This window comes from Macaca nemestrina, chromosome 1, assembly GCF_043159975.1.
Source record: "Macaca nemestrina isolate mMacNem1 chromosome 1, mMacNem.hap1, whole genome shotgun sequence".
Taxonomy (NCBI): domain Eukaryota; kingdom Metazoa; phylum Chordata; class Mammalia; order Primates; family Cercopithecidae; genus Macaca; species Macaca nemestrina.
The window spans coordinates 150,541,752-150,613,840 of record NC_092125.1 but is presented as its reverse complement, the minus strand read 5'-3'; the positions used below and the strand labels follow the sequence as shown (position 1 = coordinate 150,613,840).

The 72,089-nt window shown below is 36.9% G+C and overlaps 1 long non-coding RNA gene across 2 annotated transcripts; it reads right to left on the bottom strand.

Annotated features, from left to right (window-relative positions):
• Positions 1–18,384: 18,384 nt before the first annotated feature.
• Positions 18,385–32,698, bottom strand: LOC105482730 (uncharacterized). Of its 2 annotated transcripts, none has more exons than XR_987822.2 (3): positions 32,639–32,698; positions 25,537–25,762; positions 18,385–19,603 (listed from the first exon to the last, which is right to left on the bottom strand). It is a non-coding gene; the product is annotated as an uncharacterized lncRNA (long non-coding RNA). The 2 variants fall into 2 exon arrangements; XR_987821.2 differs by lacking the exon at positions 32,639–32,698 and adding an exon at positions 31,327–31,387.
• Positions 32,699–72,089: the final 39,391 nt, after the last annotated feature.

Sequence of the window (72,089 nt, the reverse complement as noted above, 5' to 3'; positions counted from 1 at the left end):
ACTTGGTAATTGTGATGGAAGAGACAAGTCAACTGCGGTCCAGTATAGAGTCAAAGTATAGTAAATTTGATTTTCCATGTTTGTTGAGAAAGGATGCATTGTTAAACAGATGACAATGGATCAGCTGGCTATCTACCTGAGAAAAATAAGATCTCCATCATTCAAAAACATAAATTCCAGGTACATCGAATATTTACAGAAAACATGAAGCAGCAAGATACTAAAAAAAAAAAAAAAGGCAAATATATTAGAATATTAAGGAATATAAAATAAAATCCAGAAGTCACAAAAGAAAAATACGAGATTTTACTTCAAACATTTTAAGCACTTTTGCATGGGAAAAATACATTATAAAAAAATTGAAAAAGAATTTATTGGTGAATATTATTAACTATAGTTGTCAAACATTTTATATCTTTATTATATCCTACTGCTTACATATATAACAGAAAACAAAAAATAAAATATTCCAGTACAAATTAAAACATGATATGAAGAGACAATTCAAAGAAGAAACTACAAATGATCATTAAACATATAAAATATGCTCAAGCTCACTAACACTCAAAGAAAGACAAATTAAAATAATCGTGATAAATTTCACTATAAGAATGGAAATGGAAAGAAGGTATTAACAGAAAAGTGGTAATATTCTAAGTTGGTCCTGACATTTGTTGGTTTATACATTTGTACTAATATTTATATGAACTTATATTTTAATTAGCAATTCCCCTCATACACTTCATCCAACAGAGACTCAAATAAGTCTCCAAAAAATTACAGCAGTGTTGGCAAAAGTAAAATAAATCAGAAACAATCTAAAAACCCATCAGTGGGGGACTAGTTAAGTAGAGGGATGCATTCATAAAAAAAAATGCAATAAAGACATTATAAACAAAGTACTCTTTATATTCTAATACTGAAAGATGACTATTAATTGAGTGACACCAATGAAGCCATGTGAAGCTGAGAAACATCCCAATTGAATCCTGCCTGAATTCTTGATTCATAGTCTTGAGGAAAAAAAAAAAAAGCATTACTTGACACCCCAAATTAATCTATAAAATTATCTCAATAAAAAGCTATGACCATATTTCAGGGTGGTTTTTTATATAGCAACAGAAACCCAAATTAGAGACTAAAATAGAAAGAGAACAATCTGCTGTTGGACACATAGATGGATTAAGGAGATTAGCCTGACTATACTGTGGAGAAGAATAAAGTTGGGATATATAACGTGGGGCAAAACATTAGGATCTTGAAAACTAGGCAAAAGACACTCTGTGTTCTGAAGAACAGAGAGATAATTGTTATATAGCTAACTCTAAAGATCATCGTAGTTTTAGAGACAGAAAGAGATAATTATATTTCCCATCTAGTTGCCTCAACTACAGATCCTTTGTTCCTGGAGAAAGAAGGAACAAAGGATTTCATGAGAAGGGCTCATTTCAGCAAAGACAGTAAAAACTTCCGTGTTGCATCTCCCAGAGAATGTGAAAGCTCCCCAAATCAAGCAGATGATCAAGAGTCCTTCTGATTCTTTGGTTTTTATTTATTTATTTATTTTTTTAGGAGAACAGCTTCTTTTTCCTAAATTATTTCTCAAATGGCATGACTAGAGCCCTCAGTATTCTGTTAATTCTCTGTATGTGATTTTAACTTGTCAATGGCCCTTTTAAGTGGGACATCTGGAACCGGGCACCATACTTCTACTGTAATGTGGCCTGCATAGGGTGGAGGGCACTGTAACTCCAACAATCCTAGTTATTTAGCATGCCAGTTTTCCAAAAATATCTAAATATTGAAGGATAATATTAATGGGATATCTAAATATTAACTAAATAGCTAAATGTTGATAATAACAGGGAATACAGAATATCAGACAACAATATATTCTGTACGTATTTTTAAAATTGGTCTCATGATAAAGGTAGCTTAGTCTGCTTCATATAAGCCTGTTGATAATCATTTTATTCTTCAGTAGTGTTCAAACAGCATTCTTCCTAACATGATTATCCTCTCACAGCAGGTTAATTTACTTCTTCCTCTTTCAGAGAAAAGTTACTTAATGCACAGCCCCTACATCATTTTCCTTCACTTCACCAAGAAATGTCTTTGAGTTGTTGTCAGGGTCTTCCCTAGTTTTCTCCTCCACCAATCCCTTAAATTTCACCTAGACTCTGCCCCATTATGTGTACTGAGACAGTCTAACAATCACACTCTTGCTTTTTTCCATTTTGCCTTCTATATTGTCATTCTCTGCCGCACACACCAACACGTTCTCTAACTCACTCATGGAGCTTATTTCATCAGATGACCATGCCTTTTATCTTCATTTCTCCTTCACTGAAACCTTTTCCTTAGTTTAAAAGTATGTATTTTAGACCCGACTAAGCAATTCTTCAAAACAATAAATATCTGTCATCTTTGCCTAGAAATCTACACTTAGAGAAATTAAAAACATTTTTGCTTGCTAGACCAAAAAGAATAAACAAAACCACACCTGGAATTGTGTTAATGTTAGAGAGAGCATTCAGATAAACGGACTATCTTTTGTAGAATCCTTTTCAAATAGAACATTAGCTAAGTAAGCTTTCTATCTAGAAAAAAAATAAGTTTTTTTTAAACAGTCCATTTTTTTATAGTATTGTATTTATAAAGAGTTTTATTATTTATTTACTTAGTGTCCAAGCACAAATTCCTATTGAAAAGTGCTATTATGGCCATTTTAAAGATAAATAAACGGAAGATAAGAGAAATGACACTAGGCCCAACTTTTGTCACAGGATGAGTCAATGAAAAAGTGAAGAATAAGCTCCTTTTCTATTTAAGTTATCTCAAGCCCACCAACACAGGAGTGCTGATATCAAACCATATTGCAAGAAGAGATGGGTAATCTCTTTCCAATTTGCTGACACAGACTTCATTAAAAAAATACATCCTTCCAATATTTCTATGCTGTAGAATTCATCGTAGTTAATATGATGGTTAAGGTAGTATCATAAAAGAATCAGAAAATCTAATATAATCCTCATTATCACTATCAAAATACTTTGCATTTATTTACATGAAGGATGATATTACTCTACAAAATCATATTTATTGTGTTCTTTCACTTACAGAAGTATATTGTCTTTATAAAAATAAAGACATGAGTAGACATTGGGACATGCCTTAAACAAATATAATATTTAAATAAATTAGTTACAATATTTAAATAAATTGGTTAAAATTTTGAATAAGTTAAGGGCTATCCATTTAAGTATTTTTCTAACATAGATCACAAATTAAGATTCTGAAAGAGAAGACAGATTCACTGAGAGAAACTGGGAAAAGGTAAATATGTGTTACAGAGGATACTTTACTGGAAAATGGATAAAGAAAAGAAATAACATGGTCCTTGAGAAGTTGTAACCATAAAGAACCACATCCTTTGGATATAATTGGTGGGAAATTTATTTTATTTTATTTTTCTGTAAGTTATTGGGGTACAGGTGGTATTTGGTTACATGAGTAAGTTCGTTAGTGGTGATTTGTGAGATTTTGGTGCACTCATCACCTGGGGAGTATACACTGCACCATATTTGTAATCTTTTATTGCTTGCCCCTCTCCCACTATTTCCCCCAAGTCCCCAAAGTCCACTGTATCATTATTATGCCTTTACATCCTCATAAGCTTAGCTCCTACATGTCAGTGAGAACATATGATACTTGATTTTCCATTCCTGGGTTACATCACTTAGAATAATAGTTTCCAATCTCATCCAGGTCACTACAAATGTTGTTAATTCATTCCTTTTTATGGCTGCATAGTATTCCGTCATATATATATATGGACTTGTTGATTGATGGGCATTTGGATTGATTCCACAATTTTGCAATTGATAAGCATACAAGTATATTTTTCGAATAACAATTTCTTTTCCTCTGGGTAGATACCCAGTAGTGGGATTTCTGGATCAAATGATGGTTCTGCTTTTAGTTCTTTAAGGAATCTCCACACTGTTTTTCACGTGACTGCACTAGTTTACATTTGTGGTGTGAAATTTAGAATTGCTATAGTGAAGAAGTTTCAAACACTGTTGCTGCGAATGCCATTCTTTCAAGTAAATAGCTTAAACTCGACAGAAGTCAACATTCCACTTTAAATAAATATCTACTGGGCAGTTTATTGCATGTGAACATGAGAGTGTATAATGGTTTAAAACTGGTTGAAATGTTGAATACCTAAAGCATTGAAAAGAAGCTATTGTAGGAAATGGCATCTCCTTTTACCATTTGGATTTATTACATTAGCCATCCATTCAGTATTGTTTAGTGAAGAGCATTGCACAGTACTTAATCTTGTTTATTCATCCATTTATTTGCATTCATTCTAAGGTTTTCTTTCTGTTCATAATTTTGCATCTGTACCAATCAACCCGGTGTCTAGTTGAGAATCAGGAGTCGACTTAGAAAGCTGAAATATTCTGCAATCTAGCTGGTTAGGCTCTAAGCATAGAACTGTCTAAGCACAGAACAACTCTTGAATAAAATGCAGGTGAAATATACATAACATATAAGATTCACTAAGCATAGAACAACTCTTGAAAAAAACGCAGGTGAAATATAAATAACATAAGAACTTGCACTCGTATAGGATAGATATAAGAGAAAAGGTACAACAGCAGAGTTGAAGTGTGCTTTTCAATAAAGAGTCAGTATGATGTTAGTCATTTTTTACCATAGACAATTCCTCATCATCTCTTTGAATTCATCATTTCTTTGAATTTTTCCACATTACATGTATATTTGCTCATGCATGCATGCAAACACCAAGATAGTTATTATAAAGGTATGCTAAAGTATACAAGGACTCACACTTTGTGTCCTCAATTTGAATGTATCAGGGGAGACAAAAGGGGATGCTGATGAGGGCTCAAACCATGGAGACTGTCCAACGCTGAACTGTGATGAGCAGGAACATTTAGAGCTTGCAGCATCAGGGGTCTGAGCTTGCTGGAAGTAAGCACCTCTGAAATGTTGAATTAGACTATAAGCAGTAAGTTCATTCTAGTGAGAATAGCCTTCACCAGAAAGTAGAAATCTCGTATTCTCCCATTCTGTTGTTGATCACTGTGTAACTCTGAGTAAGTCATTCAACTAGATTTCTGTCCTATCTAGCTCATAAGGTTTTGACTCCTATGTATCACTGTATATTCCCCACATCCAGCAGGTCACTCAGTACTGTCGTTTATTCCTACATTTTATATTTGATGAGGGCAAGGCCTCCATATTGCAAATGAAGTGGCTGTAATGGTTGGCAATTAAATTAAAAAGGAGAAAAGTGAGACAAGGATGTCTTAATTCACATTCAAAAATTGTTCTAAGAGCCAAGAAAAAGAGCATTAATTGTAGCCACAGAAATAATTCACAGCACATGCATAGGGCTCAGTTGTGGCAGAGGTGAGACATGCCATTTTAAATAATTCAGAGCATCACTTTATTCATTCATTCATTCATTCACTCATTCAACATATAATTTATTTAGTGTCTTCTATGTGGCATGCTTTGTTTATTCTTGGGAACGCTTCATTGAACAGAACAAAAATTTCTGACCCCACCGCTTTTACATTCAAGAAGAGGGAGACAGAAAACAAATAGTAAACATAATAAATAAGTTATTTAGTGTGTTCATAGGTAATAAGTGTTAGAGAGAAAAAGGAAATAAAGTAGGACAGGGCAAAGGGAACCAGAAGTGCCAGGGTTTGCAGGAGGAGTTAGACTGCCATATTAAATACTACTGAGGTTAGGGCAGCATCATTGAGGTGACATTTGAGCAGAAATTCAAAGAAAGTTAAGGAATTAGCAATGAATATATATGGAAAGAGAGTATTCCAAGCAAAATAATACAATGAGAGTAAATTTTTTAAGGTGGTAGTCTGGTCATTAAGTTTAAGGCTAAGAAAGGAGAGCTTATAGCTGTAGTAGAAAGTAAGCAAGCGGAGCATATTACGAGCTGAGGCCAGGAGGTAACTGGATTCAGGTACAGGGGAAGACCATTTAATACTTCTAAAGAAACAAGATTTTTAGTCTGGAGGAAAATGAAAATGGAAGTCATTGCGATGGAGAAATGATATGGTCCATCTTAAACGCTAAAAGCAGCACTCTGTCTACTGTGTTGAGAATAGAATCTCAGAAGACAAGGGTGAATCCGGTTAGAAGGATGTGCTGGATGTATGCAAATAATGAGAGAAAAGTAAGAGTCAAGGGTTAATAATAATCGTGATGATAATTGGATATAATAATAATATAATAATTTTTTGTGCTAAGCAACTGGATGGAGTTTTCATCAATTGAGATGTGGAAGGTTGCAGGTGAAACCACCTGGTGTTTAGTTTGGGCCATATTGATTCTGAGATGTCCATTAGACATTCAAGTAGGGAGTTAAGTAGAGAGAGGAACAAATATGGTACTTAGGATAGAAGCCAGGGCTGGAGATATAAATTTGTGAGTTGTTGCCATATGGGTTATATTTAAATTCATGTGATTGAGCAAGATCACCAAAGACATAAATAGAGATAGTGAAGAGACCAAAAACAATGTGGGAGTCTTCCCAACTTTAAGAGACTGGGGAGAAGAATAGAACCCTTAAGCAAGATTGAGAAAGAGAAACCAGTGAGAAAGAATGGATACCAAGGCATTGGGTGGTGTGAAATGAAAATGAGAAAAGATCTATCAAGGAGGTAGGATTGATGCTGAGAGTGGCCATTGATCAGTGGTAAACATGAAGAGAGTAGTGTTGATGGGGTGAGGGAGGCAAAGGCCTGACTTGAGTGGATTTAAAAGACAATGGGAAGAGAGAATTAGAAACTACAAGAATAGGTCACTCCCTCAGAGTTTTTCAACAAATACAACTCAGTAATAAATGGATAAGTGACAAGGAAAGTGGAGCAAGTAAACTTATTTAAGAACTTAGGCATATCTATATATTTATGTACATCTACCTCAATGAAAAGGAGAAAGAGAGAAAAATATTAATGTAAGAGGAAGAGGGGAGAATTGCTGGCACGATATTCAAAGAATTCAAGGAGTTCCTGGAATGACATCCTTAAACAAGCAAGAGGAAATTGTATCTATGTAAAAGTGGAGGGATGGGCTTTAGATGGAGATAAGATTAAAGACCATTGTTTACTTCCCTACACAGTTCCTATTTTACAACGTATCCATGAATATCACTGGATGATTAAACACTTACTGAGGAAATAGAATATGTTTGTATATATTTTGGAATATGATTTTTATTATGATTGTAAGGATGGAATTGAGAACATTTTGGAACATCAGAAAGGAGTAACCTGTTGCCAGCAATGGCAAAGTGGGCATTAAGACTGATTCTATACCCTTTGAATTGTTTATATCTTCATATTAATTTATTGTTCATACAACCACTAAATGCAAAAGGGTCTTGAAAATAATTTAACATTGCCTTAATCCATGGATTATATCCATTCTCAAGGCACCACTAATTGAGGTTGAACTGTCAAAAGCACATTGAATTAAGCTACAAACATCTAGAATTAACATCTTTTAAAGAATGAGAGTATGTTATTGAATATAGGCCTCAGAATGGTTTCATTGAATGAGGATGTTCAATTAGATATCATGTGGTGAAGAGACCTTCCCTTGGCATTTAATCAGTTTTCTTTCTTCCAATTTTTTTTGTTCTAGTGTTCTGTCCCTCTACTCTCCTACTATAATCCATTCATGAAAACATGGTCAATTTAACTTTCCTAAATTAGCAGAAGGTTGTTCATGTCACTATTTGTTTGTTTAAGGCATTTAAAAGTTCACCATTTCTTAGAGAATTAAATTCAAATTGCTTTGATTTGGTAGCCTTTGTCATCTTCACTATCACTTAGTCCAAGCTGCCATTTTATCTTATTGCAATAACCTGAAAATAATTCCACTTTTGTGCACATCATATACCACTGTACAATCCATTTTTACATTTACCACTGTATCCATTATCTATAGCTATATTTATGCTGCCTAACATAACCACAAGTCCTAGTGGCTTAAAATATTAAATATTTATTGAGTTCACAAATCTGTGGATTAATTGGGCAGTCTTTTGGGGCTCACCTGAGGAATTCTGCTGATGTGAAGAGAGGGCTTAGCAGGATTTACTTACTATTTATCAATGAGCTAGACTGCTTGGCTGATCTTGGCTGGGCTCTCCCAGGTGTCTGGCTGGTGGCTGGGTGAACTGAAAGGGACTGAGTTGACACAAATGCTCTGCTCCACATTTTGTCATTCAGCAGGGTAGCCCATGCAGATTCTCATGGTGGAGGAAAAGAAAGTAGCAGCATGTATGTGCTTTTTTGAGTCTCTGCCTGGGTCCAGTTTGTTACTGCCCTACTGGCCAAAGAAAGTCACATGGCAAGTGGAGTCATTATGGTAAAGCACTAGAAAAAGGGCATGGATTTATAAAGGTGTGATAAATTGGGGTCATTAATGCAATGAAACTACAACAAAGACCTTTTTTGTTTTGTTTTGTTTTGTTTTTTGAGATAAGGTCTCACTCTGTCACCCAGGCTGGAGTGCAGTGGTGCAGTCATGGCTCACTGCACTCTTGACCTCTCCTGGGGCTTAGTCTATCCTTCAGCCTCAGCCCCTGTGTAGCTGGAACCACAGGCAAGCACCATCATGCCCAACTGATTTTTGTATTTTTTGTGGAGATAGACTTTCTCCATGTTGCCTGGGCCGATCTTAAACTCCTGTATTTAAGCCATCCACTCACCTTGGCCTCCCAAAGTGTTGGTACTATAGGTGTGAGCCACTGTACCTGGCCCTAACTTCTTAATATGTGCTAGTATAGTCTCTGTCTCAAAGCCCCATCTCACACTGTTCTCCCCCTTAGCTGTTGAGACATCTTTTTATTTGGTGCTTTTATTTAGCCTAATTCCTATTTGTCCTTTATCTCAGCTCAAATATCAGTTTATACAGGAAAACTTCTCTGATTTCCCAGACTAGGTCAGAAGCTTTTCTCATAACCTTTCATAGAATCATGTTCTTGTCACAGAGCACTTGACTTGGGTTGAATTATAGTGTAATTATTTGATTAATTTCTGTGTTCCCACTCCACTAATACCTCTCTAAGAATAAGAACTTTCACATCTCTTTGTAGCACCCAGTATCCAGTATTATGCATGGCCCATAAGAAATGTTTAATAAATGTTTGTTGAATTATATTACTTACTCTGAATTTTCCTGGTTATTCTTTCTCTTTTCATTTTCATTTTGTTGAGAAACCTTACCTATTCTGTAAAATTTATTAACAAATTTTTAATGGGAAACTGTCATTATCATTCCATGTACCCAATACATTGACTATTTTCCTTTCTTTTTTGCCTTTTCTCTTAGACTTTCAGTTAGACATTTTTTTTTCCCCCTCCCCAAGTCCCTGGTCTCTCAGCAGTGGTTTCCTTTGTTAAATAGCACAACTGAAATAGGAAATTACTAATAGTTGCCAGTTCTCTGGCCACACCCTCCTCATTTTGTTGTGGTCTTTGAAAAGGGAGCAATAACGTACAAATTGATCCTGTGAATTAGAGACATGCTACCATGTCTTCCCCAGAGAGGGGACTGCTCTGTGTCCTTCCTTAAATGGCTGCATATTTCTCTGATTAAACTTACTATGCTATGTTGCATAAAATGCTTGGCTTCTAGATTCAATCATGATTTCTTTTTATCACTAAGAACTCTGTCTTCTTCCTGGTGCTTGGCACAATTAATTGCTGAAAGTTTTTAAGCTCAGTGAAGACTTTCATCCAATTCTCATTTGTGCTTGTACATTTCAGGGCACATATTTTCAGAGAACTCCCTTGTGCAGAGGCTATTGCCTTAGGTATAAGTTAGACACATTGGAGACTGCAACTGGGAGCTGTTAACTCTCATTCATTAGTCCTTCCTTGAACGTGATAAAGTTATATTGAATAGGTGTCTTGACATGCTAATTTGAGAAAGGAATGCAAATGTAAAATGTAAAAATATAAAGAGCATTTTGAATTTATAAATTTGTCTTTTGGAATCACATACCTTGGAAAGGATGCCCTGAAAATCAAATTTCCTAATATTTAGCGTATACTAAAGTGACAGGGAAAATGTTAATATCAGATTGTGAGCGTTCCAATTATTGAAACCATCCACCAATAACTCTACTGAAGTAATGTCAAGGAATCCCAAGAGTGTGCCAGTGAAAAAAGAGTTTATTATGGAAAAACTAATGGGCCGTTTTCTGTAGCTGCTCCTGCTGTTGCTACTATGATGGGTAACATACACCAAGTAAAATATCCTTCTCATATGTTTAACCACATATTTTCACCCCAGGGAAATAGAACGGGCTTCATCTCTGTTAAATGTGCTTGGTTGCTTTGGGATATTCTCTCTCCTTGTCTGTTTTTTCCTATCACTGTTTTTATTTTTAATAAAAATATTTTATAGCATTCATGCAAAAAACAATTCAATGGTATCTTTTTTTTCATAAATAACTTATGTTAGAAATGGAGTTAAATGGCTCTACTGTGACCTCCATCTTGTTATGATCCATAGGTCCTTACAATTTTGCCTTCAGGGTGTTAGGATAATGAATCCAATTCTTACCCTGGTTAGATGGCCAGTTCTGGTGGTGCAAGCTGAGTGTGCACTATTGTTTAACTTGTCCCCCAAAAAAGGTGTTTTATGATAGCCAATCTTTGCTGCATGAATGGGAAGTTATGTTGGTTTGGAAAAGCTTAAACTTTTGCATGTGTTCTCCGTTAGCCATACTTTTATGTTAAGAAAATAATTTATTAAGGAGTCCATCTTAGCCTTGATTTTTGAAGGATAATAAAGAGTTAAGAAATCTGAATCTCTTAGACCCTGAAAATGAATATTATTTTCCTAGACATATTGCACAAATTTTTGCAGATATGTGTGGTGAGGGGAGTGTATTACAATGGAAAGCACTGGCATTTGTAATTCTGCAGAGAATGAATTAGAACGTCAAATCTCTACTGAAGCTATTTCTGTTCCATTCTGTGCCTGCTTCACAGACTCTCCCAATTCTTTAAAGAAGAATCAATGAATCTACTTTCACATATAAAATTATGGAATCTGAGTCCCTTTTTGTAAAAGAAAAAATTTACTTTATAAAGATCCATGTTTTCTATGGAGAAAAAGGACAAAAGCATCATTTCCACTTCCAAGTTACTTCATCTTGACAAATGTAATTCCAGTCCTTGCCCCTGCAGGGTTAGCAGCTGATTAGGCTAATAGAACACATAAAACCCATAAAATTTATTGCAGATAAATTTTAAACCCAGTTTCCAGTAGAGAACTTTGACAATTGTCCCAAATGCGTTAGAATTCAGATGTTCTAGAATATCATTTGATATCAAGATTGATGGGTATGTTATTTATAACTCATTCTCCTTAAGAATTTTAATTTGTGTAAATTATTTCACTCTCAAGTTCAGCCAATACAGAATTCAGGAGGCTTTGCAGTGTTGATTGCATTTTTTTTTTTTTTTCCTACAGTTCCGTCATGGTTGCTTCTGTGTTCAATTCCATAAAGTTTTAACTTATGGTATATTTCCCTGGCTTAATTCCCCTTTCTGTCTCCATGGATCACAGTGTTTGACAGAATTGCAGAACAGAAAAAGACTCACTACCAGATTTTCCACTCAAACTAAAGATTAAGTCAAGTTCCAATAGAAAATTCCTTAATCAAAGTTGTCAGCTTACATATGGTCGCTAACTTTAATAGAGTCAAGTGGATATATATATGAAATGTTGTCAAGAGCAACTTTAGGGTCCTGTTACACAGGAAAACACTATGGATCGCAAATGATTCTCATTTCTTCCATAGAAGTAAAAACAATACAAATAATAATGAGAAGAACTACCTACCATTTATTATGTGCTAATTATAGCATCATTGTGCTGAGTGCTTCACTCAAGGTGATACTTGAGATTGTTCAGTTATTTACATTTCATGTTAATTCTAAGATATCCCGCCCCAGGCCATATAGCCTTTAAGTTGTTTAATGTGGAAATTAATGTCAAATCCATTTACGTTTTCCATCAAGGCCTGTATTCCTAACCATTCTGCAATACTACTCATCTAAATCATGATGATGCTTTTATCTAATGATAAATGACTTTGGAACTCAGCGAGCTTCAAACTTATGATTTCATATGAATCTGTGACGAATCCCCTCTAAAGGTTTCTCTGAATGTAGTCTCTGCCACGATAGAGGATCAAACTAAGTTGTCTGTACAATATGACAAGTCGATTTGGCCCAGACACTATTGTTAGTGTTCTCAGTATTGAAACAACTTACTCTTCAAGATTCTCCCTGAGTAAAACATAATAGAATAAAATTTAGAATTGATTCTTTGTAACTTCTATTTTCTGAACTTCTGGTAGATTCGTGCCCTAAATCATCAGGCAGTTTTATAGTCTAGTCTTCTAGGAGAACTATGTACCTTTGAAGCTGTACCCTCCTGGGGTCCCAAGCCAAAGTAAAAAAGACAGGACTCTGTCTAATACCATCATGATAGTAAATTATGCAACATCTCAATCCCGACACAAAGTTTATAAAGATAAATCCTTTGTTCACCTTCCAATATCTTCTTCAAATCCTCCAAATTCAGTTCTCTCTACTCACCTAAATAAGCCACATCCAATAAACAGCAGCTGAGTAATTTTCAGGGTAAATGAAAACAGGAAAGCTTCTAATGCACTGAATAATTCCTTATACCTAGGTCTTATCATGCTCTGGCAAGTTCTAGTCCAGTCATAGTTTTAAGAATTATCTCTAAGGTGAGGTACATGCATGTAATGCAAGGTGGATGCAAAATGATCCTCTGAATAATAGTAAGAAAATTTTAGGACCTCTTTTTATATTAATTTTACCTCAATCTTTAAAGTTTTTATTTTAGGGAATGTTTCAAAAAATAAATGATATAAAAGTGTAGTGGTACATTTATGTTATATATAAACGCACAAGTGCTGGCTCAACATAGCTGGAGACTCCTGGTCTATACCACAATGATTAAGCTAAAAGAATTCTAGGTGGGAAGTATGCAGCCACTTATTATGATACTACAAATTTATAAATATTGATGCATCAAGTTTCCAAAATTATGAAAATGACAGTGTAGCAATACAGTTTTGGTGATTAACCATTGGCTTCGTCTCTCATTACTTTCAATGTATGTATTTTCATGTGAGGGGGCTACAACTCCTGATTTTACGTAATAATTTTCGATTGGGAAGTAAAAATAATACCTCTAAAGGTAAGATCTCTAGTGTTTTTTTGTTTTGTTTTGTTTTCTTTCTTTTTTTTTTTTTTTGAAACAGAGTCTCATTCTGTCTCCCAGGCTGGGGTGCAGTGGTCGGATCTCAGCTCACTGCAAGCTCCGCCTCCTGGGTTTACACCATTCTCCTGCCTCAGCCTCCCGAGCAGCTGGGACTACAGGCATCCGCTAGTTTTATTTTTCTGTATTTTTTAGTAGAGACGGGGTTTCACCGCGTTAGTCAGGATGGTCTCGATCTCCTGACCTCGTGATCCGCCCGTCTTGGCCTCCCAAAGTGTTGGGATTACAGGCGTGAGCCACCGCGCCGGCCTCTAGTGTTTTTTATTTTTTATTTTTTATTTTTTGAGATAAGAAAAAATACAGAATGAGATTTTCCATCTACCTAGCTTCAATTAGAAGGAAAAAGACAAGGGAGTGGAACAGACTTACACCTTAAAACAGTATTTCCCAGGAAGTACTCTTCAATGTTATTAGGTATTCTAAAGGAAGAGGGGGGTTTGTTAAACAGGTTTCTTTACTAGAATTCTTAGAGCCCCTAATGGGACACTCTAATAGGCATTACCTAAGAGGCAGACAAACTTATTTGACCATGGCATCGTTTTTGAGCAGCACTTCCTGGAATGAATCTGTTTTTGAATGTACTTGGAAAATGTTGACTAAAGTAAATTGCAGTTTTCTGCCTAGGGCCCAAACCTCTACCCATTAAATTAGTGTCCATCCCTGTTCAAGCTAATTCCACTTAATATATGCCTTACCAAGAATCAGGGTATTCTCTCTCTCTTTTCCCTTCTACCTTACTCCTCGTATATTCAATATATATGTTTTGAGTTCTTTCCATTTATCCAGTACTGTGCTAAGTATAAAGAGAAAATTATAAACCTACATAATCTTTATTCTAGACATTATACACATAATTATTTACAATTGTTATAAATCAGAAGTTAGAAATAGGTTTCAGAGGGACTCTGTGCTTGGTTTGGTGCATTAGAGAAGCATCCATGAGCTCCTATTTCTGCTGAGATATGAACGATGAGTTGGAAATGGACATTTGAAAAGCGAGGGAGCTCCTAAAATAAAGGAAATAAATATACAAATGCTCTGAGTGTAGGAGAGATTTGTTCATCATCACCATTAGATTAGCAGGGTAGTGTGGCTGGAGCAGAGTGAATGGGATAGAAAGCTATATGCACGGGGTGGCAGAGTCAAGGAGGAAGCAGATTACACAGGACCTTGAAAGCCACATCAGGGCTTGGGGATTTTAATCGAGAGCAACTGAAAAATTATGTAAAGGTTTTAAGTAGCAAGTGACAAGATCAGAGTCCTCCTTGAAATGATCACTCTGGATGTTTTGTAGATGATAAATTGGAAAGAGACAAAAAGAAAAAAAAAACAAAACAGACATTTCCATACCCTTCTAGATAAGCTCTGCAAGGACAGGTATATTCTTCCCAACATTTATGACCGTGCTTAGTACTTGGTAGAAGCCCCACAAATATTTGCTAAATAAAGGAATTAAGATCCTATTTTAGCAATTCAGGTGAAAGGTGTTGGTACATTGGACCTGAAGATGACAGTGTAGCAATACAGTTTTGGTGATTAACCATTGGCTTCATCTCCCATTACTTTCAATGTATGTATTTTCATGTGAGGGAATCTTTTGATGGAATATTATATATTAGCCAGAAATTGACAATATACAGATTTTGGAGACATGAGGAATTGCTGGCAGGTCCTGCACATCATAGGCAGCTGTCTACTTTGCCTATGAACTCATATATCAACATTTAGGTAACTTTTCACTTCCTCATTTTTAATATATAGTCATATCACGATTCCAAGTTCATTTGAACTTTGCATATGTCAAGATTAAAACAAACAACCATAGAACCTGTTAGGAATTTTATTTATTATTTTAAATATATACAGTTTTGAAGACCCAGCTTAATTATTGTTCCAAATAGGTATTTATGTTACCCATAGAATTTACACAAAAAATAAAATTTTAAATTATACTTCAAATGAAAATGAGAAAAGTGCTTGTTAAGGGTTGAATTGTGACCTTCCAGTTCATACAGCGAAGTCCTAACCCCTCTACTTACAAATGTGAACTTGTATAAAAATAGAATCTTTATAGAATTAATCAAGCTAAAATAAGTGCATTAAGGTGTGTACCAATCCAACATGACTGGTGTCCATGTAAAAAGGGGAAATTTAGGGACAGCCATATATACAGCGAGAATGACATGTAAGTATGAAAATCTACACACCAGAATGATCTAGAACAGATCCTTCCCTCACAGTCCTGAAAAGGAACCCAATCTTACCAATCCTTTGATTTCAGACTTTTAGCCTACAGAACTGAGAGTCATTAAATTTCCAACAGTTTCCAGTATTTTGTTTTGGCAGCCATGGCAAACTAATGTAATGCCTATAAATACCAGCAACTTTGTTAAGATTCTATTAACTGTTCTTTATATTCTTTATTCTGGTTGAATCTGCCAAATTTAGCAACACATGCTGGTTGCGACTGCGGATGGTGATTAGTTCTGTTGTTTACAAAGACAAACAAATCGTATTTAAATCTCTTAAAGCTGGAAATAGGTGGAAAGCAGGAACAGCAACTGCAGTTTTAGTCAAGTCCTGTTTCTGACTCTATTATTTTTGGAACTAGAAGGAGTATTATTTTTTATTGAGAAGCCATTTGTTTTTCTGTGTGATTATTAAGAATAATAAATAACAAATAATTGGCAAGGTCGCTTCAGCTTTAGTTTGAGATGGTGCAAATGTCATACAAATTATTAGCGTTTTGCTTTTCTCAAACAGGTTTTCTTCACTTTAATGATGAACACACCTGCTTCATTTTATTTAGAAAGAAGTCATTCTCTTCACCATGACTGAGCCACCACTTTTAAACATGCAGTCAGTCCTCCATATGTGCTGCTTCTGCATTCTCAGACTCAACCATCAGAAGATGAAAGATATTTGGGAAAAAAAAATCAGTGAAAAAAATACAATTTTAAAAATACAAATGAGGAAACAATACCGTATAACAACTATTTATACAGTATTTACCTTGTTTTAGGCATTATAATTCATCTAGAGATGATTTAAAGTATATAATAGGACGTGTGTAGGTTATACGCAAATACTATGCCACTTTATTTCAGAGATTTGAGCATCCACGGATTGTGGTAACCTCAGGGGTTCAGGAGTCAATCTCCTGTGGATATGAAGGGTCAACTGTATATTATAAATAATGGCTGAAATAATGTGAATAAACATTCAAATTTATTTCTTCATATTCTTTTTTGGAATTGAAGGATATAAAAATTAAATAATATTAATATATAAAGATTTAAAGATATCTTGAATTTAATGTTATTAAATTCTCCAAAGTCTAATGCCATGCAAATCATATTTGTATTTATCCTCAACAGTTTTTCTTAACCAGTAGTTTCAATATTTTTAATACTTTTTTCCAGATTTTACACTTTTAATTTAAAAAACATTGTCAGTGCAGACATGACAAAAAACCAGTCCCAAAGTTATAGTTCTTCAGTTTCTGAAATATTAGCATGTTGGTTTCTTTTTGCCATTTTATCATTTTCAGGGCCTAGAGCTCAGATAAATTCTGCTATGTCAACACATATTTATAGATTCAGAATCACAGTACGTGTGATAAAAATTACAAACAAAATTGAAGATGTAACTCTTACTCTAATCAACAGGGAATGTTTTATAGAATAAATTGAACTTGCATTAAAGTCAAAAGGAAGCACGTGTGTATGTATGTCTCAAAGTCAAAAGGAAGCATGTGTGTACATGTGTCTGAGTGCATGTGCACACATGCTAAAGGAACAGCGTGAGCCAAGGAACAGAGTCATAGTGAGTACACTTTCAGTGAAGATAAGTAGACTTTTGATTTGAACACAGATTTGATGTTGCTGACTTGAGTTACCTTCGATTATGTAGGTAAAGAGTGATTATTGGAGGCCTCAAATGCCAGTAATAAAGATGCTTTCGTTATGGGTTGCATTGTGACCTCCCAGTTGTACCTGAGACTGATGAATAATAGGGGCTATTACAGAGGATCTAGAGCTTGGGTTCCCATCCTAGCTCAACATTTACCGCTCTTGGCACTCCAAGCTTTTCGCGGTTTTATTTTTATAGTGATACAAGAGTGCCAGGAAGAGAAGGGCACGGTCCCTTTAAATGGTATGGAAAGGAGGAAGAGAAGTGTTGGATAGAGGGGGCCCTACCCCCACGGACCTAGGTGAGGACCGGCACTTCTGCCTTTGCGCCCAAATGTTGCATTTTCCAAGAACGCCCTGGCCCACCACAATCCCATTCTGTGCCTATAAAAACCTGAGACCCTAGCAAGGCAGAGACAGAAGCTTCTGGAAAGGCAGAGGAACACATCAACAGAAAGACAAGTGGCCGGACATTGAGAGGACGTCGAGGGGAGCACACCAATGGAAGAGCACATTGGCTGATGCCGGCAAGAGGCCAGGCAGTCGTCTAGCAGGATGAGGTGGAGTTTGGCCTGGGCAGTCTTAGGAGAGAGCCAGGGGCCCACTGAGCAGCCCAACTCCAGAAGAAAACCATCTCCCTTCTGGCTTCCCCATCGATTGAGAGTTACTTCCACTCAACAAAACTTTACAATCATTCTCCAAGCCCACATGTGATCCAATTCTTCCCGTACACCAAGGCAAGAACCCAGAATACAGAAAGCCCTCTGTTCTTGGGATAAGGTAGAGGGTCTAATCCAGCTGGTTAACACAAGCCGCCTATAGACAGCAAACTAAAAGAGTACCTTGTAACACACACCCACTGGGGCTTTAGCTGTAGACACTCACCTCTAGACACTGCTGTGGGGTCAGAGCCCCACAGCCTGCTGGTCTGTATGCTCCCCTAGAGGTTTGAGCAGTGGGGCACTGAAGAAGCGAGCCACGCCCCCATCATCAGTCCTGTGAGGGGGGCAAGAGAACCTTTCCTGTTTCAACAGCATGTATCACCCTATCAGATATTGTTACAAAATCATTTGTTCTAATGGTTTTATTAAAATGTTTAAATTTTTAATGATCCTTCCCCCTAGGCAAAATGCCTGACTTCCAGGAAAGAACTGTTCTGTGCAACTATTTCTCCCTCATATTTGGCTGGTGCAAAAGTAATCGCGGTTTTGGATAATGAATTTTAAATCATTATAACTAGGCTCAAACACATCTTTATTAATCAAAATAGGAAACATTACAATCAATACATTTTTACCAATGAAAAATAAGTTTGTTTATTCCTGTAGCATAAAAATCCGTGCTTCAGGATTCAATGAACGCTTGGAAAGCACTTTCTGCATTCTACTGGTTGTGGAAGTGTTTTCCTTACAAAAAGTTGTCGAGATGCTTAAAGAAGTGGTAGTCGGTTGGCGAGAGGTCAGGTGAATATGGTGGGTGAGGCAAAACTTCGTAGCCCAGTTTGTTCAACTTCTGAAGCTTTAGTTGTGTGATGTGCAGTCATGCATTGTTGTGGAGAATTGGGCCCTTTCTGTTGACCAAAGATGATTGCAAGGTTGAAGTTTTCGGTGCATCTCTTTGAACTGCTGAGCATACTTATCAGATGTAATGGTTTTGCTGGGATTCAGAAAGCAATAGTGGATCACACCAGCAGCAGACCACCAAACAGTGAACATGACATTTTTTTGGTCCAAATTTGGCTTTGGGAAGTGCTTTGGAGCTTCTTGGTCTAGCCACTGAGCTGGTCATCACCGGTTGTCATATAAAATCTATGTTACATTGGAAGTCACAATCTGATCGAGAAATGATCTGTTGTTGTGTAGAATAAGAGAAGATGACACTTCAAAATGACAATTTTTTTTTTTTTAATTTTCACTCAGCTCATGAGGCATCCACTTATCCAGCTTTTTCACCTTCCCAATTTACTTCAAATGCTGAACGACTCTAGAATGCTCAATGCTGAGTTCCTTGGCAACTTCTCACACAGTTGTAAGAGGATCAGCTTCCATGGTTGCTCTCAGTTGGTCATTGTCAACTTCCAATAGCCAACTACTATGTTCCTCGTCTTCAAGGCTCTCCTCTCCTTTGCAAAACTTCTTGAACCACCACTGCACTGTACGTTCGTTAGCAGTTCTTGGACCAAATGCGTTGTTGATTTTGAGAGTTGTCTCCACTACTTTACGACCCATTTTGAACTCAAATAAGAAAATCACTCGAGTTTTCTCTCTGTCTAACATCGTTTCCATCATCTAAAATAAACAAAAAATAAACAGCAAGTAATAAGTGATGAGCAAAAAAACATAAAATGAGAAATGCCCATTAAAATGATGTTTAACAAAACCACATTTATTTAAGAATGTATTCCAATATCAAATGCCAAATTCCAAGAATGCAAAAACCACAATTACTTTTGCACTCATACTTAGAACCATGCCTGGGGCACTATAAAAACTCAACAAAAATGTGTTGATTGGATGAATGAATGCCCTTGAACAATTATTTAATTTTTTTTTTTTTTTTTTGAGATGAAGCCTGGAGTGCACTCTTGTTGCCCGGGCTGGAGTGCACTCTTGTTGCCCAGGCTGGGGTGCAATGGTGCAGTCTCGGCTCACCACAACCTCTGCCTCCTGCGTTCCAGCAATTCTCCTGCCTCAGCCTCTTGAATAGCTGGAATTACAGGCATGCACCCCCATATCTGGCTAATTTTTGTATTTTTAGTAGAGACAGGGTTTCTCCATGTTGATCAGGCTGGTTTCAAACTCCTGACCTCAGGTGATCCGCCTGCCTCGGCCTCCCAAAGTGCCAAGATTACAGGTGTGAGCCACCACGCCTGACCTATTTAATGTATTTCTAACTCACTTTCCTTATATTAATATGGCAGCGATGATGACGATATTAATAATAATCACAATAATACCACATAGTGCTATGATAAGGCTTACACATAGATTCATCTAACACAGTGCTTTTCACGTAAATGCTCAGTATTTTTTATTTATTTATTTATTTTTGAGACAGGATCTGGCTCTGTTGCACAGACTGGAGCTCAGGGGCATGATCTTAGCTCATTGTACCCCCTCCCTCCTGGGCTCAAGCAATCATCTCACCTCAGCCTCCTAAGGAGCTGGAACTATAGGCACATGCCACCACAACTGGTTATCTTTTTAAATTTTTTGCAGAAACAAGGTTTCATCATGTTGTCCAGGCTAGTCTCTAACTCCTGAACTCAAGTGATCTATCTACCTGCCTCAGCCTCCCAAAGTGCTTGGATTACAGGCATGAGCCACTGTGCCTGGCCTATACTTAACAAATTTAGACACTTTTTTTTTCTTGTTGTAGATTCTTGCATTGAGACCAACATAAAAAAAGAAATCTAAAAGAAGTCTCGTAGATTGATTTTAGGATGTCGATTATTTTCAAAACAAGTGAGAAACCCAGGGGTGTAATGAGCACATAGTTCTAGGCTTCAAGAAACAAACCATTTATTTGAAATTAGTCTAAAATGTAAAAGAAAAAATGGAAAAAGATAATGCATGAATTGCAGGATCCAGCACACATTAAAGAGTTTTTTGGGGGAAAATAGATAGATAGATAGATAGATAGATAGATAGATAGATAGATAGATAGATAGATAGAGATATCTATATAGATATATAACAGTGAGAACGGGACAAGCTAATAAGAGAAGGCTCCATGGGAGAGGAACAGATTTGTACTTGGGGATGAAAAATGGACCTGATCTATATAAATAAAGAGGAAAGGAGCAGACCATGGGAGAGGATGAAGGCAAAGAAGAATGCAGAGTTCAGTTGGAATGACTATGGTATGCCCATATGTTCAGAAGTTGGGGGATGTCAACAAAAACCAAAAAGGGTGGGCCTTTGGGAGAGGATACCATTGCATATGTGAAAAAACGTATCCTTCAGTAAATCTGGGGGACATTGAAAGTAAGGCAAAAGACTTTTATTTTGTTGTAACAAAAAAACTATAGTTACTGAAATCATTTTGGGTTTAGTGTGTGTGTTGTGCACCCACACACACAATCAAGTGTCACAAAGTCACCGAGGAGTATTAGAATTAAGTAAAGAACCTGGAGTCAGGAAAACTAGATAGCAGACTATTTTTATGTCCTCTATCACATTTGCTCTTTTCCATCTTCGTTACTCTCAGCATGATCATTCTATAACAGAGACATGATTATGCACTTTTCTGCTTAAATTCTGCTCATCTCCCCTAGTTTTCGGGGAGTTACGTCCAAATTCCTTAGCAAGTCATTCAAGGTCAGTAGTAAGCTAGGTTCAACATTTTCCCTGCCTCATCTCCTAATAGCTCCTCCAAATCTAAATGAGTTTTATAAACTCTGTCCCCCACACAGACAAACCGAAGTTCTGACTGTCCCTTTAAATAACATAAATAAGCCGGAGGTGGTGGCTCACGCCTATAATCCCAGCACTTTGGGAGGCCGAGGTGGGTGGATCACAAGGTCAGAAGATCGAGACCATCCTGGCTAACACGGTGAAATCCCGTCTCTACTAAAAATACAAAAAAAATTAGCCAGGCGAGGTGGCCGGCGCCTGTAGTCCCAGCTACTCGGGAGGCTGAGGCAAGAGAATCGCCTGAATCCGGGAGGCAGAGCTTGCAGTGAGCCGAGATCGCTCCACTGCACTCCAGCCTGGACGACAGAGCGTGACTCCATCTTAAAAAAAAAAAAAAAAAACCATAAATATTTACAGCCTGGAATAGCATTTCTCTTTCTATTATGCCTCATATGACCTTCAGCTCAACTTTCAGACACAGCTCAAATGCTGCCTCTCTTATGAAGCCTTTTCTAACGTTGTCCCACCTCTGTGGTTCTCTGAGCTCTGACTTTTCTCTTCCCATAACAACTTACACATCTTGTACTGATAACATTAAACTTATTTTGATTTTGTGTTTATATTCCTATTTCTCAGATTAAATCATGAGGTTCTTGAAGGTCAAGTGACTTTGTATCTGTAGTGCTTAGCATGGTAATGGCATATGGTAAGGAATTAATACACTAAAAAGCACTAGAAAAACTTAAAGTTTGAGTTTTCCTTAACTTACATTAAAACGTAAGCTGCAACTTAAAGTACATTTTAAGCTAAAAAAATGGTGTTGCTACATAGAGCAATAAGGTCATGATTAAAAATGAGACTGTTTTAGAATAGATGGCAAGTTTAGTGTTAACTTCTTAAACTGGATCTGTCAGAAGGTTATTTGAGAGAAAATATTCTGATATGCTTGGAAATACAAGGATGGCTCTTGAGCTAGAGAGTCACACATTGGGCCAGCATATTTTTAGAGATGACCCCTGAAAAACAGAGACGAGCAGTGGACTCTAGAAGAAAGAATATGAAAGGAAACAAACATCTGATTAGGACCTGGGCTTTGTGGCATGATAGGAACAGTGAAATTACTGGATCAGGAAGCGGTGACCAAGAGTAATTAGAGAGGTGGAAGAAGAATTGGCATGGTGTGATACAGAGGCCCTGGGCGAGAACACGTTCAACAAGATCAACACTATCAAATGCCCCCAAGAGATCAAGGGAAATGAAGCTGAGAAATAATCACAACAAAATTGCTAATTTTAGAGCGAGATTTCAGCAATTTGATTGGTAGAGAAGATGTGGAATTCAGGTAACAAAGGAAGTTGCTGAGTCGGAATCGGTATTTTTGGCTTTTAGTCACGTTTACAACTTCAAAAATGAGAAAAAGAGCATTGCTAAATATGAGTATCCTATCTATAGGGTTTTTTTTTTTTTTTAATGATAGTACTGCATTTTAAAGATTGAGTTTTCAATTTCAAGTTCGGTTACAGATAAAATAAAACATCCGGAGTTTGGGAACTCCCAGAATGAGGTTTTATTCCCTCATTGGTCACGTCTGAAGACTCCAGAGCTTAGAATTCCCTTCATAAACCTTACTTTTCTTATGGGTAGTTCTACCCATGGACACATTTTCCTAAGTATAATCTCTAAAAGAGTTAGAATTTGTGAGTGAGTTATGCAGAAGCGTTGATAGCAGCATTTCCCAAGATATGTTCGTTGAAGCACTAGTACATAGTCTGTTAATAGCTGTTATATGAAAAAAAAAATTACCCTAGTCAAACATAGTTTTGAAATGCAAGTTAAAACAAACCCAGACACTTTCTTACTGCAGAACTCCTCAGAATCTCTTATTAGTGTGCAACTGTGAATATGAAAGAAATATTTAGGGTAGCAGTTGCTTTCAAAACACTTTTCACCAAGATATCATTTTTGTCATGAAACTCACCTTTGGACTTGTTGAGTGGGATGCATTTTATTTAATATTTTCCAGCTCCTTTTATCTCAAAGTAAATGTTCCATGATATTTATATGTTATATAGTGAGCACGAAAAAAATCACTTAATAATAATAATGATGTATACATACAAGAATTGCAAGTCTTTTTTTTCTCTCCTTCCTTCCTTCCTTCCTTCCTTCCTTCCTTCCTTCCTTCCTTCCTTCCTTCCTTCCTTCCTTCCTTCCTTCCTTCCTTCCTTCCTCCTCCCTTCCCTCCCTGCCTTCTTTCCCTCCTTCCTTCCTTCCTTCTTCCACAAGAAAGAATTTGAGGCAGGTCCAGAGTAGAGTGAAAGCAAATTTATTAGAGAAGTAAAGAAACAAAAAAATGGCTGCTCCATAGGCAGAGCAGCAGTATGGGCTGATTGACTGAGTATACTTAGAGTTATTTCTTGATTATATGCTAAACAAGGGGTGGATTATTCACGAATTTTCTGGGAAAGAGACAGGCAATTTCCAAAACTGAGGGTTCCTCTTGCTTTTAGACCATACAGGATAACTTCCGGATGTTGGCGTGTAGACTGTCATGGTCTGGTGGGAGTGTCTTTTTGCATGCTAATGCATTATTAGCATAAAATGAGCAGTGATGATGACCAGAGGTCACTTTCGAGGCCATCTTGGTTTTGGGTTTTGGTGGAATTTGGCCAGCTTCTTTACCACATCCTGTTTTATCAACAGGGTCTTTGTAACCTGTATCTTGTGCTGACTTCCTGTCTCATCCTTTGATTAAGTATGCCTGACCTCCTGGGAATGCAGCCCAGTAGGTCTCAGCCTTATTTTACTCAGCCCCTATTCAAGAGGAAGTCACTCTGGTATGGACACCTATCTCCCTCCCTCCCTCCCTCCCTTCCTCCCTTCCTCCCTTCCTCCCTTCCTTCCTTCCTTCCTTCCTTCCTTCCTTCCTTCCTTCCTTCCTTCCTTCCTTCCTTCCTTCCTTCCTTCCTTCCTTCTTTCCCTTTCCTTCCTTCCTTTCATATTCTCTCTAATTAGGAGACTGTCTCAACGAACTTTTTAATTTTCATTTAAAATAAAGAACTTATACTAACGAATTAGATTTCTACTATAACTATATGCTGAAAAAATTATAAAGTAACTCTCAGGAAACATCATTAACAAAATCTGTGGGACTGGGATATCTAAATTTCCTCATTTCCAGTTTGTTAGCTCTAGCATTTTGGGGCTCTAAATTTCTTTGAAAACATGTGAGGGTTTGAAGTACTGGCATGCATAAAATTCTTTAGTAAAACAGGAATATTGAATATGCTTTTAACTTTAACACTAAGCATTTCTATGATTGCCTCACACTTTTTTTTATTGGTATTGACTGCAGTGGATTCATGAGGAGGACATATGTTCTTAGCAAAGACATATAGGACGATTCTGCGTTACATCACCACCACCCACCTTCATTTAAGCTCTGGAAAAAGACAAGCTCTTCCAAATGCTTCCAATTTTTATTCTGCTTTACTCTCACACAGATACTTCTCCGGAATGTTCTTATCTCATCCACCATGATAGCTTTGTTCCTCTGCCCTTCACGAAGTTATGCGATCAGCACGTCTCACTGCAGCCTCTGGATACATGTTCCCTGCATTGTGTCCCACACCCCTTCTCTTGTTTTTGTGGCAGTTTCCCCAGTGCCCAGAAGCTGTCACCTTGTTTCATATCAGAGTCACTTATGCTTTCCCTATTTCTGATTCACAGCTTTTACCTACCTTGCAGTGCTTTTCTGGAACATGTTTGGCCCCCCCAGGTTTGTTAAAGCCACAAAGAAACACCAACGTTATCTATCTGAATGATTCTGATTGTTTTCTAAAAAGCATTTGCTTTGTGAAACCTACCTTTTCAGATTCCAAGGTAAATTGGTGCCTTGGAATCCTGCATTCCTGTGGTCTAAAATGCTTCTTGATATGCAAGTGCAGCAGGAAGATGTGCGCACAGAAATGCCTGGGTAGAACTATGACCAGCGGCTGTGTGCTGTGAGGGAACTTCAACCATAGTTCAGGTGACAAGAAGCCCTTACATGAAATAAGCCCCTCTGCTGTTCCCTTGCTCCTACTGTCCTCCCTAGAAACAAAAATAAAGGACAACTCCTTCCATAAATAGACAACTACTTCAGATGGAGTTAGTCAGATGAAAGTCACAAGATGACTCAAAATGCCTATTTCACAGGCATAAAATACTCTTAGTGATTGAGATATAAAAGAGTCAACTTTAAGTGTTTCATTAAAATCACTGCAAATACTATGCATAACAATTTACCAAGAACTCATGAAGCTGCTTGTTTAATAAATGAAGCTCATCTGTAGTAAATGGCTTGGTACAACCAAAGTGGCTCTAATCAAATTGGGGACAGATGAGTTCTGTACAGGCAGCTTATTTCATTAATTTACTGCTGTTTAGGGTTCATAGGCAATGGCCAATTGATATTATTTGTGACAACACTAAATAAAATAAGTAAAGGAAAATAAGTTGCATGATGTATTGCAGAGATAAATCACACCCCGGCAAGTGGGGAGCTGAAACCCTCCAGCAGAAGCACTTAGCACACTTCATTTGATTCCCATTCGTCAGCCTCAGTGCCGGTGGCTCAAAAAGAATGCAAAGGTAAATGAACACCAAAATATGATTTACAGTACTGGAAAACAGTCCTACCCAAATAAATCAAGGTTCCACTTCATTTCAGGCATTGGTTTATTCATAATACAGGGCTTTTACAATCAAGTCCTGCCAATTGTAAACAAACCACAACAAAACACACACCTGCACGAAGAGATAGGCACGATACTATGTGTGCATAGAGAACTAAAGAGGTTTAAAAATAACTACAGCTATTCGGCAGATTGAAAAAGGAAACGGGCAGCACATTTTAAAAGACCTCGTTGGTTTGAGCAGTAATGTTGTTGCAGTCTGCTTACATGATTAGGACAGGAGAAGCCACATCCACTTTTAGAATTTATAGATTTAAAAATGTTCAACCAGACTGCTTCTATACATAGCTTTGTTAAAACTCCTGGGAAGACTATCGTAAAGTTCTGTTCTTATTCAAGATTTTAAGAATTGTTCTGGATTAGAGATAAGAGAGAGAGGAATAAGTGAATAGGAGAATCTATTAAATGAGGTGTCTTCTAAAATAACTTAGTTTCGTTTTCATTCTAGGCTCCATAGACTGTAACTGCCACCTTGCTACTGGGGAGCTTTTCATCTGATGTAAACCAAAGATAACAAAGGAGGAAACTGAAGGGGTTCTGTCATAAACATCTCTCTTCAGCTAAATATAGGTGATTGCATATTGCAAACATAATTCTGTTGATTTCTTTTTATTAACAATAAACCTAAAAAAAAAAAAAGAAATACTCAGTTGAAAGCAAAAAAACAAAAGGAAAACCTTAAAATTACAGTATTTTAGAACTGGAGAGAACTTCCTTACAGATCATTTAGAAGTCTAATTACCAAATTCTGCAAAAATAATCTTAGGATTTAAAAAAGATGAGTAAGCCAAGGTCACAACATTGGTTAACGACAGAGCCAAGCTCCAGCTCAAGGACTTCAAAATCTTTAAAAAGTTTGTGCACAAATATGTTGAAATCTTTATATCCTACAGTTCTTTGTGATATGCAAAATACACAGATAAACGTTTTATGTTCTTACATACCCTGTGTATGTGCACGAGTGTGTGCACACATGTGTATATAATGGATTTTTTACACATATATGTATGTCATGGATTTTTTTTTTTTAATTTTAGGTTTTCTGATTTTCTTATAGACTTACAGCAATATTTTATTTGGTTTCATTATATTCAAGCAATTTTTCCAAGAAGCATTTAGTGTGGTTTCCAACATGAAAGTGTTCTCCCTGAGGTTATTGTTGCACTTAAATGGCTTTTGTTTTCCTGCCTTCTTATTTGTGTCCTAAGAAAGACATACTGGACTGACTGGTTGTCTACTTAGTGCCATGTCTCCAAAGGTTGCACATACACTGTGTTTCCTCTTACAAGCCTACAAAGCAACTGCCTAGAGAAGCATTGAAAACCAAGTGCAAAGTCTTTTTTATTAAAATATCTTTCCTGGGAGATAATGTAGCACTTTTAGTATTTGTATTGCAGATACTGCTTATATTATTGGAAGTTAATATTTTATCCCTAGTTGCAGAGGTATTACAAATTACCAAACCTATACAACCATGCTGCCTGAAGTTAAGATTATACATTGCTGAGGTTTAAGTAGGTGTTTGCCTAACAGCATCATTCTCCATAGAAAACGAGTTTTCAGAAGGAAAGCAGAAACAGTTGGGTTTTCATTCTATTACCATTGAAATTGTACTTCTTTTTGTTAATGATTGAATAAATCAGAATTTCAGCGGTGTATTCTCAGCATTTTCTTCTATTTATTCCATCTGTTAGGGGAAAGCACCAGCATCTTGAGAAATAACCCACTTTATAGTCAAAAAGTATAGTCTGCAAATTTAAGCTGTTTATTGTGGGATAAAAATAACCGTAAAACAAACAAGCTCTCCTTGAATATTTGTGCCCCTGGTTGGAGAGCTCTTCCATTCCCTTGAAGGCTTTTGGCTATAAAACACCCTGAAAAACAATTTCTCGCAGTCCTAGCTCGTATGTAGGAAGCTGTTTCTCTCATTCTGATTAACTTGACTGCAGGTTTGCTTGGGGATTAAATAAACTAGCTAACTTCCAAAACCCTTTTGAAGGAGGGAAGGTCTCTTCTACCTTTTGTCTATTTCAGTGTCAGCCCTTGACACCCAGGCAGGAAGATGGGGATGGGGTCGGGGAGCGGTTTAACTTGGTGGGAATTGAACACAGAAATAAAACCCAAAAGAACATGGAGACTTTCTGGAGCACTGCTGGGAAATAGGATTGCAGCCTACCCCTCCTGGTTCGTGTTTTCTCTACCTGTTACAAGTCATTTATTTTTATCACACCTTTAATGAAAGTGACCTATAGAAAGGGCTTTTATCTGGGCTGTGGTGAACTAAGACAATAAAAAGGAACTTAGAATTATCGTGGTTTAGTTAACCATCAAGGAAATAAGAGAAGTTGTTTTCATAAGTAATTTCTCAAATGAATGTTCTAAACAAAATAGTAGCATGTATGAGAGGAAGAAAATCTAATTGATCATTGTCTCCAACTATAATTGATTCACCAAATATGCATTCAATCTTGAGCCGTGTGTAAGCTTCACTTCTTTGTCTTTTCAGAGGTCAAATGCTACCATTACTATAAATATCTATACATCAAGGTTTACAGGTTAGTAACTTAATATATTCTATTGACCTAGGTTAAATATTCTCCCCAAATTTGCTATGTTTAAACATATCAGTATTTTGAATGACAGAGGGGCTGGCATAACAATTTTGTTTTCTTTCTTCTATTTATCTGATACTAAAGCTTCATGGGGATTGCTAAGTTTTTCTTCCAAACATGCTTGTAGGTTATTTCCTTGTTTGGCAAGGGAATGAAATTTACCATCACTTGGGAAAATTCTGAAGTCAAGCTGTGAAACTGAACAAAATTTTCATCGGCAAAAATTGAGTTTGAAAAACATGTGTTTCCCCTTTGGTAACAGGAGGATGCAAGGTAGATAGGAAGCCGAATCGGAGAGTTTAAGCCTTCATTATTCTTTCCTGTGTAACCATTCAGCAGCAAGGAAGAGAAAGAAAAGAATGCCAGCTGCAATGCCCAAAGCAAAATCTTTATGAGACTGAGTGATGGAACTCGGAGAAGCAAACCAGGTGCCCACTCCTTGATCTTAACACACAACATTTGTATACACAGAAGAAAAGGAAAGCCAAGCCAAGAAGGACAGATCCCTGGGGAACATGGAGAAAGAAAGTACAGTGAGGAATCTTAAGAGGCTGTGGGTCCTTGTAGTGTGTTCACACAGGCATGCTGAACAATAAGTCCAAGATTATATTTTCATAAAGGAAATAGTATAATTGGCTATTTCCTAAAGTCACCTAAGCCCAGCCCAAATGATAAGTTTTCAGGGATAACAATAGCTTAAGTTTTTATAGCACTTTATATTATCTTGTTTGATCTTATCTGATCTGCACAACAAGTCTGTAAGATAGGTTACAATTATTCAAGAAGAACTTAATACTAGAGAGGTTAAATCACTTTCCCATAAGCCAGAATCAGGCAGGCAGTCTGTTGCTATAATTTCTTGTATGAAATTTTACTGAATCAAGCAGATTTACATTAAAAAGTAAAAGTCACAGCCCCATTATTCTCAGAATAAATATGAAAGAGTTATCTACCTTGCAATGAAGGAAACATCTTTTATAAGAATCAATATTATGAACTTAAAGTAAGATATAGAATATCAGAGTGAGTGCTGTTTCTGGTGACGCACCCTTGGGGTCAGTTTAGTCCATCCTAGTTACATAAATATAATGTAACTTTCATGTTCCATTGCTCAAATGTACCATTCATGACTATCTTTTTACTCCTGGTTACTGACATTAGACTATAGACCTTACTCTTACATAAGAGAGAAAATCAACAATATCGCCATCATTACCATAGAAAACATTTAGTGAGGCCTCAATCCGTGCACCTGTTGTTGTTTTGCAAAGTGAGTTATTAGACGTGGTTCTTGTCCACTGGGATCTTAAAGACAAAGGAAAGGACATACAGACAACTGAACAAGCAATGAGACTTGTACACAGGCACATATGTGCCAGCTCCTATTTGCATATGGAAATGTCGACTTTGTAGATTCAAGTTAATGATGTTTTGCTTTTGTCAATCCATTATGAATTGTCAGCTATTAAAATCTGGCCCCAAGTGATATCTCAGCACAGTGACGTGCCTTATCCTGCTGTTCTGTTGTGTAGGTTAAGATCTCAATGTTCCTATCAAGCTTCAGGGAATTCTTAGCTTGTAAAGACTTTGCATTCAGGGTCACTGGTGTTTCAAGAAACAGCTTAGCCAAACATCAATTTTTTTTTCTTAAATTTTTAAAAAGTTAGTTTAACAATTAGAAAGCCAAATCATCTGCTGACTTCTTCTCAGAAAATAGAATTTAGAAGAACTTTATGAATTGAAAATGAAGCTTAAAACACTTTCTATTTTGAACTCTGATAAACTTGAGACAAAATACAGCTTTCCTTTTTTTCGGTTCTCAGCACTATGAGAAGCCTTATTTCTATCTTAGGAATCCTCAAATCATTAAAAATATGTTATGCTTCATGGCATCATTTGATGCATAAATATGGATGGGAGTAAGAAAATAGAAAGATCGCCAATCTTCACCTCTAAAAACTTGTTTTTGATATGGTACCTATGCACAACAATGGACTAGATGCTATACATAATCACATTTAATATTCACAATCGTTGTGGGGAATAGAAACTATTTTACCATACCACACCCTCCCTTTTACCAATGAGAAAATGCTAAATGAGTTGATCGAGGCCGCACAAAGAGTAAGAATTACCAACAAAGTTCAAACCACAATTTTTCTGACTCCAAAACTCATAGATTTAATCTGTACCTATCTACTTTATATAATAATTCTAAAAGGATGCATGTCTTTAACTTCTTTCTTTCAGAGAGGGTATGACTTTTTGGTATGCATTGAATATTGAGTACCCTAAGGGAAGAGAGTACCATAAGCCTTTCGTGTCTTCTCAGCCTCATCTCTTCCACCAGTCGGCTGCACCATATAGTCCAGCATAGGTTCTGGCCGAGCTCACACAGGTGACCCTGACAGTGTCTTTCTTAGGCTCCACAAGGCCTCCCTGATGCTGCTGCAAGGCATGTCTGTGCCAGTCACACAACTTGGTTGTGTGGGGAAGTTCACGTCCATTAGGTCACGCTTGACAATTGGAGAGCCAGCGCCCACAGCAAAAAAAAAAAAAAAAAAGAAAAAGAAATCTCCCTTTTATCTTCCAGGTGAACAATTCTGAAATACATTTCATAAGCCTCCTTAGAAAGTCTGGCAGGATGGAACACCATTTGCCTATATGGTGGCTGATGCATTCATTTTTGGTTTGGCTTTCCCTCCTGCATTTCATGCTCTCTGTCATTCCTGTCCCTTGGGTTCCTGTCCCTAATAAATGGTCCTCATGCAAGCTCTTTTTCTAGGTTATGCATTCAGAGTACTTCAAGCTAAGACACAGGTAATTTGCTTTATTAATTATTATATGCCCATCTTCTACTAATATATCTGATAGAGTATATATATAATCAATGATGATAAAACTGAAATTTTTTCTTGTATTTTTACATCACCTAAAATGTGCTTGGGTTAAAGGGAGTTAAGAAATTTTTATTTTTTTTTTCACAGTTGAGAATCTGTAATGATGCTTACTTGTTGCCATGGATGTGTTGCCTTGGAAGCTGAGGAATTGGACGGGGTTGAATCCATTCTGGTCATTTCTAGGGGTGTTAAATGGGCACACACATCCAGAAAAAGTAACTTCCATTTCCCTTGATGCTAAGATCAATGTAATCAGTGCTATTATTTTCTAGTTGTAAAAGCCATATTCCTATTACTGAAATTTGTAATACAATTTTTATCACTCATTCCTTTTTCCCCCAGTACAACGTGAATACTGTAATAAATTCCTTGCTTTTTCAAATATGGATAATTGTTTTTAAGCAACAGGATAGCTCATACTCTAAATTGAAATAAGCCCATCTTATTGATTCGTATCCAATTTGTCATCAGATAGATATCAGCCTTTAAAAATAGAATCATAACTAGGATTAATTCAAACAATTTCAGAAGATCTTGTAAGGGAAGCCAAACAGTGAAAAACTATTGAAATTCAACCCCTTCTCTCTGTTATTTTCTGATCAACGTTTTCAACGCCTGTGGGCTTTCTAGCAATAAAGTGTTCTGGTGTCAAGGATTACAACTGGGCTCCCTTCAAGAGCAATAAATTCACTTAAAAATATGTAAATGTGTTTCACTTACCACTGACCTGGAGGTAAAAAGTTCTATATCAAATTACTCACAGCCTGAGATACCCATTCTCCTATTCTGATTCTAATTAAAAAGGGCTGAGAAACAAGCTATGTAAGAATGTTCATTTATAGTACAGTAAAAAAGTAGGGAAGATTTACTAAGTGTTACTCGCTACACAAAGCTGCAACTACAGCAAACCGGGAGGAAAGGAGACTTCAATGTTTCTTCCAAATAGAACATACTTTTCCAATTAAAAAAAAAAATTCACCACCATAATCCAAGAACCTGTCACTTTCTGCCGATCTTTTTTGAAAGCTTCCTAATTGGATTCCCTGAGTCTTGGAGTTTCCTTCATGGGTTTTCACACCGCTGGAGTAACCATTCTGAACATTGTGATGCACATGATATTCCTATGCCCTCAAATTGGCAAGGATCCACCATTGCCCGGGGTAGATCATTCAAACTTTTTCATGCAAGTATTCTAGCTATCTTCCAAACTTCCATCTCACAACTGATACGGCTGCTAGGAGAGGCAAAAACAAATTCTTCACTGGCAATGAAATGCCTTCTAAGTACATTGTGGCATGATGGTCAATCTCATTTCATTTATTTTCCTGGTCTGCTGGCAACTGTGAGGCCAGGAAACATCTTTCATACTGTCTTTTTTACAGACACCAGGCACTCAAACAACCTTTTATTAATTTGAATGAGAATTGTATTTCATTCAATTGGGTATTGTTTAGATGCTGTCCTACATAATTTACCTTTAAGATACAGTAGGTTTGATGAACAAACCAACATATTTCAAACTTAATTACTGTGAGAAACTACAATAATTAGGGACAAGTGGAGAAACTGAGGGCTGAGTGCTCTCTGACTTAAGGCCACACATGTGGTTGTGCGGATGATACACGTCAAAACTCTGGAAGCCTCAGCTACATTATAGTGGATGTGAATAACGCCCCCGCCCTCAGAAGAGTTTCAGGCAACACTTGCTGAGCCATACCTGGCAGCCATGCTGACCTTTACTAGCCTTGTAGATTTGGACAAGTTCTTTAACCTCCTAATTTATGAATAGGCAACAGTGTGCTTCCTTAAAGGATTGTTGAGGATAAAATTACATATTATTTCTTCATAGCATTGTTTACAATTATGAATTTGGTTAGTGTCTAACACTGGAATATGTACCTTTCATGAATGTAGGGAGCATGTCTATTTTTGCTTATCACAAGAGTGATAAGTGTAACGTGCCAGCTGTTGAAAAATATTTGTTAAGGAATGAATAAATGTCAATTAAATTATACAGAGTACCTGGCACATAACTGGAGCTAAGTAAATGTTGGTGCCTTCTTATCCCCCTTCTACTGTAATTAAAGATAAAAAGTGTCTAGGGAGATACCAACAGCATTAAAATTGTTTACCACTTAAATCTATCTCTATGCTTCTTTAGCATTATAAGAAAATAAGAATATGGGATTAAATATCTCAATGATCAAAACAAGAAGTGCTGCACCTTCAAATCATTGTCTCTGAAATTGATTAGATCTGATTTTGTGATTATGCTCCTAGCCAAGTAACTGAGCATGTCCGAATTCTTTTGTAATTAATAACACCTGTAGCCATTAGCTACCTTACAAATTGACGTAACAATAAATACATTTTGCCACTGTGGCAGATATTTCCAAACTGTGGCTTCATAGAACTCCAAGGACTTGCAAGTTGAGTAATACAAGCAACTATATCACCAATATTTTAAAAGGCTTTTATGTTTCCCCACTTTATTAAAAAACAAAGCAAGGCAAAATACAACAGAATAAAACGTGAATAACATGCATTCATATAATTTTTATATATTTCCTCTTAAAAGTTTTGTTCTCCTTCAATCTTTGTTGCTTTTTATTACTTATCTACAGTATATAAATTCTGGGACAGTAACTAATGCATAGTAAGATAATATATCTAGTTACATAAAATCAGATATATTGATGTCTCCTTTTACAGTGTGATGACTTTAATGCTTTTCCATCATCTGCACAGGTTGAGAAGCATTGTGCTACCAAAATGAACCACGTGTTTATAATTGCAATTACAAATGCCCTTTATTTTGAATATACAACTAGCCAGGTTATTCAGGGAGCGAGCTCATGAAGATTATGATTAGGTTAAAGAGACAAACCATATGAGACACAAGATAAATACCCAACAGTAAAATCAGTAATATTAAATATGCCTGAGCTGCAGGGAATTATATCAGAATTTAGCAAAATAAGATAGCACTGTAGGGCAGGGTAACCAGGAAAGCTTTGAAGTTTGCTAAGAAGTTAGAAGAGCAAGGGAAGGTAGTTCAGCTGAGGGGAACAGCAAGACCCACCATTTTGAATTATCAAGGATCTTCTCAGCTTCTTAATGCTTGAAGGGCTTTTTCTTTCTCAGGTGTGTATTCTATTTATATGAGGTATTAAAGTTTTTGGTGTGTGTAGATTTTTCGCTTCATTACTGTATAGTGCAAGTTTTGTGAAGGCAGTATCTTTTTTAAAATTTATTTTTCTCTCCTACAAGCTAACCTCATGTCTCAAAATAGTGACCAACTGATGATAAATCTAGAATTGTATGAAAGTTAGAACTCAGGCTTAAAAATGAAGATTATCGTTTGCAGTTCTGCTTTTAATATTTACCTCTGTAAGTTTAGACAAATTATTTAACTCCTATGAGCCTCAGTTTTTTAAGCAATGCAAGAAAGATAATAGAACCAACCTCGTAAAATTATTGATGTACAAAAAGTGCTTAGCAGTCGGGTACAAAGTAGATATTTTTTCATTATTTAAATTTATTTATTTATTTATTTATTTATTTATTTATTTATTTGAGACGGAGTCTCGCTCTGTTCCCCAGGCTGGAGTGCGGTGGCGCGATCTCGGCTCACTGCAAGCTCCGCCTCCCGAGTTCACGCCATTCTCCTGCCTCAGCCTCCTGAGTAGCTGGGACTACAGGCGCCCGCCACCGCGCCCGGCTAATTTTTTTTGTATTTTTAGTAGAGAGGAAGTTTCACCGTGGTCTCGATCTCCTGACCTTGTGATCTGCCCACCTCGGCCTCCCAAAGTGCTGGGATTACAGGCGTGAGCCACCGCGCCCAGCCCTTAAATGAAATTTTAAATGAATGGATTAACAAACAGATGCATAAAATGTATAGAAATTAATAATAAAAAGAATGACCACTTTATCCATTAAATGATAAAAACGACAAAACCTGGTAAAAATATCTCCTAAAAAGGAAATCAGATGGCAAGAACTTCAACAATTCCTCATATAAACAAGGCAGAGAAAAAGATATCAAAATAACCAATGTTAACTACATTTACTATGATTTTGTAAAATAATGTTAGAAGACAAAAATATCATAGGAAAATAGCATTGAGCTAGGGGATGGGGAGAAAAGCCGATCAGAAAATGTTAAGTAAGATAATAGAATATACAAAATGATAGAATAATACTCAAGAGGGTTTTCAATTTCCCTTTGACTGGAGCGATAATGGAATTGCAAAGGCAAAGCCTATGATGCTGGAGGTGGTAGAGAGCTGTCTTTTTCATGCATTTATGGAGCAGCCAGTAAATTTAGAGGCTGTTTTGGAGTAAGTCGGTTAAACCAACTATGATGAATGAGACTGAATTGGGCAAACAGCTAGGGTTTAATGCTCACCATATCAATTCTTGGCTGGTGAAACCAGGCTTTTAAAGATTTTAGATTTGTTTAAAACCAGACTTTGAAGAGATATGTAAGACCAAATGTGATTGAAGTAAGTGTCTGTCAACAAAATTCAACACTGGAAATGTGTGAAGTTTTTAAGGATCACCAGAAAGGGTTATATCAGCGTACTCTCCTATCAACCCTTTTCCACTTCTTGCATTTTGGTTTAAATTAAATGGAAGTTACACAATGGGAAATCAATATTTTGTTGTTCCAAACACTGCATTCACCTTGGGGGCACAACATTCATGTAATTCTAGCGGGAAATACTTTTGAAGGGGAGTTGAGAACAGCTAGAAAAACGTTGAGACTGATCAAAAAGAGTAACCTCCTAGTACAGTGTTGTCTTTCTAAGTGAAAGTCAAAAAATTTGAAAAACAGAGGCCCTTATTGAAGCTGACACTGTATGGCTTTAATTTATGTCTTAAGTCTGAGAAAATTTCTTCCTTAAAGCCATACATGCACACAAGACTTATAAGAATGAAACATTTTAATAGGAAGCTGTATTCCAGTCTGTAGGTCAAATTCCAGGTGTTATCCAAAGTCATTGACTAATTCCCCTCCACCATCCCAGTGTGTGTTACACTTCCAGAGCTTCCCCAGGCATTGCTGAAAAACAAAGATATGTATAAAATAAATTAGAGTATTTAGTTTCTAAAATAGTAATCAAGTCCAGGGATACCATCTTCAAATTGTTTAATTAATTCTGTTAAGGCATCCATTTCCAAAATATTTTTTATTTATTTGTTCATATTTTCATTTATTCAATCAATCCACAGTTATTTCTTGAGTGATTTCTATACCCTTACTGCTCTCATCAGACTATACTCAAAATTTCACATAGAAAAACATTGCTTTGAATCCTGTTTAATTTTCAATAGTACCTTCTGAAAACGAAATATCTATGAAAGAGCATATTATTAGTAGATACTTGTCATTCATAATAGCTCGTTCTGAGTGAGTAGGCAAAGAAGCAAAGCCTTTCTTTGAGCATTCATGCTAACCATGACTGCATAGGATGGATTTTTGGATAAGATATTATGATTAGATGGTTGGATAGCAAGAAGATTGCCAAATGTTATTATTTGCTCAAGGATGTTGAGGTTCATGTATCACTGGATTCCCAAGGCTCTATGGGCAAAGTACACTAGAAGCCAAGGCACACATTTTAGTTATGGCTCAGGTATCTGCCCCATATCTGTGCTTAGCATACTGTGTGGGGGCTGAGTTGAGTCGTATAATGTTCTCGAAGACCCATCTCCCTTTTACAAGGACTGGTCTTGATGCTGCCTTGAAAATTCTGCCCCTTATGTTCTTTACTTGACTTCATCTAGTTTCTATTTTTGATACATGGGTGGGAAGTGATTCCAAATCCTAACATCTGAACTGGCCACATAAGCCATGACAAATATAGAAGTGGAAAACAAACGAGGTTATAAGGACCTATTATAATGACCTCATCTCATAAAAATCTTCCCACATCAGCATAGCAGTGTGTATTTTAAGAATTCTAATTTGTCTTTGTTTTCTTAACAGGGCTCCTTCTTCATAGGCTGGGGGTGTATACAGAGAGGATAATGGCATTAAACCAGCAAGGAAGTGTCGCTCTCCAGGATAGAATGTATGATTAGATGAGAAACTGAAACTTACAGAGGTAAAAATAGCTTGGCTGTAGTTACACAACTAACCAGTTATTGATACCATAGACTCTGGTTTGACTGAGCCCAAAGCCTCACTCTTTGCACTATAAAACTTTATAGAAAGGGCTTAGTGGCTACTCTTTGCTAATTTTAAGGGTGAATTTCTAAAGTCTCTTAAGGATAGCATAATCAGATTATTCCATAGCTTATGTTAATTTATAGCATTGCTCCACATTCTAGAATGTAGGTAATCATAATGGTAATCTGTATAACCTCCAATGTTCAGTACTCATATAAAGTACCAGTTATTCAAGTAACAGCATTACAATGAATGATTTCATTTCAATCCTGGAGGTGAAATATTATTACCTCCCACCCTGTCTTAAAGAACATTGAAGTTCACAGAAAAGAAATAACGTATTTAAAGTCCTTTAAGTGTTAGACCCAGGACTGATTCCTGTTCAGGAGCTCTCCTGCACTAATTAGTCACTTTTTAGCCAGTTTGACATACCCCTCTAGTTGGTCAGCAGTTTATATGACATTAAAAGTCTTTCAAAAATTCCAAAAAGACCAAAGATCTAAATTACCAAATATCAAAAAGATCTAAATTATGAAAAATTCCACAAAATTTAGTAAAAGCAAGAGGAGGTAATCTAATAATCAGACTTCCAATTATATACACAAAGCTCATTTCAAGACAAATAGAAGAACAAACTTCAAATATTATTCTACTGATATGGTGTGACTGTGTGTCCCCACCCATATCTCATGTTGAATTGTAATTCCCAATTGTGGGGGAGGGACCTGGTGAGAGGTGATTGGAGCATAGGGCCAGATTTCCCCCTTGCTATTTTTGTGATAGTGAGTTCTCATGAGATCTGGTTGTTTAATAGTGTATAGTGTATAGCACTTCCACCTTCTCTTTATCTCTCTCTCCTGTCACCATGTGAAGATGTGCTTGCTTCCCCTTTGCCTTTCCGCCATGATTGTAAGTTTTCTGAAGCCTCCTTAGCCATGCTTCCTGTATAGCCAGTGAAATTGTTAGTCAATTAAACGTCCTTTCTTCATAAATTACCTGGTCTCAGGTAGCTCTTTCTAGCAGTGTGAGAATGGACTGATGTATCTGTTATTTGCCACTAGAATATTGGGCACTGTACTACACATGGGAGAAACAGTGGTGAACAAAGTAAATACTTTCATGAAGTTTTCTGTCAGTGAGATTCAGTGTACACATGTGAAAGACATAAGAATTATGTAACATACCATAGTAATTAAGAAGAATGAAATATATCTATAAATATCAACAAACATAAATTTCAAAAATATGTTGTTTACAACAGAAATGGTATAATATTTCTGTAAATTAAAAACATACATAGTGCAATACTACATTATTATTAATGTAGTTTGTGTGTGTGTGTGTGTTTAAGTATTAAGAATGAGTTTTAAGTGTGTAAATCAAACTCATGACAGTGGTTCTCTTACATCAGGGCTGGAAACAAATAGGACTAGGAATAGAGATCAAAGTAGCCCCCACACAGAAGAAAACACTGGAAGGAAATGAAATTAAATGTTAATTCTAGGTTGTGGATCATTTTGTTATAGTCTTTGTGATGGTTAATTTTAGGTAGCAAGGTGACTGGATTAAGCGATACCTAGATAGCCAGTAAAGCATTATCTCTGGGTGTGTCTCTAAAGGTGTTTCCAGAAGATATTGGCATTTGAATCAGTGGACTGATTAAGGAAGATCCCTCCCTACTAGAAGTGAACAGACACCTGCCAATCAGCTGAGGGCCTAGATAGAACAAAAAGGCAGAGGAAAGGTGGATTTGTACTCTTTCGCCTTTCTTCTTATACCTTTGGCTATCAGAACTTCAGTTTCTCTGACCTTTGGACTACAGGACTTACAACAGTGGCCTTCTGCAGTTCCCAGGCCTTTGGTATCTGACTGAGAATTGTATCATTGCCTTTCCCTGGTTCTGAGACCTTTGGATTTGGACTGAGCCAGACTACCAGCCTGTGGCAGGACTTGTCAGCCTCCATAATTGCATGAGTCAATTCTCCTATCAACAGTCATCCCTTGTCATATGTGGAAGTTTCAGGGTCAGCCCCGCATGACTCATATATATAAATATAACATTGGCCCTTTCTATACATAGGTTTCATATCCTGTGAACACTGCATTTTCTTATTTATTTATTTATTGATAGTCTTGCTCTGTTGCCCAGGCTGGAGTACAGTGGCAGGATGATAGTTCACTGCAGCCTTGAACTCCTGGGCTCAAATTATATCCCTGCCTCAGCCCCCAGATTAGCTAGGACTACAGATGTATAGTCCCAGCTAAAAATAAAATAATTTCATATTTTTATTTTTTTGGTGGAGGAGTCTTGCTATATTTCTCAGGCCAGTGTTGAACTCCTGGCCTCAAGTGATCCTCCTGCCTCAGCCTCCCAAGTACCTGAGATTACAGGCATGAGCAGATACTGTATTTTTTACCTGCTTTTGGTTGAAAAAATAGTGTATGTGGACCAGTGCAGTTCAAACCTATGTTGTTCAAGGGTGTATTATATGTGTGTGTGCTTATATATGTATCTCGTTCTGTCTAATTTTCTCTCTGTTTCTCATCTATCTTTGGAAAATGCTAACACAATCTTCTTTATCCTTCTGTGTGTGAGTAAATTTTTCTTATTAAATAAATTAGAAAAACACAGAGTGGAAACACATAAAAGCCAGTTTAGGGAAATCTCTGTGGAAAAACTGATGCTTAATTTAGGACTTACAGGATGATAGTAATTTTCTGAGTATAGAAAAAGGAAGTGTATTACAGATAAATGACTAGCATGTTCAAAAGCCTGGAATGAGAATGATCTTGGTTTGTTTAGAGAATTTCCCCTTCTCTGGATTGCTCTTATACCCCAGATTAGCTCCAAAATTGAAGTAATGGTAGAAGAGAGGCAGCAGTAACTTGGCTTGGGAATTCAAGCAGGGAATTGGCTTGAATTCATAGGAAGATGCCTACTGGGGGCTTAAGAAGCCTGGGAGTGCTTGCCACATGGTCCTGTACTTGGCCACATTTGCTACTGAACACCAGTTGAACATGGGGATCTCTCTGCTGGATGTTACAGGCAAAACCAGCAACTGTGAGTAAGAGGGGAGATTTGGGCTGCATTCCAGCTGATGTTAACACTACAATATTTTCTCGACTGTCAGATTTAGGCTGGCAGTGTTTCAAGGAATGCTTCTTTCTATACCTAAATACAATTTTGCCGATTCACAGTCAAAAGGGTGTGTACTTTAAGGTAATTGTTTTATATTTTTTATTTCTTTTGGGCACCTTTCCCTCTATTCACAAATGATGATAGGGGATGTAACTCCCCACAGGACCCTGATTCTTCTTTGTAAAATTATGAATCTGCATTGATAGCTGCCTGGGGTCAAGGATATAGGTTTTGACCTTGAGACAGATCCAAATTGTTGGGTTCACACTCTAGTGCTAACATCCCCCTGTTATAATTCCACTTTTTCAAACTGATTCATATAACTTGAATGGAAAATCCTTGCTAAGATTTTGAGAAGTGGTTTATAAAAGGGATGGGTATTCAATGTCTTGTAAAATTACTTATTTAAAGAAAACTCTAATTGCTACAGGATATTATTGAGACTTAGGAAATCAGTTTTATAGATTTGATATGATCAGACAGAATCACTTTCCAAAAAAAAAAAAAAAATTGATAGATTCATTGGTTATTTCTTTCCTGGTTTAAGCCAGTAAATATTTTTCTGACATTTAAAGGTTCACTCCCACTCTTTTGTATGAGAAGGTATTATATAAATATCAGTGGAACTTTGGATTGAGTTCAAAGGCAGGTTACCAGGAATGAGCCAAATTTACACTAAAAGCAAGGATTTATGCACTTTGTAAATGCCTTACCAGTACTCAAGAACATTTGAGAGTGGTCATTGTTCCTAGAATGTCCTGTCGTGTAGTGAAGTTTAAAGGACAGTAAGCTCTTTGAACACCTAGTATTGTGTAAATGGCACGATGAAAGACAGAAGTTAGCCCAAAAATCTGAACTCTACCACCTCTGGACTTTTTGTCTGCAATGACTGAAAAGTTCCCAAAACTGAGTCAGCAGAGTGTCTTCACTTAATAGCTGACCATTTCTTAAATATCTTACCAGAAAGTATGCTGTATGGATGTTACTGCCAAGAGATCAGAAGTTCCTATCATTCTTGGTATTATAGCTCAAAAAAAACGGACAAAAGATAAGTTTTATTAAGTCCTTCAGATCTCTACATATTTTCCTAGGTTAAAATTTGTCACTTTAATTTCACTCATTTCTGGTTAATACATTGAAATATTATGGATATCGAAATCATCTTATATTTCTCTTGAGCTCTAGAAAAATGTGTTCATCCAGATACTGTAGGATTGCAGGGAAGACTGGCTCAACTGCAGGGATATGGAGCTAGACTACTTGGATTTTAATCCTGCTGACATCTTTTAATAGCTATGTGACTTTGGGAAAGTAACCAAAGCTCTCAAGATTCTTAGTTCTTTACCTATAAAGTAAGGATAATAATAATAATACTATCTCCTCTTTATCGTGTTGTTATGATGATTAAATTATAGTTGAGACTTAAATGCTGTGGGTTTGAACTGTGTGGGTCCAGTTATATGTGGATTTTCTTCTACCCGGAGACAGTAAGACCAACCCTTTCTCTCTTCCTTCTCCTCCTCAGCCTCAACATGAAGATGATGAAAATGGAGACCTTTATTGTTATCCATTTCTAATTAATGAATAGTAAGTATATGTTCTCTTCATTAACACCATTCTTTCTCTTACTTTATTGTAAGAATACAATGTACAATGCATATTGCCATACAAAATGTGTTATTTGACTATATTATGTTATTGACAGGACTTCTTGAGAACAGTGGGCTATCAGTGGTTAAGTTTTGAGGCAGTCGAAAGTTATATGTGGATTTTCAGCTGCAGAAGGGTCAGTTCCCTTAATCCTGTATTGTTCAAGGATCAGCTATAGTTACTATTTGAAAACTACTTAGAACATTGAGCAGGTAGTAATATAAGTGTTTGATTTATAACCTTAGCTTGGATATCTCATTGATATCTATATGTATCTTTGCATCTATATATCCAAAATTTACCTAATTGTGTTCCCCTCAAATTGGTCTTTCTCCTGTGTTATTTATGCCTCTAAATGACACCTTCACTCCTTAACCTGGTTGCTTAAGTAACACCTTTGATGCCTCGTTTCCTCAACTTTTCACCCTTACGTTCTTTTAAAATGTGACTTTGTTTTTCCTTTATCAAGAGGTAGTCTATTTCCCTTTCCCCAAACCTTGGCAGGCTCTGTAACTTGCTTGATATAGAGAATAAGGCAGAAGTGACATTGTATGACTTGTCAACTTAGACTTTAAGAGGCCTGAAATTGTGCATTTTTATTCTCTTTGAAACATGTCGCCGTGTAGAGAAGCTTGGGCTGAACTGGGTGATCAGACATCATACACAGAGAAGGAGCAAAAGAGAGATTACACAGAGGAGGAACAAGGTGTGCAGTGGACAGCCAGTGCCAAGACCTCAGAAATGTGAGTAGTGGAATCTTGTTGCATTTTCTGGCCTTGGTCAAACTGTCCCAGCTGACACCAGGGAAGCAAAAATGGGAAGATTCCTTTAAGCCATGGATGAATTATTGATCCACAAACTTGTGAGTTATTATTGTTGGATTAAACCACCAAGTTTTTGGATAGTGTTTATAGGTAGCTAAAACAATCACAAAGTGCTATCTATTATAACCTTTGAGTATCGCTCAGAATTATCTACCTGTTTTCATCTCTGCCACTCCCCAAGGTTATACCATCTTTCTCTCACAAGTTATTGCAACATATCTCAACTAGTATTCTGATTTCTTGTTTCATCCTTCATTAATCTACTCCTATTACACAATGAGATGATTTAAAAAAATTTTAAAAACCACTATGTTACTTCTCCTGTTAGAATACTTATGAGCTACCCATACTCCCATGTATGCCTTATGAAAGACTTCGTAATCTAGCTCCTTATTACATCTTCAGGGTTTTTTGTTTGCTTGTTTGTTTTTACCTTTTTCTTTGTGCTCTATGCTTTAACCAGGAAGAAGTTCTTAAAAGTGTTAGAACCTGTTCTGTAAATGAAATTTTATTCATCATTCAGTTCTCAGCTCAGAAGTTGCTTTCTCCAGAAAAATACTCCTCATGAAGGAAGACTGACTAGAAACCCCTTCTGTTTCAGCCTGTTCCTCCATGAGATTACACTTATTAGGATATCCTTCCCCTTCCATATGGAACTTTCTGTTTATTTGTCACTTTCTTACTTGATCCTGATAAATTTGAGAGCAACTCTTTTATTCATGGTTGTAGCCAGTGACTACTAATGAATGGACAGCTAGAAAAGTTCAGTAAACATTTGTTGAATGAATTGGTGAATAATATTGTGCCACTTTTCAGATGATGTAATGATTTTTCCACAATACTAGAAAAAAATAGCCATTGATTCTTTTTTAAAACTTGATGGTATGTGTTTGCAAAGAGAGGAATAGGAGGGTGACAACAGGACCAATCTAAGTTTTCCCGTCTCAGTTCACCCCTGACCTTTGACATGGGAGATGAACCAGTCTGGGCATGCCCCGTCTCTTCACTGTTACATTGGCTGTAATAAGCCAGTAATCTCTTGTGCACTGCAGAACATGTGGATATTGCAGGAAGTTAAAATCAAGATGTCAGCAGGACTGTGTTCCTTCCTGGGGGGTCCATGGGATAATCCATTTCCTTGCCTTTTCCAGTTTCTACAGGGCACACACTTTGTTTGGCTTGCAGCCTGTTTCTTCCATCTTCTCATTCAATAATGTTGCATCTCATTAACTATTCTTCTATATCACATCTCCCTCCTTGATTGCAACCAAGAAATGTTCTCTGTTTCAAGGATTCATGTGACTAGATGGGCACAACTAGATAATCCACAATATTTTCCCCACCCCTGAATCCCCCATATTTACTAAACACCCCCATATTTACTAAACAATTTGCATTCATTTTCTATTGCTATCATAACAAATTACCACAATGTTGGTGGTTTTAAGCAACAAATTTGATATCTTATACTTTCATAGGTCAGAAGTCTGACATGGATCTCATGAGGCTAACCTCAAGAGGCTAATAGGGCTGCATTTCTTTCTGGAGACTCTAAGGGAGAATCTGTTTCCTTACCTTTCCTAGCGGATAGAGGTCTCCCACGTTTCTTGGCTCATGACCCCTTTCCTCCATCTTCAAAGCCAGCAACATCACATCTCCCCGACCCTGCTTACACAGTCATTGCAGGCGTTTACCATTCCCAGATGGGAAAGGTTTCTCTGATCTTCAAGGTTCATGTGATTAGATTGGGTTCATCTGGATAACCTAGGCTAATCTTATCTTGATGTCTTGTGGGTGTAGTAACATCTGCAAAATCCCTTTTGCCATGTACGGTGACATGTTCACAGATTCCCTGGATTAGGATGTGAACATTTTGGGGAGTCCATTATTCTACCTACTAGAGGTATTCTTTCTATTTTCTATGTTACTGCAGGCAGTAGTTTTTCTGTTTGTCTACTATACAGCTCAGGTTCCCCTTTCCATAGCTTCCAATACCAATTGCCTTGCTGTCCTTCCAGACTCCACTAAAAATGTTTTCAAGGTCCTTTGGCCTTCTACCAGTCACCTAATGCCAAAGTCATTGTCACCAAATGATTTAGGTTTCTATTACAGCATCTACTGGGTATAAACCAAAGATGTGCATGCACGTGTGCATGCACACACACACACACACACTCTCTCCAAATAGATTTAAGTGCTTAAAGAAAACAAAATGATTTAAAGAAAATACAGAAGAGTTTATAATCTTTTGATCTAGAGGTCATAAAGGAAATCCTTAATCATTTAAGTGAATAATATTTCAAAAGTCTGTAGAGCAAAGGCAGAGAGAAGAGAAAACAGAAGAGAGTTCAGGAGAAAATGTTTGCTTGATGGATCCTAAATAATAAATTAAGAATCATATATTGTATTTTACAAATTATCATGTGAGGACAGAGGTCGGAGAAAAATAGAAGTGTTTAAGAAAGTTACAAACGTTGGTCAACATTAATACTTGTTAGTAAAATGCTAATTAAAGCAACATTTTAATTGGGACCCATCAGATTAGGAACTTTTTGTAAAAAAAAATCAATAAACATCCAATTTTGAGGAGACCTGGGAGAAATGAATACTTTCTATTACTGGTGATAAGAAAGTATGTTGCTACAACTTTTTGGAATTAATTAGGAAGTGTTAGAATAGTAATATTCTTTGACCAAGAGTTTCACCAAAGACATATAACACAGCGTTGCATAGTTGCGTAAACATGCACACACATGTAAGTGATCGCTCACACAAGAATGCTCACCGGCAGTGACAACTTCCTCTCTGTAACACGGAAATGATTGGAACAGCTTCAATGTCTAATAATCTGAAAAGTGTTACATTCATTACAATAAATCCACACAATGGTATATTCTGTAGCAATAGAAATTTGGGTGGACCTAGATGTAATGACTGAATGTTTCTATGACATTATTGAATGAGAAAGCTAGTTGCATATTATTACTACTACTGACACTATTCCCGCTACCGTATTCACTAGCTAAAATTTAGTGAGGATTATTTGTTTGGCACTGCCCTACATATGTGTCAACTTGTGTCAGCTTTGCTTAATCCTTATAACCACCCAGGTGGTAGATATTATTACTATCTTCATACTACTGAAGAGGAAACCAAACACCAAAAACATTAAATAAGTTGTCAGGATCACATGACTAGTAGATTTAGAGCTGGGATTGAATCCAGATAATCTGGCTACAAAACACACACTTTTTAGTCACCACAGTATTCATTAACAACACATCAACTATTTCCATGTGTCAGGCACTCTTCTCAGTGATAGAACACAGCAGTAAATAAACCAGACCAAAAAAAAATCTGCCTAGATGAATCTCACACTCTAATGAGAACATGACAACAAAAACATAAAATATATGTTATTTATAGGGTGATAAATCTATGAAGACAGATAAGCCATGATCAAGGATAGGCAGGAAATAGGTATAGGAGATGAGGTTTCCGTTTTAATAATTAGGAAATGTCTTAATAAAAGGAGATGTTTGGATAAGGCCTAAGAGAGGTAAGGAACTAAGCCTCAGAAATGTTTTAAGGAAAAACATTCCAGAAAGAAAGTAAACAGCAAATGCAAAGTATAGGCATGTATAGGTATGAACTCATGGAAAGTCAAAACAAACAAAAATATATTTGGCATTAGTTGTATATGTATATTTAAGTACATACAAATATTCTAGAAGAAAGCATATTAAAACACCAAAAGGAATTGTATTTGTAAAGGAAGTGGGATGTGGCAGTTGTGTGTGGTTTGTGTGTGTGTGTGTGTATGTGTGTGTGTGTATGAGAGAAAGAGAGTAAAAGATGCGGGGGCTGGGTGCGGTGACTCGCGCCTGTAATCCCAGCACTCTGGGAGGCAGAGGCAGGCAGATCACGGAGTCAGGAGATTGAGACCATCCTGGCTAACACGGCAAAACCCCGTCTCTACTAAAAATACAAAAAAATTAGCCGAGCGTGGTGAGCTGAGATTGCGCCACTGCACTCTAACATGGGAGACAGAGCGAGACTCAGTCTCAAAAAAAAAAAAAAAAAAAAAAAAAGGGGGGGACTTTTTTACCTTTGTCTTACACATTCTATTTTGTTTTAATGTAGGAATGTGATTATGTGTTACTGATTTGGGAAAAAAATGTTTTGAGAACATCAACGCACATCATGTATGAGCCAGCATAAAAGCATTATACTAATTGTGTCATACATATGTACACCAGCACATTTTAAGGTTCATGCAGAAACATAATAGTCTTCTTTAACATGTTCTGTAACACTTTTATAAAGAGAAAAATCAAATGTATTTACAAATATGAAGATATAGTGCATGCCTTCAAAAAAACAATTGAAATAAGCAGCAAAGGAATCAACTGGAATTGCCCTGAAGAGATTCACGGTTTTCCTTCAGTGAAAATGTAGTATTTTCCCGAGATCATATATCAAACTTTTAGTTCAATAATTCACCCTGACATAAGCTACTGTACTTACAGATTTACTATACATTATGCAGGGCAAAAGGGCAGAAGACTAGGAAACTACACACGTCTTGAATTATGTGTGAATATGGGCTGATAAGTTTTACAAAAACGCAACTGACAACATGAATCACATTTAGATCAATATGGCTTGCAAACCTGAAGGATCATGCTTAAAATCTAATTATATCTAAAAAACTGAATGGATCTAGGGAAAATTAAAAAAGAAAAATATATTAAATGACATATAAGCAATTGTTCATTCTGACATTTATATGTATATATCGTTTTAGATAGGGTAAAAGGAAAAGTGACCATATAGATATTAGTAGAAAATGAGATATAACTAGAGGGAATTACTACTTTTTACAAAATGAAGTTCCAGGCTAAATGCTAAAATGTCTTTTTTTGTTGTTTTAGGATGTGAGGACTTAAGGTGTGACACATACAAATAATATAATTAATTAATTATCTTCAAGATTAATTGTAGACAAATATAAAACAGAACCTAGAAATAAGTACAATAGTAAGAAATTAACAACCATTTCTACAAATTTATTTAATTTCAAAGAGATCCTGGAAACCAAGAAGTTTTTAACATAATAAAAATACGTTTGAAATGCTTAGAGACAGAAACAAACAGAACCTCTTAAACTAGCTGGTTTCTTATAAAGTATGGAGAAATTTCTGAAATATTAAACATAGGAAGCACAAATACAATGGCAACACACAAGAAGAAGAGGGTAGGTGGGTGTGGATGGAGGGGATAAAAGGCCATGCCATTTAGGAATTCTCATAGAAGCTTTTTAATTACATAGGCCAGAGAAATGAAGTATTTTATTTTGTCGCATTTTGAAAGAGTTCCCAGACTTTAAAGAAAATTAAAACCCTATTTAGTTTATTTGTTTGTTGTGTTTTGAGAACAACAAATTCTACAGATGGGTTTACACAGGCAATTCAAAATGGATGTTTTGAATTGAAATATATTGCTTTATTCCAGCTCAAATTTAAGGTGACAGGATTAACTCTTGTGAGGCCTGAAAACAACATTTTATGATCAGATCTTGGAACAATGAACAATTCCATGTTATCTTGGCATTAACTGGGAGTTTTTAGATATTCTTTTATTTTTATTCAGATAGATCTCTCTTCACTTGACTTGAGGGCAAAGTAGTCTGTTGGCTCTCCACTTATAAACAACACCCCTCCTTTGACAAGCAAAGTAATTCAGACCTCCCTACCCATGTGATTATAGGACTCAATTGGCAGGAAATATAAAATTTGGGGGAAATTATTATTGGGTTCCATGGGCTAAAAGAACCAAACAGCAGCAATCTACTCTTGCTCCGAAATCATGTCTTTGCTGCTGCAGTCTCTTCCTCATGCTCGTCTGCTCTCCAATCAACCCAAATTGCCCTATTCATGTCATATCCCTCAGCTGCAGTTCTTAAAAACACATTCTGGCTGCGAGAAGCACAGTGAATTCACAAGGAGCCTAGTGCCTTCCCCCACAAGCTCCAGGTTGAGGAATACGCTACTGCAGACTGAGGACAGACATCTTCCTGGCTTTTTGGGCAAGTGATGCTGATAATATTGCTTTCATGGGCAATACAACTCGACGAGTGGGTTTGGTTGGGCTAGGACCAGAAAGGGTACCATGATAATTTTTTTTTCCCCTAGGTGCATGGAGACAGCCCTTTGGCAGCCACACTCCTGTAGCTTCTATTAACGCACATGCAAGACCTGTCATCAGTCAACATTTTTCTGTCTGCAAATGATAGAAACTCACCTCAAAGTCACTTTAGAAAATGGGGTAACAGAAATACAAAATTAAATAAACTGTGGAGCAACCAAACCTGGAGGAAGAAGGAATTGGGGTGGCTTCCGAGACTTCGGGGACTCAGAATTCTCTTTCTCTTTCTGGTCTCTCTGCTTTTCGTTGTATGTTGGTCTTGTCCTCCCAACACAGTTTTTCACTTGAGCCTGAACTACAGCCACTTAAAGCTCCAGATTTACTCACAACTGCCCAGCGTGGCTTCCTGAGAGGGAAAGCTCCTCTTCCATTATTTCTAATTTGGAAAATGTTATGGAAAGTATCTGATTGACCCAGCCTGAGACCAATCACTGGCTAAGGAGAAGAGTATGTTAACAGTTCCCATTCCCACATGTAACAGTACAGTGTGGAATCTGAAGATCAATTTAGATTTCATTAGAGAGGCTTGGCAGACAAAATAATAAATGCCCACTTTAGTCTCACAGTATCCAGCCAGCGAAAGAGCAAATGGGACTAGCACTATCACACCTCTATTCTCTATTTCTTGCAGAGTGCTCTACAATTTTCAAAGTATTATTTTTAAGTGCAGTGTCTCTTGAATTCTCAAATAACTCTGTTAGGTTATTATCGCTATTTTCCAAATGTGTAAACTTATATAAAGTACAGTTGTACAAAGAGATTTTGTCATCTTCCCCAAGTAAATGGAAAGAAGTATTCAAATCTCAATCTTTCAAGCTCTGACCCCAAGCTCTTTGCAATGAACAACATGCGCTAAGGAATGTGTGTTGCTAGTAACCCACTATGTGCTAATGGGAGATCAAGGTATTTTCGTTGCTTGTAACTCTTCACAAATATGGAACAACCACTAAACACTAACAATATTTTTCACCAAATATCAAGTCAGGAGAAGGAGAAAGGGAAGGAAAAGGGGAAGTGGAAGAAAAAGTAGGGGAAGGAGAAAAAGAAAAACAAGCAAACATAAAATAACCAGCTTAGATTCACTCAATAATAATAATGATAATAAGCTGTCTAGAGAGGTTACACAACTTTTCACATAAATTATTGCATTAAATGCCACAACAGCATAGAAAAGAAAAAAAATTTATTTCTATTTTGCAGATGAGCTTTAGGGAGGTTAAGAAACTTTCTATAAACAGTAAATGTCGGGGTTATTTTTAAATGTCAGGTCATTGACATTTTGCCACAGAGGCTATCACCCTGGTTGCTGATCCTTCACTGCTCTTCGAATGTTTTTTTTTTTTTTTTTTATTTTACACTAAAATCTCTAGTGTGTAAAAAACCTCAATGGAGGTTGATGGCAGGACTTCAATGTTAGTAGGTACCAGGACCTCTTGAAATTTAATACAAATTTTTGTGTGAATATATTTCTGGTGGGAGGGTCCTTAACTTTTACCTGATTCCCTAAAACTCTGCAACCATCCCACAGTAATATACTTACAAACCAGTTTGTTTCCCTTGCTGTAAATTCATTTCAAGCCAGATGCAGTGGCTTATGCCTATAATCCCAACATTTTGAGAGATGAAGTTGGGAAAATCACTTGAAGCCAGGAGTTTGAGACCAGCCTGGGCAACATCGCAGGATCCTGTCTTCCCCCAAAATAAAATAATTAAAAATTACTCTGGTGTGGTGGTGCATGCCTGCAATCCTATCTACTTGAGATGCTGATTGAGGTTGGTGGATGGCTTGAGCACGGGAGTTTGAGGCTAGAGTGAGCCATGCTTGCACCACTGCACTCCAGCCTGTGCAACAAAGTGTAACTGTCTCAAAAACAAACCAAAAAATTCAGTTCAGTTAAACACACTTTGATTGAGCACCCACTGTGGCCAGCATCACCTTGAATGCCGAGGGTGCTAGGTGCTTTGGTCCTTGTCTTCAAAGATCACAGCTGACACTCAATGTACAATATCATTTCTTTTGTTTCCTTTATAAATCAGACTGTATCCTGCTGATGATATATATGTCTATACGATTTTATTCTGCCCCCAACCAGTCTTATTTTGAAATTCTCCAAACGGCAGCTAAAATACCACTATCTCAGTGCTCAGTGTTTACACAAGTGGGCTGACTCTTCAGTATGCTCCTAGAACACAAATAGCTTTCAACAGATTTGCTGCCTCCCCATAGCTCCTTCTGGCCATATTCACTTTAGCTACAGTGCCCATGAAAAACCTGTACATGTGATACACTAGGATTTCAAGTGGGCATCAAGAGCAAGGGTGGGCAGAGATGCACAGTGAGAATAAAGGAGGCCACACGGTGCGTCTGTTGATTGCTACAGAGTGGCAGCAGTGGGCATTACTGGAAAAAGGTTGGAAGAAAGCCACGAGCTGCTCCTTACCATCTCAGGATATCAGGAGGGGTGCCCTCAGTGTTAAGAATGACAGAAGTCATTGAGATGTACAAAGGAGTCGGTGTCTGGGTGGTGGTGGGGTCTAGCAAGAGAAGAGGGCTGCTATCATAGCAGCTTGAAGTCTGATTAAAGTGCAAATGCCAAGTGAAGAATTTCTTCAAAAGAAAAGCACAGTAATAGCAATATATCGAAGTTGTTTGGGGCTATTCATTTTCAAAATACAGCCTATTACACAATGAAAAATAGGGCAACCTGATAGAATAGACAGAGGGCCTTTTGAGACAGAAAATATCAATAGATAAGATCATACCTGTAAGTGGAAAAGGGCAAAGGGATTCTGAGCAGCAAGTATTTGAAAAGTACTGTTCCAGCCCTTTCTTTTATAGTTCAATATTGCACCACCACATTCAATACAAAATTCAGTAGAGTATTATATTTCAAAGTCTGGCCATATTGAAGTTACCTAAAAGGCAAGGAAGCAAAGTCTTTCATCACCCTCATTGTGAATGTGACAGACTTTCAAAGGAAAACTGCCTCTGTTTCTGATAGTTCATTCCCATTTCACAAAGATGTGTCGGGATCAGCCCGTGTCCCTGCCCTGGCAGGCACTGCTTCCCTGACTGAATCTACTTTCCTGCTTTCACGCACAAGCCTGAGCCTGGACTTCCCTAGGGACTGGAAGTTGCTTCGGTAGAAAATATATTAAGATGCTTCTTTGTGAAGGCAGATGGTTTGCTTCCTGCCGAAGCTGTCTTACTTCTGCTGCCTCATGCCTGTTTCTTCACTCCATAGTCAGGTTTCTTGGCCCTAAGATAGAGCAGAAAGTCGGTTTAAGCCGGTGTGCACCTATAGTCCCAGCTACTTAGGAACCTGAGGCAAGAGGATCCCTTCAGCCCAGGAGTCTCAGTCTAGTCTAGGCACTATAGCAAGACCCTGTCTCTTTAAAAAATGAAGTCTGCATAATAGAGTAGAAAGAGATGGAATTCAGAGTAAAGAAGATGAATTCTAAATCTGGCTACTAATTAGAAAGATGAGTTTGGCCAAGTTACTTAGCATCTCTGAGCCTAGGTCTCTTCTTCTTACAATGGGGTTATTAGTTTGAGCACAGTGCCTGTCAGATTATGGTTTGTTGCTATTGTTGTCACTTTGGCATGTTTTGCACCGCCACTCCTTGATTTTCTGCTTTCCTTTCATCTCCAGTGTATTGCCTCATTTATGTCTGCCTACTCGGCTGTTGTCTTACATGTGTTCTTCTGGTTCCATCTACCTGTCCCTTGTGTTGTTCAAACCTATGTTTTGTCTACTAAGGAAAGTCGAACTTTGGACAGATCTTTTGATGCTGCCTTGATCACTGCTTTTGTGTGTGTGGTGGCCAAGAATAGAAGCTGCTCAGATCTGCTGCAGGGAGTAGAACTGACTGACAGCCCCAGCCACTGCCCTGCAGCCTCTACTGCGGCATTCACACCGAGGCCTTACTTCCTGCAAGCTGCCCTCAACCAGTGACAGAGTATGATGACCACACTGTCATAGCCAATTTTACGAGTAAACTTAAACAGGTGTTTGGTCAAACATTAGTCTAGATACTTCTGTATTTTTAATATGAGATTATCATTTAAATCAGTAGACTCTAAGTAAAGCAGATGATCCTTCATTTCATCTAGTAATCTTCTAGCAGATGGCCTTTGGACTTAATCTGCAACTCATCCCTGGATCTTCACCTTGCCCTGAAGAGCACATATACCAATTCCTTTACATCTCTCTCTCTTTCTCTTATGTGTAATAAACAAACACATCCTATTACAGATATGCACATATATATGTATATGTTTGTGTGTATGTATCACAACCTGTGGGTTCTGTTGCCCTGAAGAACCCTAACTAATACGCATAAAAACAGGCCAATTCTTGCAAGATGTGAACTCCTTCAACACACAATTTTAACTTCAGAACTCCCCACTGGCCCTTGCTGAATCTTTCTGGAAACGGCATTGTTGCCTGTGACCCTTTATATCTGATATTCCTTCCTCTTTCTCTCCTTCCACGTGTGTCAGGTCTGCATCATGGTCAGAGTGCACCCCATGTAGGGTACTCCTATGGCGCACCCCATACAGTGCACTCCTATTCCCTCCACAGATATATCTCCTGTAGTTCTAGTCTGTTTTAGTGTCCATTTCCTGGTAAATTTAAACTAATACAATATGCTTGTTCCTCTGCTCTCAATCTCAGTTTTTGTCTCCAGCTTTGTTTCCCACTACTCTTCTGCATGGTCCTGAATGAAACTTTTCAAACAGTAAAAAGTTGTTATTCATCTGGGTCAAGTGTGCATCCTACCTTTAATGTCAAAGCGAGGACTTGTTAACTTAACCGCACAGCGAGGACTTGTTAACTTAACCACACTGTATACCTTTCAGATAATCCCAAATGTGCCAGATTCATGCTTGCTTTGGCATCTGATCCCAACTCCCCCAATCTCCAACCCTCTTCTATCAGACTTTCACCTTTGAATTTGAATACAAATTTCCCCAGGAACACTTTTTCCATCCCTTAGACATGGGTTATATGCTATTCCTCTGTGTTCCTAGAACTTCTTGTGCCTTCCCTAATATAGGGTTTATTAGTCTATATTCTAATTGCTTGTTTACTTCTCCAATTTTCCCCTTCTACTCTAAACACTTCGAGATGATAAACAGTACCTTGTTCATTGTTGTCTCTTTAATGAGTGGTTCCATAGGTTATCAATGAATATTATTAAACAAATGAATTCCAAGTCATGAAAACGTCCAGAAAAGATGATTTTGTATTTCTAAGACTTGGTATAAACCGAATTCTTAAAAATAAGCTCTTAGATGACTGTGTGTGTAACTTCCAAGAAGGCAGTAAAGGTCAACTCCTTGAGTTCTTGTTTATTTCAGGGAGTAAGCCGGGGTAGAGGAGGGAAGGAATTTAGAAACATTTCCTTTGCCAAAGAAGTAGTGTCTAGTCCCTATTGATAGTGGGTTTTAAGCTGCTTAAGAAGACATGCATTAAAATGTGTAGCAAGACACCTGACACACAATAGATTTTCAATACTGACCAATAGCTTTCAACCCTACTTTCCGTCCTTCCTTTCCTTTCTCTGATTTCATCTCATCACCCTTCATTGTTGTTTGATAGCTACAGTATGGGCTAAGTAGACATTGCTGGGGGTGAGGGGGCGGATAGTCTTAAGGGAGAAACTCACCTTTTCCATTGCGAAACCTTTCCTACTCCCCCATGCCTCACAGCGTGAAATCTGTAAGTACTTACTGAGTACCTTCTAGGAGCAAAGCATATTCCTAGACACTGAAGAGAAAAGGGGAAAGGAGATAAAAATGTTTATGACAAAAAATCTCTGCTTTCTATTAATGTATAACCTAAGGAGGGGGAGACAGACACATAAATTAATTCAAATACAAGAGAGACTGTGAAAACTGCTTTAGAATACATGTTCACACACCGTCTCTAATAGGATCTTATGGAGAAAGTTTAATCTCAGCCCACCCCTGTGAATGTGTAACCCATTTGATACCTTGCTCAGTAGTTGGTATCCAGCTCAATGGCATTCCACGCAGGAAGCTCTTAATGTTAACTATGAATTACATAAAGGTTTTCTCTCATTTTCATGTAAATTCCATGTTATCTAATTTCATCGACTTCCTAATATTATTGGCAAAAGTGAACAGAAGTACTCAACTAGCTTTTTTGTTTTAATATTTCATTTGTTTACCCTCTTCTAACAAATTTCCTCTTTCCTTTCCAAATGTAATAATCCTGGCCTTTTTCATCTCTTCTCATGTGGATCTAATCATTGCACTTACAACTCCGTAGGCCTCTCCTGCCGTCTCTTTGCTGTGAACAGATCCTTTATTGAGATGTTCACAATGACTGCCAGACCTTTCTCCTGAAAGATTATAGTTAATCCAAAATCTATCAGTGTTCATTCATAGCTTAAATTATTTCTTATAATATAAAGTACATTTTTTTTATCTTGGCTCAATTTTATCTGACATCAGATTATTCAACTACCTAATTTTTGCTGGACCCTTGTGGAGTTCCTCAAAATATTCCCCACTCCCGACTAGCCTAAATAATTCTCCATCACCAACACATTTTGCAACCTCATTATTCAGAAACGTTTCCAGATTGATTGGTGTTAACATATACCAGAAACTTGGTTCCAATATCATTCCCTAGTGCACCTTTCTATTAACCTCCCTTCAGACTAACAACATCATTTATTTCAATCTTTTATTTTCATTGTTATCCAGTATTTTTTAGCATCAAGGATCTACAGACAAAATGTTACCTCTCACCTCTTGGGTCCTACAGAAGACTGAAATGGATTCTAAATGTTTTCTGGTTAGGGGCTTGATCAAAAGCCTTTTGAATGTCTAAATATTTAATGCCCATGACTTCTCTACACTTCAGTATTTTGTTAACTCTTTCAAAAAATTCCAAATAGATTAGAGAGGCATGATTTATCCAGTCTGAAGCTCACATACTATCCACCTGGGTGTTTTATAACGTTCAGTAATGATTTTATCAGCTATTTTTTTCCTGTCCTGCAGGTAACACTCATTGGTAAGTAATCCCCCAGGTAACTCTGAGCTCATTATTTAAAGATGGGCACTTCTGCCTGTTTGTCTGGACAAACAGGCACCTAATGGAAATTCAGACAAAATAACATAAAACCTGTTTCTCTCTGACATATCCAACCACTATCCTGAAACACCTTGGGGCATGTCAGAGCAAAAGAAAGTCTTAGTTCAACAATTACATATACACCATGTACTTTGCCTGCCCTAAAAGAAACATTAAGCTAGATTTAGTTTAGATATAAGGAAAAAATTCCTGACAGGTCTCTTTAGACCCCAAATGGGTATGGAGGGAGGCTATGAATTTCTTTTTCTCAGAAATCTCTTAGAGTAACTCTTCATTTTTCAGACATGGCTTCCTAGCAGTCCTTCCAAAGAGGGAGGAATGTAATAACCGCTGGAAGCCACCTTTCAGTTCTACTTTATAATTTTTTTTGAACTCAATAGATCCTACAGGGGAAAAAGTGAGAGCAAACTTACAGAACACCTCACAGAGCAAACTGAATGATAGCAGCTGTCAGAAAGTACAAACAAGTTAAGAAATGTATTTAAATTAAAACTGAAGTACCCTCAAGGTGACCCAACTAAATTTGCTGAAAGGATGAGAGGAATTGACAAAACTAATCAACAAAGGTAATCACCTGAATAGACACAAGTGCTCCAGGTGCAGCATTGCAAAAGGACCCTCCACCCAGACAAGGGGGGCTCACATGGATAGCAATCAGAGAAACAGAGAAACACGTGAAAGAGGAGTGGACACAGAGTAGGAGGAAGACAGGACAAGTGGCAGAAGATTGCTCTTTCTCTTTCCTTTTTTGACTTCTAGTGGTTCAAGTTTATCATAGGAATGATAATTTTATGTTGATAATAGTTGACAATCAGTGCATAAGGAGTGGCTGTATCAGTACACTGTGCTCAGGTGGGGAGATGGACGCAGGAACAGAGGCTGAAGGGTGATTTTCTAGAATATAAATTGAACCTATTTTCTATTATGAAAATAATTTTTTGACTTCCCATTGATCTGTGAAGAAAGAATAAAATATTAACAGGGTGATTACATATTTTATCCGGGCTTAGCTTCACAATTTGTAGGGCCCTTTGTTCAAAAAGCAGGGAGAAAAGCACCCTTAACATCAAATGTTGTTTTTCTTCCACTTTCTCCTTACCTGCCAGTGTGGTTTTTTATTTGCCATTTACTATAGGGTTTTTCTTAGGCATGGAGACATCTTCCCTCTCAGGCATCTCCCATTCTCATAGGCCTGACTCCCAAACCTGCAGCTGCCAGGCCACACCTAAGGGTGTGCCAACTCTGTGCTGGTACTGAATTGGGATTGAATGAGAGGCTCACGAGTTACACTGTGTCATATCCCACCCAAAAAGGCCACTGGGCAATTAACAGACCCCAGTCCTCCCCTCCACTGGGGCAGAGGATGGCAGTAGCTGGCCAGTGATGGCAGGGAGCCAGGGTACAGGTAGGACCTGCAGCATCAGAGGGTGGAGAACCTGCAAGAGGTATCTGCGAAGATGAGACCACGGAGGACCCAAGTTTCCAAGCCTCTCTTTTCCACACACATTCCACTGCTTATTGTCCCACCAAACTCACTTCCAAAACATAATTTAAAGAAAATTTTAGGAATTTCAAGACAGTGACACAGGGCATTAAACCCCAAGCTCAGAGCCCATGTGAGGGTGGAAACATGCGTGACTGTCCGAGTCACCTGCCCACAAAACCAGCCCTGACTTTTTCATCCAAACCTCAACACATTTGAACATGGAAGGATAAACTAACCAGATAGGATTCTGAGATAGTAGGAGTAAGCAGGCAGAGTTCCACGCATACTGGGACAGTTTAGCTGCCCCAGAGAATTCCACTGTATGATCATACAATTATTTATCTAACAGTTCTTTGGCTTAATGACATTTATTTAGACTGATCATAACATTTCGCTGTTGCAGACAATAGTTCAGTAAATATCTTTGGAGAAGGTTGAGTATGTGTGGTAATTTCTCTAGTAGGGTGATTTTCAAATTGAGGGACACAGTCAGTGTAATTAAATCAATTGAGTGGCATGGGACCAGACTGGAGTAGATTGGGTTGAAGTAGAGTGGTGCTGAATAGAATGGTCTAGAATGGAATAGGATCAAATAGAATAGAATAGAATAGAATAGAATAGAATAGAATAGAATAGAATAATAGAATGATTCTATCAAATGAAATGCAAAAGATTATTTTACTGTGAACTTTTACTTCAGTTGTGTGTATGAATATGCATGTATATATTCTGTTTTGCAATATGAAACAGTTTTTTGTTAGTTTATTTTGTTTTGTTCTGCTATGGATTGCTGCAAAAAAAAGTTTGAAAGCACCTTTTCTAGAGTTTATAAGTCAAAGTGGAATTGCCAAGTTATAGGATATTTTTGACTTTTGTGCATATGGACAATTTCTCGCAAAGGCAGTTGCTCCAATTTTCCCCCTTTGCATTAGGTAAAATGTTCTGATTCTCCAACTGCACTCCCACAACTAGCATAGTCAGATATTTTTGGCCAACCTGATGGATAGGAAATTTCATCTCGTTGAAATGTACATGTTTCTGATGAATGAACAACTTTATACTTGTTTATTGGTCACACAAGTTGTCTTTTTTAAAAATTGGTAACATTCCTTGCCAATTTTTCTCTTGAGTTGTCTGTGAATTATTTTCAAATTTGTACATCCAATAAATATACTTATATATGTTTGTATATACATATTTTTCAAAAAAGAATTTATAAAAATTGTTCATGTTTGTAAATGGCCCTTTGGAAAAAATAGATGTATTATCTAAATTGAGGTACTGGAATACATATGTAGCCATCAAGGAAGAGTTGTTCACATACCTATTAATATTTGATCTAAGTGATGTCTCAGTTATGAAATAGCTATGTTAAAAATGCACCATTATGACTATGGATTTTAAAGTTTTTCCTTATATAATTCTGTCAAATGGAATTTCATTTATTTTTAATTTATATGTTTGAACACACACAGTGTTAAAATTTTTATCTCTTTCTATCATTTTCCCCATTACATTGTTATGTTAATAATGAACTTATTTACTTAGCAGTAGTTTATAATTTATTGTTTACTTAGTTTCATACATGTAACTATACCACCTTTCATTTGGTTATACTTTTGTCCAATGCTTTACTGTCAACATTCCTGTGTTCTTACACTTCATGTGTTTCTTGTAAATTGCATCTAGTTTGATTAGAGGTTTTTGTCAATCTAATCATAAAATTCCTATTTTTAGATAAGTATATATCATCTATGTTATTGTGATTCTTGAAATATTTGGAAATATTACTGCCATCTTCATTTTGAATTTTCTATTTATCATTCTTATCACTTATTTTCCCTCCTCTATTGCCTTCTAGTAGACAAATCAAATCCCTTTGATCACCACCCTCTATTCTTCCATTTGGTTTCAAAGTTTTAGATTTATTATTTAATGAATACCTTTACATTTTACCACCTTAGTTAGCTTGATGAAAACTAAGTTAATCAATATTTATATTCTTCTAATCAGTACAAGAAGCTCTCCTTCTTATATTAGGTGAGTTTCTTCTACCTTCTTTTTTACTCATCTCAAACTATTAATGATGATTCTTAGAGTGTTTATTTAGATTTCCTAATACGTATACCCTCCTTTTTTTGTTTACCAGTGTTTCTTTTATTCCATTCATGTCTTCTTGGGTAGTTCTTTCAGCAAGTATCTGTCAGGGGTAGAAAACCTTAGCCTTTGTTTTCTTGCAAATATCTTTATTTTATTCTCAAATTTGAGTGATTGCTTTATAAAATTCTGTGGTGACAGTTAATTTACTACAGCTGTCTTTTGACATTTATTATTGCTGATGAGAAGTCTGCTATCAGTCGACTGACACTTATTCCTTTGCAGATAAACTATTTTTCTTCTCTAGGAATTTTTAATATAGTCTCTATGTTCATGAGGTGATGATGCTTTAGCATGATGTATCTGAGTTTATATTTCTTGTTCCTTTTTCCTATGATTCAGTGTGCTTCTAAAATGTGAAGACTCATATCATTTTCAATGCTAAAAAGTTCTTAGTTATTTTTTGTTTGAATAGATTTTCCTTCCATTTACTTTATTTTCCTCTTCCAGGATCTTTAAAAATATATTTAGTGGCTTTTCACCCAATTATCTATATATATATTGATATTATTTTTACATTTCTTTACTTTTCTGTGCTGCCTTCTAGATAATTTCTTTATATTTATAGTTTTCAGTTCTTTAATTGTATATTCAAAGGTGTATATAATCCTGTTAAGTTGCTTTTTAATTTCTATTACTATATTCTTTATTGTCAGAAGATCTGATTATTTTATGTAATACCTTGTCATTTTTTATATATTACATATTCTCTTCATGATTTTATTTTCTTTAAAAATATCTTTAATCATGTTAAACATACCTATTTTACTGTCGTTCAAGTTATTCTTTTTTCTCTAGGGACAGTTATTTCTGTTTATTTGAGTTTCAATTCTTGTTTTCGTTATTTATTCTAGCTAGCAGCCAATCCAGGTTTTGTGGGTCCTGACATTTGTATAATTTTTAGGGCCTTAACCACTCCCACTTTCATTTATCTCTTTCTGTCTTCCAGAAATTTTGCTTTCTTCCATTTGAGTTTGATAATAGAGTGAAAATCACTTTTTGTTAATGATCAAGAATTTATCTCTTCTGTGGTTAAAGGGGTCTGTTTGAGTCAATTTGCTTCACTCTATTGCTGGAACACTTTATGTCTTTTTGCACCCTAACACTGTTTTCCGTCTTTTAACCCACTTTGCTACAGCCATGCTGACCTTCCATTTCTTTAATTCATCCTATTCCCTCCTGGCCCCCGATCCTGAATATTACCCTTGCAGGGAATACTTCTTTAACATCTCATCTTTTTATTAATCTGAGTTCAAGTGTCAATTCCTCAAGGAAGTTACAGATCCACACCAGGTCTCTTGCTCACACATTCCCATTTTCTCATACACATTTCTTGACACAGCACTTGTCATTTACAATGATACTTTTCAATGATTTATTAATATCTGTCATTCCTGCTGAAATGTATATTATGGTGTAGAGTGCAAAATGGGATTTCTCCTTTGATGAGAGGTTAAGGGAGGGGTAATAGTGACTAAAACTCATGGTTGAGGACAAAACCACCCAATATGCTAAGCTGGAGACTCGACCAGCATAGATTCAGCACAGCAAATCAGAGTATTTGGCTGTCACATTCACTGTAGTATTAAAAGTCTACTATACTTTTGCTTGTAATCTGTATGGCTTTGCTAAGATAACCAACATTTTTCACCATTAAGTAACTTCAGCATTTAGCCTTGACTGTGTTTTAGATGCATTATCTCTTTAATTTTCATAAGTAATCTTAAAGGACAGGGAGTAAATTCTGTTGGTTGTTACTAAAAACTTTGACTAATGCAACATGTAAAATCTGAACCTGTAGATGGTGAAATTACTGCGTTTCAAGTATAAACACCTTAGTATCATTCATATAATCAGTTCGACGAATTCGACGAATGGAAGAGAAATATGTAACATCCAGTATCAAAACACAGAATAGCTAGATAACACCTCTTTGCATTATAAGATGAAGCCTGGTATAGTTTCTTTATAAAGAAAATTCTGTATTTATTCGTTTGTTGAAAAATGCATTAACTCTTGGCAGAGGTTGGCTTGAGATGTTTTGTATGGTTGCATATTGAGATACAAATAGTTTTAGATTTCAGAAATTAGTAAAATTATAAGCACACACTACAAATGAACATCTATTGTTAGCATGATTTCATAAAAGAAAAGTTCTTTTTAACATCAAAAAGGAAGGGAAAACATAATGGCATAATCTCAGAATTAAACAAGGCCATTTAATTTGAATACATTTATCTCCAAAAATGTTACTTCATTTCCCTTCATTTTCTTATTTCACAAGAGCCTGGTGAACACTTCATTAAGAATTAGTATTTAGGAGCCACTAGTGTAGAAAAGGAAGTTGAACCCCATGTGGCTCAGACAAAGGATCTTAAAGGTTAAATGTTAAGAGCCATTTCTATTGAAGATCAATCAGAAAAGATGAATCATTTCTGGTTTTATAATGGGATTTATTTGCACAGAGCTTTTCGGGAATCCACTATGCAGAGAGGTACAGCTGCATCTTTTTCATGCATATCCCTATTGGCAGCAGAAGAGTATAAATACATAGATACCAATTACCTTAGTCTATAATAGCAAAGGCTGTGCCCTTCTTAATTTCTTCTTGGAAAAGCTTGCTACAATTGCCATGTTATTGCATTCTCCTAACACATCTCTGAATTCTAGATGTACAATGCTGAGTGCCACCCAGCGCTTTGTAATGCTTTCTTCACAGCTGGCTATTTTCAGCTTCATTCTTCACGTTTGTTTTAGCTCTCAGACATGTCAACATGTTCCCTTCAGCACTACATATCATAATAGATCTCTCTGAAAGTGACAAAAAAATTCTCATAAAAAATTTCCGTGCAAAATTATAACACCATACCTTAAAATAAATGCTGTCTTGACTGGTTAACATATTTCCAGAAATATTCTAAAATAATTATCTTCACGCCCCAATTTCTTCATTTGGCTTCGAAGTACTTTGTTCTCTGACCTTGTGGAAAAAACAACGGCTTCACATATGCTTCATTCTTCTTTGGGAAAGAGACAGCGTCAGTACTTTTTGAGCATCACAGTGATACATGAATTGCCATTAGGGAGGACAGCATATTCTCCCAGGACTCAAATCTTCCCCCAATACCTTAGAAAGTGACATTCATTTCTACAGGTCATGAGAGTAGCTTTTACCTCATAACATTTTATGGGGTCGGTGCATCTGAATAACACAAGACTAAGAGGAAGAAAATTGAATGCAAATTGTTATCAGTGCCATTCATGTTCAACACAGTGACTACAGATACAAAAGGGGAGTGGGTGGGAGCCATAGAGAGGGCAGTCCAGAGGGACAGAATGCCTATGGTGGAAAATCTACTGCCTCTTTGGGACTAAACATCACTATGTGGTGCAGCATTTGGTGAGAAAAGCTAACTTGAGCAGGATTTTTTTATCCTGAAATTTTGTTATGTTCTTTTTTTTCTTTTTAATTCTCTTTTTTTCTAAGGATACATTTTGGTCAGTCCTTTGAAAATAATCTAACTTTGCAAGGAATGTAATATTATTTCATTGAAAGAAAGTATCTCTATTCCCAAATGTCTATGTTTATATGCTGTACTGTGTTTACTAGGGAAGAGATTTGTATCATAATTGAAATAGACTCATAATAATTTCCTGGAGATGATAACTGCATGGTTACAGATTTTAGGACCCCGCTATGTATGCATATGTGTGCATATGTCTGTGTGTACCTATACATATATGTATATATATTACATGTATACACATAGATTAACATTTTTAAAGTATATATACTTTATATGCATATGTATATATACATGTGTGTATATATATACATACACATACACACATACATATACAGGCATACTTCAGAGATGTTGTGGATTTGGTTCCAGACCACTACAATAAAGAAAGTCACACAATTTTTTTGGTTTCCCAGTGCATATAAAAGTTGTGTGTATACCCTACTATAGTGAGTGAATAATAACATTATGTCAAAAAATTCCAATGTTCATAACTTAATTTAAAAATACTTTATTATTTTTTTTAAAAAAAGCTAATGCTCATCTGAGCCTTCAGAGTCTTAATCTTTTCGTTGCTAGAAGGTCTTGCCTCAATGTTGATGCCTGCTGCTGAATGATCGGGGTGGTGGTTACTGAAGGTTGAGGTAGTTGTGGTTATTTCTTAAAACAGGAAAGTGTGCTGCATCCATTGACTCTTCCTTTTACCAACCATTTCTCTGTAGCATGTGATGCTCTTCGATAGTATCTTACCCACAGCAGAACCTCTTTCAAAACTAGAGTCAAACATCTCAAATTCTGATGCTGTTTTGTCAACTAAGTTTACAAAATGTTCTATTTTTTTGTGCATTGTCATTTCAACAATGTTCACAGCATCTTCACCAAGAGTAGATTCCATCTTGAGAAATCTCTCTCTTGTTCTATCCGTAAGAAGCAGCTCCTCATTTGTTCAAGTTTTATCCTGAGATTCAGATATGTACTCAGGCTCCACTTCTGATCGTAGTTTTCTTGCTCTGCCCACTACATCTGTAGGAACTTCCTCCACTGAAGCCTTGAACCCCTCAAAATCTTCTATGAGGGGTAGAATTAACCTCTTCTAAATTCCTGTTAGTGTTGATATTTTGATCTGTTCCCATGAATCACAAGTGTTCGTAAGGACATCTAGAATGGTGCATCCTTTCCACAAGATTTTCAATGTACTTTGCTCAGATCCATCATAAAAGTCACTATGGCAGTTATAGCCTTATGAAGTGTTTTTCTTAAATAATAAGACTTGAAAGTAAAAAATACTCCTTGACCTGTGTGCTGCAGAATGGATGATTTGTTAGCAGGCATGAAAACAACATTAATCTTCTTCTATATTTCCATCAGAGCTCTTGGGTTACCAGGTTCATTGTCAATGAGCAGTAATATTTAGAAAGGAATCTTTTTTCTAAGCAGTAGGTCTCAACAGTGGGCTTAAAATATTCAATAAACCGTAGTGTAAATAGGTGTGCTTTCATCCAGGTGTTGTTGTTTCATTTATAGGGCACAGGCAGAGTAGGTTTAGCACAATTCTTAAGAGCGCAAGGACTTTCAGACTGGTTAATGAGCATTGGTTTCAACTTCAAGTTACCACCTGCATTAGCTGCTCATGAGAGAGTCAGCCTGTTCTTGGAAGCTTTGAAGCCAGGTATTGACTTATCTCTAGCTAGGAAAGTCTTAGATGGCGTCTTTAGGTACAAGTTTATTTTGTCTACATTTAACACACGTTGTGTAGTGTAGTCACTTTCCTCAATTATCTTAGCTAGATCTTCTGGATAGCTTGCTTCAGCTTCTTCATCAGCACTTGCTTCTCCACCTTGCAGTTTTATGTTACAGAGATAGTTTATTTCCTTAAACCTCATAAGCCAACCTCTGGTGGCTTTAAACTTTTCTGCTGCAGTTTCCTCACCTCTCTCAGCCTTCACATAATTGAAAAGAGTTAGAACTTTCCTCTGAATTAGGCTTTGGCTTAGGGGAATGTTGGGGTTGGTTTGATTATCTATCCAAACCATTCAAACTTGCTTCTTTCCAGCAGTTAAGGCTGTTATGCTGTCTGGTCATTTGTGTGTTCACTGGAGTAGAATTTTCATTTTCTTCAAAAGCTTTTCCTTTGCATTCACATCACAGTTAGCTGGTGTAAGAGGCCTAGCTTTTGGCCCATCTCATCTTTCTACATACCTTCCTCATGTCTAGCTTTTGATTTAAAATAAGAGACATGGAACTCTTCCTTTCACTTCAACACTCAGAAGTCTTTGTAGAAGTATTAATTGGCCTAATTTCAATACTGTTGTGTCCCAAGGAATAGGGAGGCCTGGAGAGAGGGAGAGAAATGAGGAATCAGCTGGTCAGTGAAGCAGTCGGAACACTTAACAATGTTTAAATGAGCATAGTTTGTAGCACCCCAAAACAATTACAATAATAATATCAAAGATCACTGATTACCGATCACCATATTGGATATAATAATAGTGAAACAGTTTGAAATATTGTGAGAATTACTAAAATGGGACATGCTGTCAGAAAAATGGCATCAATAGATTTGCTTGATGCAAAGTTGCCATAAACCTCTAATTTGTAAAAAGTATGGTATCTGAAGTGCAATAAGGCAAAGCACAATCAAATGACTTATCCTTTTGTGTGTATATATTTATATATACATTTACATTGAAAGACTTATATGTATAATGACCTTATAAGCTTGAACATTTTCCATAAAGAGTGTAATAATCCTTGCCTTCATGCCTAAGTAAAATGTTTCCAACAGTCATCTGGCAACTTATTTATTCCCTAAGAGTATATGGCCCTATTTGGATTATTTTCCAACTTTTTATGTTTGTGAAACCAGTTTTCTATGGGTTTATGGAGATATATTCTAAAATAAAAATATCATTTGCTTTTTTCTGATCTCAATAAATAGCACTTGTCTTTATATGGATATTTTATACATAAAGATATATTAATATTTGTATCTAAAATTGAGACATCAACTTTGGAGAAAAAGTGGTTATTGATGACAGTGTTGGGACTGTCCAGTCTAGAATCTTGATATTGTTTGTATACTTAAAATAAACATGAAAATCTATTTCACGTTAATGCTTATTAATCTGAGGGTGAATTAACCATGAAGGTCAGCTAACGTTATATTGGCCAATGACTGTCCTGATGGCTCACTGAAGAAGTTATTTAAAAAATATGATTTCAGATTATCTCTTTTTAATTTTTTTTGGAGACAGAGTCTTGCTCTGTCACCCAGGCCAGAGTACAGCAGTGCAATCTCAGCTCACTGCAACCTCTGCCTCCCAGGTTCAAGCGATTCACTTGCTTAGACCTCCTAAGTAGCTGGGACTATAGGCATGCACCAACGCCTGGTTAATTTTGTTTTTTTGTGTTTTGTTTGTTTGTTTTGTTTGTTTGTTGTTTGTTTGTTTTAGTAGAGACGGGGTTTCACCACACGTGTTGGCCAGTTTGGTCTCAAGTTCCTGGCCTCAAGTGGTCTGCCCTCCTTGGCCTCAGATTATCTTTTATAACTGAATGCCAGAGAGTTGATAATGTTAAATAAGGAGCAGGAGGTGCCTAACTTTTGACTTTAATTAAGGTCATTCATGAATTGATTTATGTTTTCAGAAATATATATGTTGGGTTCTTCTCTCAAAAAATGTCTAGTACAGAGATGACAAAATCAACAGGTATTTATAACTCAGAATAGTAGAGGTAAGCTTCTCAAATTAAGTGGCATTTAGTTCCCTGGTGGATGTAGGAAAGGATATCTAAGATCCCATCTGTATCTATGAAGACTAGGAGTTAACCAGGAGAAAGCAGGGCTGCCTATCTTCGTTAGAGAACTGTAAGGACAATGATGTTGCACAGTAAATATTAATATTCCCATTTTCTAAGGAGGAAACTGAAGCTTGAAAAATATATACAGCTACCATAAGGTAGAGGCAGAATTTGAGCCCAGGTCCCAGTTACTCCAAAACTCAATACTATTACCTCTTCTTCATATTGACCATTACATACCAAACTTTCTATTTAAAAAGACAATATTTAATGCTTTGATTTAGTGTGCTGAACTATATACCTGCATGGGTTCTTGAATATTCTGTGCTGCACCATTACTGTGTTCTACAGCTATTACAGATACATTGTATGCTCTACAAGTTGTAAAAGAAATAACAAAGAAATAAATTTACAAGGTACATGCTGTACTTTGATGATGCCAATTTGTTTTCTTTCCCAAATGTTGCTAATGTCACTGTCATTGCTACTGCCAGAGGCGTTTCTGTATAACCTGTCAGCTGTTGTGCTCATTTAGAAAAGGAAACCTATCAGTACAACAGGACAGGAATTTCCTCCCACCCCTCTTCCCAGGATGAGCTTCATTTCAAAAGGCTGTTTGTTTTGTCCTAATTGTAATTGAATGTATCTTGGTCATCCATCAGTGTCTGCATTTCACAATCTGAGGTTGATATCTCATATTCATCTTAAGCAGAGTAACGGCACCAAATGACACACATAATAACTCTGCTTAAAGCTAAGTTGGTTCACTCAAGGAGGGGCCCAAATCTGAAGAAATTACCTATCTGGCCTTAGTCTTACAAGTACTTCCACAAATGCAAGGCTCTTACTTTCTGACTCTCATGAAAATTCAGTGAAGAAAATAAACAACAGACATTGGAAATATGCGGTACTCAGGAGATACATTGGCTAAGGCTGGCTGAGTGGTTCAAGCCCTGCAAAGCCAATGGCAGCAAGAGAGAAGGTTCTGCTCCTCCAGGATTTATTGATCCCTGACTTAGAAGTTCTGGGTACCCAAACAAAACTTCCAAGTGCATTCAAGCTTAATTCTATGTCACCTTAAAAAATAAGAAAAAGATAAAGAGAAGAGAGGAGATAGCATTTATGGATGGCACCATATACACCAGGCTCTGTACTGAGAATTTTGCATCATAAATTGTGTTATTGAATCCTCATAGCTCTATTAGGAAAGTATGATTTGGCTCACTTTCTCTATCAGAAGTTCAGTAGTTGGCCAAGTCATGTGTCATCGTAGACCTACGATTCCCATTTGTGGTATCTCTTTCAACCTTCTTTTTGCTGTATATGGTAGGCAGGTAATGTGCAGTGGAAGGCAAAACTTGTCCTCATGAAATCTCACTGTCACCTCCATTTCTATTCTGCCTATTCCCCTAAAGTAATCTTTTCCTGCCACTTGCTCATTTCAACCTCTACTAATCTGGCCTAGCCCGTGGTTCCTGTTTCTAGGCCTGTTTAATTCAAAAACTTCAATCACTGATCACTGGAGTTGCAACTTACATCAGGATTTAATGTTTTCCAGGTGCTCAATAGATAAGACAATGTTCAGCTGTCAGTTCTTAGATTGGTAACAAGTACAACAGAGGGACCACTTCAAACGCCCATCCTTATTCTTGACTGGGACTTCTGTCCTGAGCCTGCTGTGTTACCACAATGGAATGGGCTAGATGATGCGGAATCTCTCGGGGTACTTTCTCTTGCCCTCTGAGGCTGAGCTCAAAACCAGTTCCTTTGCTAAACCTGCCCAGACTCTGGTGTTCCTTTTAATTGTTTTGAGACTAAAATTACTATCCAAGCAGGATATAGCCCCAAATCTCAGGTCTCCCCTACTCTAATTGAAAATGAGCAAACAAGAGTAGAAGGAAATGTAGAGAGTAATTTGCATTTCTGGATATGTAAAAATGGAAAAACTTTCTGTGTTTCTGAAAAGGATATATGGAAAAAGTCTCAGTCAAAAATGGGATGTGTTGGTTTTACTTTTGTTGCTATTACAGTTCAAAGGAGTCCTAGTTTCAACTGATCCCAATCTCCTTGTCTCTTTTTTTTCTGTCTTAGGGCTTCTAAGAGAAGAAATGCAATTACAAAATGCACTTTTTAAAATGCTAGTTTCGGCGCAGGCTGTCTGGGCTGTCCCTTCCAGCCTGCAGGCCTGCCAAGATGATGCACTTATTTATTTCCACTGCTGTAATCTTAGCCTCCTCTGTTTTCTTGTCTGTCTGAAATTTAGCAATCTCTTTTTCACTATTTATTTTTTAAAATGACTGTCTTCCTTCTTATGAATTTTAACAAGTTACTTCACCATTTAAAAGCCTGTCTTACTATCTCTCCACCCTCAGAGCAATGCTCCACTGTATGCTACCTGATGAGTTTTGCCCTACACAGCTGTGGGTCTGAGTAGACGGGTCCTTAAGTACTGAAAATTCTAGGACTATGACCAGGAAATCTTAACTAACCCTGAAAGTCATTGGGTAAATGTGATAATTGGCACTGTTCTATTGTGGCTCAATACATAATTAGTTCTCATCTGTGGTTGTATTCTTCTCAGAGAGTTATGGAGGGACCCGTTATCACCAACCATTATGTTAATAGAGATAATTGATGTGCAGTTCAAATATCGGTGCTTGGCTCCCTAAGGTAAGCACTCTCAATAGGCTATATTAGTTTAGTCTATTAGATTTATATTTTTTCTAACCACGTTTCTTTTCCATGTGGTATGTTGTGAAAAACAGAGAAACAATAAAACCCAAGAAGTCTTATTATTATGACTCCCTTCTTAAAATGCCCAAAGAGATCAAGAATAGTATCTTGGGAAAATTACTATGTGTGTGGAATTTTGCCAGGTGATAAGGACCCGGAAATGAAAAGACACAGCCAACAGTTACTTGAGAAAGATAGACTTGAAAAGATATTATTATAATATTCTCTACTGATGCCATATTAGCATGTTTCAAGCTATAATTATTATACAAAGGATTGAGAAGTCAGGTAACACTTTTAGGACTACATCTTGTGTGATAAAACACAATATATGTGAATTGGGGCTAAAATACAGGAATATACTACATAGGAGAATCAGCAGAGAAGATTCCAGAGTGGATTCTCTGGAGAAAAAAGGAAAATAAACAGGGTATTAGAAGCAATCAAAACACAAGGCAACTGCCTTCTACACTAAGGAATAGATAAGTGTTTAGAACATGTAGCTACAAGGTAGATAGTAGTTTAATAGACAGATACCACCGCTTGAATAAACGGTGGCTTCCTAGAAGTCAGAAGAGAGAGAAACTATATGCCTGCTCAGAATGGTGAGGTTTTCTGCTTGGCTTCAGATATGTACTATCTTGAACAATAGGCTCTGTGAAAAATGTTGGACATCAGGAGTTTAGAACATAGAGGATTCGAGCAATGTTAAATGGGTTGACTATAGTATCTGGTTTGAGTGTGGAGATGAAGATGTTTGATGTGGACAAAGTAGAAAGTTGGGTTCTGGTTAAAGTGTAAAGTTAAGTGTGAGGGGCAGGGGAGAGTCAAAAGGAAAGGAAAGTGGGAGAGGCAGGAAAAGAGAACCGCCTCCTATATGCAATGCACTGTAAAGTGTTTTCTGTGCCAGGATTCTAGCAGAGTGTATTAGTTAGACAGTAGGCATGTCAATTCAAAGGTCTTGAAAGTAAAGTAGTGTCATATGGAAAGAAGCCCAAGAGAGGAGAATACTTCATGTTTCATCTGTCTTCTACTTAGAATCCCTTTGCCAAGAATTACTGATGAGTAACATCACTCTTTCTGAGTCTGAATTTGGCCTCCAGATCCTTCTTAACCCAACAATAGTCAGTCATTAACAATTCACTGATATTGACATGAAAGATAAAATCTCATTGCTTCCTTTCGCTTAGGTAACAATTCATTGAAATTGGAATGTAAGAGGAAATCCCTTTGCAGTCTCTGACTTAAGGTGCTGTCTATGCAGGTAGGAACTCTTAATTTTCATTTCCTATTCCATTTCCTTTTGCAGTCATTTTTGTGACAAAAGATTATTCTGCAAACTCTG